Raw genomic sequence first — 60,574 nt, 5'->3', positions numbered from 1 at the left:
TCCGTGACCTCTTGACGTGTTGACGTCGCGCTGGCGTGTCACAGGACCGGAGGAAGACGAGAAGTTGTGGATTAAAAGTGCATATTTTTTATTTTTCTTGCCAAAAATGTCAATCGTTTCGCTAGATAAGACCCTAATGCTGCATTTACACCAGCCGCGGTAGAGACGTGAAGCGCGAGTGATTTCAATGTTAAGTCAATGTGAAGACACGTTGACGCGTGTCTGGAGGTCTCGCGGCGCGGATGACATGTTTGGCGCGGAAGACGCATTTCCGTCTTGTTCGCACGTTTAGTTCGCGCGAATTGACCGCCTGGTGCGGTATGCGCGAATTGTGCTTTATGTGCATTTTGTGTTTGACACGAATTGCCGGCTGACCCCCAAGTTGAAAAATTTGAACTTTGGCGGAATTTTGCACCGTGTTAACCAATCAGGAGCCTGCATGCTGCTGTGGCGGCAGCCCCGCTCGGAGTCACTCATTCAACATGGAGGAACGCTTGATATTGTCCGTAAGCAGTCACCCGGAGATATACGACACAAGTTCTTATTTCTATAGAGACAGGATTAAAAAGGACCTCGCTTGGAAGAGTGTCAGTGAGGACATTGGGCAACCTGGTAAATTGTAAATACACGTTTCACTTTTGAGTCACGTGACGTTTATCGACCCGCGCCGTTTATTTTCCCCCTATAGTAAGGTTACTAAATACAAAGCGGTAACTCTCTCCATAAATGCACAATCAACATCAGTCATCTTGCAAACAGACAACCGCAGAGCACTTGCCCCTCCCACAAGAAGCGGATTTTGCCTCTGATGCGCGTCAAATGCTTACTTTATCTGCGCGTCTACTTTGCTCTTGACGCGCAAATGCATTCAAACTGTTCAAGCGACAAACTAGGCGCGGTAGACGCGATTTTGATGCCTGAAACGCGGTTGGTGTAAACGCAGCATTATGCCTCAATTTGAGATAGTTGAAACTGCAATTTTAAACTGCATTAAAAGTATTGAGGTCCATTAAAGTCCATTAAAATAATAAAAATCCTAGAATGTTTTCCTCAAAAAACATATTTTCTTCTTGACTGAACAAAGAAAGACATGGTCTGCATAGAACAAAGCTGGGCATTTTATAGAGCAAAGGAGGAGCTAAGTTCTTTAGTTCTTAATTTTACATTCATGTAATATCTAGAAACTTTTTTAAACAATATTATGCTCTTGTAGTCTATACCATCTGTGGTTAAATAATCTAATACATAACCTTTATCTGGATTTTTTTTTTAAGAAAATGGACTAAAACTAGAGAAACTGTATCAAATTGTAGTACTAGACAAGAGTATCTTGTTATTAAACATACATTTTGACTCCATATTTCATGTTTATCCAGTGTAATCTACATCCAAAGGTATATGTTCTGTTCTGAAGTATCCCAATTTTGCCAGTCCCCTGCAGTCAGGCTACGGGCGAGGTGGAACTGTGTTATCTGAAAAAAGGTGATATGAGGCAAATGCAATTAAGTGTTCTGTTCTTTCAGGTTTTGTCTTTTTGTCCACTTTCTTTTCATGTCAGAGTGGATTAAGGATCCTCTGGTTCTATGTGTGTGTGGGAACAGGATCTTGGTGGGCTTAAAGCCCAAACTGCCTGACCCTCAGCTGACCACCCAGACAGAAAACAGAGAAAGAGAAGGGTGGGAAGTTGAGGATGTTCATGAGTTTTATTAACTGCAGCAGAGCAAGTATTAACTTGACTGGCAATTTAATTAGTATAAGATATGATGTTTGGTCTAAAGCCAAGTCTGAAGATGCCCTTAAAATCTTCAAATGGGTAAATTATTGGAACTTAAGAGTGGAAGTCTGCTCTGATGCCAAACCCAAACACTTAATTTCCCTTGAAATGAGTGTTGTGTGCGCATAAATGGGCGGAAATGGGTTTTTTGTAAGGGGATTTTTCAGTATTATTTGGCAGAGTATTATAAAACAGTAAGCTTTGGCTCTGTTCCTCGCTTTCTGTGGAACTGCTATAATGAACTATAATAAGATGCTATTCCGTTTAACACTCTCCAAATTCTTGTTTTTTAAAGGGGCACTATGCTATATTAATGTGTTAATTAATTTAATGTGACGGTGGTGGGGATGATGAATATAATTTCTATTATTAATTATGTTTAATATGATTGCTAATTTTTTCCTGGATTCAGTTAGGAAATGAAACTGACAAGATATAAATGTGTATTGCTCTGTATAGGTGAGCAGGAGCCCAATGGATCTTTTTCTGCTGTTTTTCAGATTCAGTAGAAATGGCTCTTTAAATTAGTTATTGTAACTTTTAATTGCTTATCGCCTGCAAACTAATACTCTTAAGGGCTCTTCCACAAATGCATGTGCAGTAATTGTTTATGGTCTATTGAACAAGCTTAAATCTTTATTATCACCTGTACTTGGCACAATACATTTCTTATTTTGTCCATTCATCATGAGAAGGAGTGAATAAAAGGTTATGACAAACAACAATTAATTGCAAAGAAAATTAAATTTAAATGAATACACAATAAAGGTAAAACTATGAGCTCAATAATACACAAAAATCATTATACGGTGTGAATAAGAAAAAAACAAGGCAAATAAAACAATAAGTTTGTTGTTTAAAAAAACAAGATGTTCGGACCTTGTTCAGGCCCTTCTAATAAAGATCTGTAAAGTTGATTTGGATTTTGCAAAACAATTTAAGTTACTTTATATTTCTTTAGCATGCACTTGGCAGACATTTTATCCAAGTGACATAATGATGATTGTAATTTTCGTAAGAAACTGCACTTATTTGCGTTACTGAAGTAATGATATTCCAACTGAAATTTTCCTCGAAACACTTGATGAAAGCAACATGTGACTCCTCTATCAGTTGAGCTGTTCGTTACGCGTAAGTATGACCGGTGTGAACCGGTTCTGTGTTCCATTGGGAAAGAAGGACACGTGCTGAGAAAAGTAGGCTACATATCGTGCTGCGGCCGCAAATATCCAACATAACACATACGCAAACAACTCACAGACATGTCGTTTTAATATTGAACCTTCCTCCAGAAGCATTCAGAGTGTGTGCACCGCGCGCCTCCCACGTCATCACCCCTCTCCGTTACACCGGTGAGTCTCAATTTCCCAACTCTGACATTCTTATAGAAGAAAATGCAAATAAACCTACAGACCACATGAAGTAGAAATGGGCTTTTGACACGAACTGGCTATTCTTTATTCAAAGAGAAGCAGCATTTGAAGAGAAACTTGAGCGCGCACAAGCAGTACCATCATCATAAATATTGATGTAACTTTTCCGGCTTGAGAATCGGTCAAATGTGAAGAGAAAGGGCTGTCCGGTTACCGGACTCCCCTCCTTTGAGGTGTGGTCTATTTCCAGAAGCGCTCAAAACAAGGCGGCGAGCGATGCCGAGCGCGAAGATATTCAGCGGAGCAGCGCGGTGCCTGGTCTGCCGGGCACGAGCAGTTTAGCGGAGCGCGCTCTGCCAGAGATCAACATCCACCTGCAGTGAGTGGGTGAGTTTTGCTTTCCTTAAACAAGTAGACAAATAGCATGGACAAATATTTGATGTAGTCTGTAATACAGTTTGTAATAATACGCCATAATGCAGTTTCAAATAACAGGTGTTTTCAGATAATATCATTTATTAAAATTAAATTAATATTTAATATTTATTTATAATTAAATTAATATTAAACGGGGCTAGTATATACTATTAAATATTATAATGTATATTTATTATTAAAAATAAAATAAAAATGTAACCCGTTATTTTGATGTATTAACCCTATATCCATGGACATGCTATTTGTCAAGTGTGCTGAGGTAAAGAGATTACAAAAATGCTTCAAGTGACACTGCAATGACTGTTTGACAGGTCATGTGAACTTTACATTTATTAGTACCTTTTTTTTGCAGGTCACTGTGTTAAATCACTGCTGACAATGGGTGCTGTGAAAGGTGAGGGTGCTTTAGATGGTGGATGGGGGTGGATGATCGTTTTGGTCTCTTTCATGGCCCAGTTGTTATCGTTTGGATCCCCTCAGTCGGTTGGGGTGCTGTATCCTGAGTGGCTCATTGCCTTTCAGGAAGGGAAAGGCATGACAGCTTGGGTCGGATCCATGGTGTCTGGGGTGGCACTCATCACCAGTGAGTACTAATTATTTATTAGTGTGTGTGTGTGCAAGAGAGAGAGAGAGAGAGAGAGAGAGAGAGAGAGAGAGAGAGAGAGAGAGAGAGAGAGAGAGAGAGCTGAATCAGGTGTCTACTGACTCCTTTTGCAGTTACGTTATGCTTTTTGCAAACATAAAATTTGTACCACAGATGTGTGCTTGAAATTCTGAAATAAATAGGGTAAAGGGGAGACCAGTGCAAAAATAGTTTTCCCAATCATTATGTTTATTAAGTTGTCTAGTTAAATCTTTAAACCTGTACAAAATCTATTTAACACAATTAATTATTATGATTCGTTATTGTTATTTTTTATGGTCAGACCTGTTTATATGTCCAAATAAAAGAATCCAATCCAACCTAAATATCACACAAACTGAAACATAATTGCATAAGATGCTGCTGATTCCATGTTCTAATATCATCCACATACAATACTGAGACCACATACACATACTGCTGAGAGATAGACATGATCTCCTTGTTTACATTAGGTGGACATTACTGTCTGCATTGCAAGGGTTTAGTTACCAAGCGTCCTCTTTGCTTACATGAGAAAAAACATTATGTTCTGGAAACAAGAAAGATAACTCTTTCCCGTCTCACAGGAGTTAAAGGTTCAACCCAGGCTAAGCGTGCGTGTGTATATGCATATGTTTTGGTGGTGTCAAGTTATGTTTACAGACATAGCTGGATTCTGTCCGGTCGATCGTCACGCTAGGGAAAGTCATGACTGGACAGGAATGTCGCTTTGTGTGCCATGTTCACACTGTTGCTGACACAGAGGAAAAGAGATTTACAGAGCTGTTTCTGGCCTATGAAAACACATATCTTATTCAGCACTGTGTCGTAGGAGTCACGCTTTAAGGTTTCTGGTCAGATGGATCCTAAAGACACTGAATATCCATTGAAATTTTTTACATTTTGTTTGCAAAAATATATTTTTTATCTTAGCCTACCAATAAAATATTTGAATGTTCCTCAAACAACACTCACCTAAAGGATTATTAGGAACACCTGTTCAATTTCTCATTAATGCAATTATCTAATCAACCAATCACATTGCATCAATGCATTTAGGGATGTGGTCCTGGTGAAGACAATCTCCTGAACTCCAAACTGAATGTCAGAATGGGAAAGAAAAGTTATTTAAGCAATTTTGAGTGTGGCATGGTTGTTGGTGCAAGACGGGGCGGTCTGAGTATTTCACAATCTGCTCAGTTACTGAGATTTTCACGCACAACCATTAAAAGCGAAAAACATCCAGTATGCAGCAGTTCTGTGGGCGAAAAATGCCTTGTTGATGCTAGAGGTCAGAGGAGAATGGGCCGACTGATTCAAGCTGATAGAAGAGGAACTTTGACTGAAATAACCACTCGTTACAACCGAGGTATGCAGCAAAGCATTGTTGAAGCCACAACACGCACAACCTTGAGGCGGATGGGCTACAACAGCAGAAGACCCCACTGGGTACCACTCATCTCCACTACAAATAGGAAAAAGAGGCTACAATTTGCACGAGCTCACCAAAATTGGACAGTTGAAGACTGGAAAAATTTTGCTTGGTCTGATGATTCTGATTTCCTGTTGAGACATTCAGATGGTAGAGTCAGAATTTGGCGTAAACAGAATGAGAACATGGATCCATCATGCCTTGTTACCACTTTGCAGGCTGGTGGTGTAATGGTGTGGGGGATGTTTTCTTGGCACACTTAGTGCCAATTGGGCATTGTTTAAATGCCACGGTCTACCTGAGCATTGTTTCTGATGGCTACTTCCAGCAGGATAATGCACCATGTCACAAAGCTCGAATCATTTCGAATTGGTTTCATGAACATGACAATAAGTTCACTGTACTAAAACCACTGAACTTTGTGCCCTGGATGTGCATCCCACAAATCTCCATCAACTGCAAGATGCTATCCTATCAATATGGGCCAACATTTCTAAATAATGCTTTCAGAACCTTGTTGAATCTACGCCATGTAGAATTAAGGCAGTTCTGAAGGCCAAACACATTATTAGTATGGTGTTCCTAATAGTCCTTGGGATATACGTTACATTATAATGTAAGGCCTCAGTGTGGTGTGGTTTGATAGAAGCAGTGCTAGATACGGTGCAGATTATTTGGCGTATGACATCAAAGTATCATGTCGGCAGTACTACGTTTGAATCATTCTTGCGATGACTTTAATGTCACACGGTGATCGTTCAAACACATATGGCTTATACAACAGTTATATTCAAAACTGATGTCGTTGGGTGGCATGTTGTAGGTACACATTTACTTTGGAAAAGCCAATATAATTTTAATGTTGGTCATCTTTTTACCGGCTGGTCTTGAGTTACAGTAGTTGTGCTTGCGGGCATTTGGCAGTAAAGTAAAAGTATCCCACGCTGGCCAGTAAGCTTAAAGAGCTGTCATATAAAGACGAAAACTTGGATGGCACAAACACACATCCATCTGGATATCAGTCTGTTAGTTCAGTCAATTCTCAGTAAATGCTCTTCAAACTCTTTGGCCATTTTAGGAGTGACTCAGTGTTGTTCATTAAAAGAGTCATTGGCTATTTTTACAAAAATTTCAATCTGTTGCACATGTACTGTAAAGTAACACTCACAATCTTGAATTGCACAAATGTGTTGTAAATTTGCATTAAGTGTACTATCTATAACGATTTAACCTAAGTGTGTGCTTTATGTTACAAGGCACAAACAAAGTTGACCCTCCTTTAATGTATGACCCACCACAGTACCCCATCAGTCAGTCCAATAATAGCAAATCCATCTTAGTGGTCTTTAAATGTGGTTCCAATTATTTATTATATAATTAATCTTCATTAGATCAAGTTCATCATGCAATAGAAAAATAGTGATCATTTACATTTAAGTTAAAAATGCTCAGAATATACTTATTGTAATATTTTAGACAATAATTCCACATATGTATAGTTCAGTGGTAGAGCATTGCATGGGGTTCCAATCCAAGTAATACACATGCTGAAAAAATGTATACCTTGTAGTTGTAATACACCTTGAATAAAAGTGTGCCAAATGTCTAAATGTAAATGTGAGTCTAAAAGATCACAATGTTTCTGTTGTGTAACTTTAAGTGATATATTGCACAATAAAAACTTGCATTTGTGTTGCTTATGCATGACAGCTTAACTAGGAACACTAGAAGTAGTGTCATAACAGTAAGTAAATCAATAGCCAGACAATAATTCAAATAATAAAGAAGGATCAAACTAAATTGTTCCCCTAGATTCTTTAATGCTTACATTCAGTAAAATGCTATTTTTTCTCTCTCTGTGCAGGTCCGGTGTGCAGTGCCTGTGTGGATAATTTTGGTGCCCGTCCAGTAACAGTCTTCAGTGGTGTAATGGTGGCCGGGGGTCTGATGCTGAGCGCATTTGCTCCAAATGTCTCTTTCCTCATCTTTTCCTACGGCATTGTTGTCGGTATGAAAATAAAAGCATTAGTTTCAATATAGTTCGATCCACTTAGCCATCTGCTGTATGGCTCAGGTTTTAAAACTTTTGTTTGTTGTGAGCTTCAAAGCAGCTCTCATATCATATATATAAATCAGTTTGGGCATGTTTTGTATTTCTGTTCTCGGGTCAAACTATTTGTAGATTGTACATACCTGCTGTGTGTTTGTGTGGTGGGTCTATTTACGGACGTCTGTGAGTTAGTGCCAATTAAGTTATGTAATGCAAGAGTGTTTGTGACTGAGCTGTTATTAATTCTTCCGATTATACAACATTAAGTGACCTTTGAATTTGAGACGGCGACTCCATCACGATTCTAGTATTGGGTATACATGCCGACAAACCTTTACCCACACTTTTATATTAGGGACTTTTCAGTATATAGTACATTTACTTTCACATATTGCCTTTATGGCTTCAGAGACCTGACAAAAATAAAGCACTAAAAGCTCTTAAAATGTGTTAATTTAACTCTTATATCTGTGTTTGTGATTAAGGTATGGGCTGTGGACTGGCCTACGCTGCCACGTTGACCATAACCTGCCAGTATTTTGACAAGAGGCGTGGCCTAGCTTTGGGCATCGTCACCACAGGTGTGGCTTTAAACTTTCTCTTTCCACATAACTTTGTATTATGGGATGGATGGAATGGAATAATATGGCACTATTTGGCATAAAGTATCATAACCATTTTTGACTGTTTAAAATATTCATCAACCTCTTAAAGCAATACTTCATCTGAAAATATCAAAATAACCTAATTATTTTCTCACCCTCAAGCACTACATTTAATTTATTAAATGTATTAAAAATGTCAGTTTTTAGGCAAATGTTAAAGGGATACTCCATCCAAATATCAAAATTCAAGCAATGCGAGATACATATGTCCATCATCTTTTACCCAAGCAAATTTGGATTTATTTGAGTAATGTCCTTGCTCTCCCAACATTTATAACTACTGTATAGAAAACAGGGATCAGGGAACAACTTCTGGGCCCTATCATACACCCGGCGCAATGCGCGACGCAAATGTCTTTTGCTAGGTTCAACTCGGCGCAATTATCATTTTCACGTTTAGCGCCACGTTGTTTAAATAGCAAATGCAAGAGTTAAAGGGGATGGGAGATGAGACTCTCATTGGTTTATTGGACGTTACGCCCAAAACACATCCATTACTCATTACAAGAACAGGAACAACCCCTTTAAACCATGCACTTGGCGCACAAACCATTTTTCCCATCGTTAAATTAGCAAAAGTGGAATCGGACACGCCCATTTAGACTCTGCGCCGTGCGCTTAAGACAATGCGCTTAGATCGTTAAAATAGGGACCAAATACTTTAAAGCTTCAAAAAGTGCATCCATCCTTCAGAGAAGTACTCCACATGGCTCCAATGGGTTAATACAGGGCTTCTGCGGGTATCAATGTGATTTTGTAACCAAAAATCCATATTTCAAACTTTATAAACAGTAATAACTAGCTTAAGGTAACGACATCATCTTGGATTCATGCGATTCACGAGAGAAACTATGCAACGTACCCATGGCAACTAACACTCACTATGCTAAAACTCTCTTTTGAATTAATGAAACCAATGTGGCGTCGGATCGATTACCCACAGAAGACCTTTATTGACCTCTTGGAGCCGTTTGGATTACTTTTGTAAAGCATGAATGCACTTTTTTGGGGTTTAAAATCAGAAGTTGTTCATTATAAAGCTTGGAAGAGCAGGGACATTTGCTAGAATAACTCCAGGTGTGCTCATCTGAGAGATGATGGACTTATGTATCCCGTATTGCTTGAGTTAATTTTGATGTTTGGATGGAGTATCGCTTTGGCATTTGCCTAGAAATAGACATTTTTAATACATAAAAAAAGCTAATAAAAAAACCCCTTTTTCATACATAATTATAACTAGGGCTGTCACAATGATTAAATAATCATCTCATTGTGATTGTTTGACCTCATTGCGATGATTTCAGATCACCGCAATGATTGCACATCTCTCTAAAAAACACAAGGGGGAGCTGCAGCGTTTGTATAAATGTAACCACAACAATGTGTACAATTATTTCATGAACAAAAAATTAAATGTCAAAGCAATAAAACTAAAGCCCTAAAACAGGCAATTAATCATCATAATCGTCACAATTTATTAGACAATTAATCGTCAGGCAAATTTTTGTAAAGCTGCAATAAAGCAATGAAACATTATCAAAAAGTGCCATACAAATAAACGTAACCTGACTTAACTAGAAAGAGATCTAATAAAATTTTATTAGATGTTAAACACAAAAAAAGTACGAGATGACCTAATTTGTTACATTTGGTTTATTTCGATTTTATTTACATAGAAATTCTGTGCATCTGTCTTAGGTACGAGTGTGGGCGGCTTCATTTACGCCACACTCCAGAATGAACTCATCGAGTTGTTTGGATTGGAAGGCTGCCTGCTTATCACTGGAGCGCTGGCACTCAACCTGATGGCATGCGCTGGCCCAATGCGATCTTTGAACTTACCTGGTTATTATCTGAAACAAAGAGCTGCTCTACAGCAAACAGAGGAACCACTCTACACCAAACCTACTGCCGTTATCATTGAGTCAGATGATAATCAGATCAAAAGCGCTCCCGGCTCGGCTGATAACACAACAGCCATAAAACTGTTGATAACCATGGAACCTAAAGAGCTGCAAGCCAGTGAAGAAAAAAGGAGGGGTGAGGTGTTGTCCTGTTCAATAGTTGCACAAGCAATTAAAAAGTGGATGCGGCCTTACGCAGAGTACCTGTGCATGGCCCTAGAGCTCCTACAGGACCGCGTCTTCGTGGCTTTCTGCATCACCTTGTTCCTGTTCAGCTTAGGGGCGTTTCCACCCGTGCTCTTCATGGAAGACGTAGCACAGAGCGAGGGCCTTATTGATGGTATTGCACTTATACCCCTTGTCTCCATTGTTTCCCTAACAACGGGCATCGGTAAGCTGGTACTGGGCATTATGGCAGACATGCCAGGGGTGAACAGTTTGTTCCTGTATACCCTCACGGTGATGGGCTCAGGTGTGACTCTGCTGCTCATCCCACTGACTAAGAGCTACATCGGACTGCAAGTGCTGTCGGCTTTGGTGGGATTTTTCTCAGGGAACTGGTCTCTCACGTCCTACATTACTACTAAAATCGTGGGCATGGAGCGACTTAGTCAGGCTCATGGCATTCTCATGTGTTTTGGAGGGTTTGGAATCATGCTCGGACCACCTGTTGTAGGTAAGAAGACTTTCCCAACATCCACCCATTAATTCTGTCTGTCTGTCTATCTTCTTACTGCTACTTTTTTGTTACAGGTTGGTTCTTTGACCGGACTCAGTCATACGAGCTGGCATTCTACTTCAGCGGGACTTGTGTTGTTGTGTCTAGTTTGTTTTTGTTTTTTGCCACCCTGCCTTGCTGGAACAAGATGAGGGAGGAGAAAAATTCACCTGCTAAGGAGGACATCAACAATTCACAACAACTGCACTCTTCTGAATGTGACAAAGTAGCTTCTGTGGCTTGAACAGCGTTTTATTTTGAGGAACATAGATGCTTCATCTTCTGGCTTCCTCTTCATATATTTCGTGGATTTACAGCTTACCATGGAACTTTTTTTATAGTCCCAAACTTTTTATAAACCACAAACCCTGTCATTTTATTGAGAGGGTACACTATATTAATTTTTGTGTAGGTGCCTATAAAGCCTGCCTTATTTTGAGGCTTATATGCAGTACTTTTTGCAGAAATTGTTTTCTATTAGTATATTTGTAGATTGTTCATGCACTAATTCTGTTTAGGCCTTGTTGACTTACTATATATTAAGTAAGTGTGTTACTTTACTCTCTGAAATCTCTGACGTACATGTACATCGTCAGCTTGTCACAACGCACAATGGCTTCCATTTATGAGAAAAGTGCGGAGAATCCTCTATGCACTTGCCTTGAAAAATCCAGATCCAAAGATTTCTTTTGTTATTTCTGGGAATGGTGAGGACTTAAAGCAAGGATGAAATGCACTTGAATGTTTTATCTGATCAGAGACTACACTTCTCTTATTCCTTGCCACCTTTTTCATGCAATTTTTTGCACTCCCACTTTTTCTCTTTTGTCATGTTAAAATGAATAGAAATCTTTTTTGTATGTTCTTAGCCAACTTTGTTTACTTGTTAAAGGCCTTTGAAACAAACATATTCGTTTTATTGTTATATTTGAGGCAACCCAGTCAGCAGCTTTTCAGTGCGGATCCGGCACGGAGTCGCCTGCTGTATTGGAAAACCTTATCATGTCCTTTATCTCATGTTAGTCATTTAAACACAGTAATTATTTGATGCAAGAATATGATGAAGAGTGCAATTGTGTGTATGTGTGTGTGTGTGTGTGTGCGTGCATTAGATAATCCACAATCCTTTCGTTTTTCAACAGGCAGGTCCCTGACAACACTATATCTTTTGGTACTGTATATTTGAAATGTCAGTGTTATTATTTCATGTTAGTATATATAAAAATTTTCAACAGAATGTTGTTTAAATGCCACTAACGTTTTTTATTGAGTCTTTATGAAGATATGACATGCTGTAACATAACTGTATACAATTGTCTCTCTAGATGACATGCCTATACTTTTTTAATGTCTGTTTTGTAAAGTATTGTTTGTACATTTTTATGTGTTAATATAAAAAAATATCAGATATACCAAGAAATCACTTTTTTTGCTTTAAATGCAGCCAGTCGACCAACATTTAGCAGTTTTACAGTATTTAGTTTTTCATAAATTTCTCAAGTTTTTTTATAGCAACAGTTTGAACAGCTGTAAGTGACATTTGCTAAAACATTATTTCAGTTTTGAGTTTTTCATGTACAGGTATGTCCTAGACTTAACTCAACATTCTATATTTGTTTAGTCAGTAAATTCAGATGACATGGATGTATAATATGCCTTATCATAAGTCACAGACAAAGCAGCCTGCTGTAATGAGTGTGTAGTTTGGTTTATTAAGATAAAGCAAAAGCACATTTTATCAGGGTTATGTAAAAGGTTTGGTACAAAATCCCTGTCCAATGTTCAAAAGCACTACAGCACTTCTGGAATCAAATAGACATTACTTTTTAATGTAATTATATTTTTGTTTATCAAGACTTCTTGTAATAAATCAAAAATACAAAAAATAAACGAAGCAAAAAAAAAAAAAAAAAAAAAAAAAAAAAAATATATATATATATATATATATATATATATATTAAATAATGTTTGTGTTTATTTTAAAATATATTTTTTATCCACAATGGCAATAAAAGACCAATTTTCAGTAGACATTCTGTCTACTAAGGAAACACTGTGTTATATTATAGTTCATGAAAGTTTGAGGTGTTCTGGGAACTGTTCTGTCTAAAGGTCAGTTTAGTGCCCTAAGCCATTCACATGATAAACCAATTTAATGCATTTTGTGACTTTTAGACAAATATTATCCTACTGACTTCAAATAATATCATACAATGGTTACAATGTGAATTTGTACTGAATGTTGTGGCAGATGAGGTAAAAACATTGATTGCTGTTTGACAGGTTGCACTTGAAGCAGTGGTAAAATAACATGAGGAGAGAGAGAAAGAGAGAGACCCTTATGTATTTTTAAAGACCCAACCGACTGTCTGGTCGTTCAGTAAACAAACCTATAAATAGTGTAATGCTATTAATACTTTGGCCTCTGTCTTTTTCCTTTCAAACTCTCTGCCACACCACACAATCAAAAACAATGTCGCTTTCCAATAACATATAAACAATCGCACATAGCCTACAAACAACACTGGTTAAAATAAACTGCTTTTAGGGTGTTGGCAACTGTTTTCACAATTTATTCATAAATGTACAGGTTGAAAGAAGATGCAACAATAAAAAACATGATATTCCTCAGTCACACAAACATATCAAGTTTGTATGCTTTACAAACTGGGCCAAAGTGAACATTTTGAAATATTAAATGTTATTTTTCCTCATGACATCAGTATGACATCAGTATTTTCAATGCTCGTGCCTTGAGGAGAAAGTCTCATTTCCTTCTTAAATTTGCACCTATTCAGACATCAAATCAAAAACATCTGAAAAGCTGCGATAATAATATTAAATATGATTTATGTTTTGCTTGCAAATTAGATTTTTTTTAAAGATTCACGGTTTTAAATATCCTTTGGTTTGTAAGTGTGTATTAGTACATGTTAACGATATGCATAAGGTACAAACCCCAAAGTAAACGATGACACGAGACATCCTCTCCAATGTAAATCTCTTTTCTTGGACTACAACAAACACATGGATTGTAGGCAACAGTTTACTTCCTGGGATTGGTGATGTAGTAAAGACCGACATTATCATAATTCCTCCCGCTTTGACTCACAGCCTGTAAGTTAACTCCTGTTAGCATTGCATTGTGACCGAATCTTTCAAACATAGTAAGGAGCCTCACATTTCCTGCTGACGTCAGAGATATTTAGGCCAATCACAACGGATTAGCTGGCCAATCAGGAACACAGAGGTTTTAAAATCTGTGTGTTTCAGGAAGAGAGTGAAATCTGGAGCGACAAAAATGTACGGTATGTGGAAAATAGTGTGTTTTTTAACCATAAACCACGCAAACATTATACCAAATACACAAAATAACATAATTTTTTTAGCAATGAAATAGCGTCTTTTAAATATGCAAAGGGTTGTTTACGTTATGCACTGGCAAACCCTGATGCAGGTTAGGTCACTTCAGGTCACTTTTAAAGGTTTATGGTTTCATGCATTCAAACATTAGTTTCCGCATAAAGTTTCTGCATTACCGATCTAATACCACACAAATGGAAAGTAATAATCTATATTATGCATAAATATCACACATAGATAACTGTGGTGCATATGTCTGTTGAAGTTGATAATTGAGCAATGGCTCCCTCTTTGGGATTAATGTATTTTCTTTAACAGGGATGTCTGTGAATGGAAATGAAAATATATTTCCACAATTGACCTTGATGTATTGATGTTTACTTTTGAGTTGATGTGTTAACAGTGGCATATGTTTAATGTGTGAAATGAGAGCTAAGTGTTGTGCTGTTCCACTAGTGACCAGTAGGTGGAGGCAAAGCCAAGCCAGACTGAGCAGAAACTTGTAAGGACATGGTTTAGATCTTAATCCTGGTCCTCTAGGAACCCCTCCCAGAAAATTCTAGATGTCTCCTTATTGGAAACACCTGTAACAACTCATCTGCTTAAACAGTCTATAAAAACCGACACTTCATTATATACTTACTCATTGTTTAAAAAACCCACTTAATTCATGGGCATCTATGGCTTTGATTTCTTTGAATGTGTGGATTGCATGTTTACCAACATTTGGCGAAAATTTCAAGTCAGTTGCACCTTAAGAAATATATTAACTCAGAAAAATGGTGACATGTTCCATACTTACACACTGTGTATATCAAAATATACAGGTATATACTTTATATATATAGAAATGCAGTCAGTTACTACAATTTCTGTCGCACCATAACAAATTTGTGATACGAGGACAAGCGGACTCATACTATGTATGTTGAAAGCCCCGTCCCCCTCACTATAAAGATGCCAGCTACTCCCCTTTATAAGACATATCTACAAATTCAGAAAGAAGATTGATATTAAACTCATCTATCTTCTCTTCCTCTTCAACTACCTCTGAAAATTTCTGCATTTCAAGCTTACAGTATTTGTTATATAAATTAGATTTATTGATGTACACGCCATAGATATGACAGCACAGATAATGTAGGCTTTCAGATAATAGTAAATTTTTTTCACAAAACCCATATTTAACACTGATATAAGACGCATAGACACTTTTTTAATTCAGACATTAAATCTATAAAAACATTACAACATTTAATTCACGCATTAAATCCATTAAAAGAGGTTTTAACAATAAAAATCAAAATATTCCACATTCATAGTAGTAAGTGTTTTTTAACGGCATCAAAACAATATAAATCTAAAAAAAAGGGAAAGAAACCATTAATAATTACATTCAAATATAATAACACTGTCCAAAAACGTTGTCTTAAAGAAGTTGTGATCTGTCTTGCAGGGTTGGGTTGTAAGCTCTTGTATTATTTTATTTTGCCGGTCACCACTAAAATTGAATTGAGTGTAATTTCGAAAAGCACTTGGTCCTAACATTGGGATCACATGCCAAAATAAATTGATGCATTGTACCATAACCCATTTTTGTATCATACAACAGTATTACTCTTATCAGTCATGGGCTCTTGGGACAGACGGCTGACTTAAATGGCATGACAACAAATCTGATGAAACAAACACACACACACACAGATCAGTTAAAAATGGGTGGTTGACCAAGATAGCTATCAGGGCATATAATATAATATAATAATGTATTTTACATTGAAAAAAATATAAGATGATGATTTAAGGCAAGTGGTTGCAATCAATGTATTTAAGCTACATTTAAACAAAAATATTTGTTTATTTTATTTTAATTTTTTCAAATGTAGCTTAAATAAATTGATTGCAACCACCTACCCCAAAATACTGAGTAAATTGAATTAATAATTTTTTTCAGTGTATGGCAAATATATATTACATATTATATATGGCACAACAACAATCCAAAAATATGAACAATTTATTAATAGACTCCAACCAGCCACCCTTTAAAAATCACATGACATACCAAAAATAAAAATAAAGCAAAAAGAAATCCAAATCTGAACAACAAATCTGATCAGATATTAGTTTAATATATATATATATATATATATATATATATATATATATATATATATATATATATATATATATATATATATATATATATATATATATATATATATTAAAGGTTATCTATCTTGTTTCAATAACTTGTAATCCTTTTGTGTTTTAATACATCATTTACTGTAATATCACTTAACATTTTTTAAAAAGCTAAATATTTTGAAAATTATTTTCAGCCAGTGTTTGTTTTGTGGTGATTTTTGTGTGAGGTCTGTGAAAGGTGAGCGATTCAAGACTAAATAAGTAGCAGCAGAATAAAAATAAAACTCACAACAGGACAAAATTGTCAGTTTTTCATCTTTAGAATGACGGTATAGGTTGATTCAGATTTATGGAGGGTTTTAGGTTGCATTACGCTAGGCATTATGGTTAACAATAAAACTTGGCTAGCTGTGATTTCCAGGCAGTTGTACACAGTCAGTACCTCCGAACTCAAATTAGCTTTATGCCTCAAGGCAAAAGAGATGATATTTTGAATTCAAGTGTGTATTCTTCCAATAATTCATCTGTTATAGCTCGTCGTACATGACTAAAAAAAGGAAACACAACTAGATCAGAAAGGAAACAGTCAAAGTTATGTTCTGCTATCTTATCCAATATCCATATGGGTGATTCTCACAAAATCCAGTGTCCATTCTCACGAAATCCGTGTCCAGCATCAGAATTTTTAAAAAGCCCTTGAAGCCAATTGTTTTTGCACATATAAGATTAAGGTCTGAACCAACTTACTATACCCATTATTTTTAGAGGATTTAAAACATATTTCCTAAAAAATATTTACATTTTTTAGATTATCATTATAAAAAATTATCATTACCGCAACATCATATTACATTAAATATATGCATTTACAAACTCATGTTTCGGTAATGAGAACTAAAAGTTGTCTAGGTACTATGACAAACAAAAATTTTATTTTTATCTGAAGAGAAAAAATAAGAACTGCTTACCTGGTAGCCATCTTGAGTGTCACAGTCAATTATGTCCCTTCCAACAATTTTTTTTTTGAAAATGTTAGTTCATTGAGGGCTTAAACAATGATTGAAAATTGTTGCGGAGGATGAGAAATTTAAATGACACATTTTAAATCCTTATTATTGTCTCTACATTTACCAATGATCACCAAATGTTTCTTTACTGTAAATGTTTATAGTATAACATGCACTGAAGCTTTTTATTTTTTATATATTTTAATTATAAATATTTCCATATCAAAGAACCCAAATCCAGTCATGGACACGTTGCGGTAATGAAAATTTTCCCCTTAAATGTGGAAAAAACAACAAAATTGGTTTGTATGATGACATTTGAAATCATGTGGAAAATAGTGCATGAAGAGATGTTTGTAACTGTATACTTCTTAGTTTGATACTCTTACTTTGCATTTACTTTTGTGTTTCATGACACCTCATAAGTCTAATTTCGCGAGAATCACCCATATATAGTTTTTTTTTGCAGAATTGGCAGAGTAAAATGTTTTTGTAACCTCTACAATATGCAAAGTTGTTGTGTATTCGCACACTTAACCCGTCAAATGTCTTAAAATAATCACCGGAGCATTGTTTTTGCTTTTGGATCGGGCAGTAGCCAATCTTATTAACCTCAGTTACGCAGAATTGTTTCTATAGCTGCTGAGTCTAATAGATGTCCGTGAGACATCTGTGTTTATTGTTGACATCGGAAAGTGTTCGTAGCTGTCCTCCAGTGGCTGACAGTGGCAGTGCAGCAAAACGGAGGCCACATCCTTTCGGAAGTTGCTGTTGAGAAAGCCATAGATGATGGGGTTGATGCAGGTGGAGCTCATGGCCAGCAGGTGGCAGAATGAAAACAAAAGGTCATAATGGCACACGGGAAGCGCTTCGTGGTGCCAGTCCGCCACTGCGTTGAAGGCGTTTAACGGCAACCAACACACGGCAAACGCTGCCACCAGGGAGACGAGCATGACGTTTATACGTTTGCTGTGCACGATGCGCCTGTGTTCGTCCCCGCGGTTGCGGCTGCACTGGCGCTGCAGCATGCGCTGTCTGCGTCGCAGGCGCAGGAAGACGCGGAGGTAGCAGAGAAGAATGAGAAGCAGTGGGCAACAGTACTGAAATAGTAGCATGCTGGTGGTGTAGAGAAGTTTGTGCTGCTGAGACGGCCAGACTTCCAGGCAGGCCTGTAGGTGGCGGAGCGGCACGGGAAGCAGACTGTACGGCTCGCTGCTAAGCAAGTAGAACGCCACCAAAGGCAACGCCGTCACAAAGGCCAACAGCCACACGGACACAACAGCCATGTACGCCTGCGGAACGCTCGGCTTCCAGCCAGATGGGTGCAGGATGAGTTGGTGCCTTTCGAGCGCGATCAGAACCAGAGACAGAACGGAAACGGTCACCGATACACACTGCACAAACGGCATCAGGCGACATAGCAGCGCACCAAATATCCAATGATCCATTAGCGTGTAAACCACAGTAAACGGAAGGCAGAACACGCACACCAATATGTCAGAAGCAGAGAGGTTGGCAATAAGGATGCTGGTGACATTAGGAGGCTCCCGCTGGTGTGTAATGATACAAATGAGGAGGATGTTACCAAGCAACCCCAAAATCAGCACCAGACAGTAGCACAGCACTATAGTAAGCGTCATGGTTCCCGATTGCCAGCAGGGGGCGTCATACAGGAACAAGCTGCTGTTGCTTTGATTGAGGCTGAGGGTTGAGTTTAAGAGCGCCTGCCACCACGACATGTCAAACAGAGCCGACGGCATCGACCTCCTCAGGGTAGCCACGGACAGCGAAGCATCTTGGGACTGAAAATAACAAGGAGGTAGATTCAAATTAGACAACATTGCACAGCCCTATACACTCAGCATGCATGTCACTAAAGATACTACAGAGACTTTCGGACTTTTAAGCTTATAATAGCAACAAGTAGTCTTGCAGCTGGCAGCATTTGGAGGTAATTTGTTCATTAGGAAAAACAGTGCTTCTAATGGTCTCCTAATAACAGACAGAAAAGTGATGCATTTAAATTCAAGACACAGACTCTACTAACATCTATTTAAAGGAACATAGTGCATTTAAAGGGACACTCCGCTTTTTTTAAAATATACTCATTTTCCAGCTCCCCTAGAGATAAATATTTGATTTTTACCGTTTTGGAATACATTCAGCTGATCTCCGGGTCTGGCGGTACCACCTTTAGCATAGCTTAGCATAATCCATTGAATCTGATTGGACCGTTAGCATCGCACTCAAAAATAATCAAAGAGTTTTGATATTTTTCCCATTTAAAACTTGACTCTTCTGTAGTTGTATTAAGACGTACTAAGATGGAAAATTAAAAGTTGTGATTTTCTAGGCAGATATGGCTAGGAACTATACTCTCATTCTGGCGTAATAATCAGTGACTTTGCTGCCGTAACATGGCTGCAGCAGGCGCAATGATATTACGCAATGCCCGAAAATAGTCCCCTGCTATTAAAAGTTACTATGGGGACTATTTTCGGCTGCTGCGTAATATCATTGCGCCTCCTGCAGCTATGTTATGTCAGCAAAGTCCTTGATTATTACGCCAGAATGAGAGTATAGTTCCTAGCCATATCTGCCTTGAAAATCGTAACTTTTAATTTTCTGTTTACAGAAGAGTTAAGTTTTAAATAGGAAAAATATTGAAACTCTTTGGTCATTTTTTAGCACGATGCTAATGGCCTAATCAGATTAAATGGATAATGCTAAGCTATGCTAAAAGTGGTACCGCCAGACACGGAGATTGGCTGAATGGATTTCAAAACGGTAACATAAAAAAACAAATATTTAACTAAATATGTAAGTTGAATGTCCCTTTAAAGAAGGATGGGCAAAGGTGTTTGAGTCGAGAAATACACAAAAAACTAAAATTTCTTTATTATTTTCAGTAGTTTGGAAAAATGGGAAAAGGATTAAGTAAATATGTAGGAGGAGGAATAATACCTTGGCCCTGTCAAAAAATTTGCAGTGCATCCATTTATAGATTTTCTTATAGGGGAAGACATTGATCAGGGCCTTTAATGGCTCATAACGAAAACACAACCGGTCCGTCTCAACCAGGTATCCATTGTGGAGTATCCTGAAGTGTTTCATGCGTGTCTTTGTGGCAGCCTCGTATTGATCTGAAGCGTTCCTTGTGGATAATCCATGCACACAATTCAGAGGTGTATTTCATTGTCAGTCTCAGCCAATTACTTTGTCATGGTCTATAAAGCTATTCACATTCCAACCATAACCAGTTAATGTCTTGTGGATGCAGTCTTTATGAATGATTTTAATTGGCTTTTAGTGATTGGTCAAAAGCGTAAATGAGAAAATGAGAGCTGTAACAATGGCATTACAGTCTTTTGTCTGCAACACTTTATTTTCATGATTTGCTCTGTATTCTCTCTCTTCTCTCATTATGTACTCATTCATTCAGACAATTACTCAGCATTGTCCGCATCCAAACATGTATAACTTTTTGTCAAGGTCTGTGTGAGAAAGGAGGAAGAGCAATCTCAACCCTGCTATATAACTCACATCTTTAAATACACTATCATCAAATCTCACATTATACTCTAACAGACAGACGGTCATATTATAACCTGCTGTTCTCTCACCTTCTTTCTATCCGTTTTACCCTTTTTGTAAATCTCATATTCTCTTTCTCCCTCTTTTCTTAAAGGTGTGGATGTAACTCAGGGTAGGAGACAAGTCAACCTGACCAAACCAGAAACAAAAAAACACTCGGATAAAATCCAAAACTCCAGGTTTCAGCATCTCACCGCAGTCTGGGATTCTGTGTGGTTATACAATTTGTGACAAGATATATCAGATACAAAACATCCAAAAAGATTTATTTTTTTTGACGACCCTGATCTGATACTTCAAATAAGGCTTCAAGTATCACTAAATCCACCATACTGCTCCCGCCTGCACTTATACCGGTGGTCACAGAAGGTTTGTGTGTATGTGTGCAAGGGAGAAAATTGCCTGTGTGTCTGCACTTCATGGCAACACCAAAGGGCTGCAGTCAATGTCAACAAGTCCAACAAGCTTTTTCAACCTATTTGGAGTTACTCGGTGATGCATATAATGCATAAACATGATCATTTCAAATGTCAAGAAAGAGCATATCATTAATTTATTAAAAAACAAAAAATTAACTAAACATATCTCTCAATGAATCAACATTCACTAGTAGATGGTATAGCTGATACTTCCTAAAGTGAATACAAAGTAAGTCCCTCTCTGCAATTCACAGCATTTACAATAAATTACAGTGTTTGCAAACAATTACACATTCAGTTCAATATTTTAAAAATATCAGATTTTAGCAAACAGATAGGATAAGGTGAGTAAACATGCATATATGTGTGTTTGTACCATTTCAAGAACTCACCTGAGTCTTCTGCAAATTGTTTAGCCACGCAGGGAAAGGTTTAGGTGTTCAGGATCAACATGCATACGTCTATCTGTCTGTTTTCATTTTTTTCTATTTTGTTTTGTTCTACTAAATCCACATCTTTGCAATGTGCTGTCGTTGTAGTAAATGTTCTGCTGGGCTTTAGTCTGCTGTATAACGGTGTTGTGTGTGTGAATCACTGTTTTTACTGCCCATGTGTGGCAGAAAATGTGTATTGCATTGTCCTCTTAAAGGAATAGGTCACCCAAAAATGAAAATTACCCTAAACACCTGCTCCACATCGATGACTAATGATTTCACTGTTTCGCGGGATGGGCTATGACGAAACACAACCATGCTGGGAATAGCCAGGATGGTATTATTTAATATGACTCAGATTGTGTTCGCATAGAGAAATTAAGCCATTTACACTCAGGATGCCAAAAGGGTTGGTAAATTATAATCATTTTAAAATTTAAATCCTTTTTATAGGTACATTGCAACAATATTAGGGTCTAACAGAGTTATTTTTCATAAAGGCACAAACAAACACAAATGTGCATTGCTGATATTTTATTTTCTCTGATTGGTGCAAGAACAGATAATCAATTTAATAATCTGTAATATCAAATTATTTACATTCATGTTTATGTTTAATATATGTATTGTTTGATGTATTATATGGTATTTTCACAAAAACACAATATATGGTCATACATGTATATTATTTTTATTTAAATTGTATTTAATGGGAAACTTATGTAATCAAAAGAAATGAAATCCGTCCTTCCAGAATCATTTTTTCATCCTCAGGATCCCTCATCTGTTCCAACACATAAAATTTAAAATGATATCTTCTTGAAATTATATTGGAAAATATGTATAGGCTGTACTACAGAGTACACAAATCTTTTTTGACATTCAGTTAATCGACTTGTGGTTATAATAACTATAATAAAGGTTTACTTTTTGATCAACCATTTGTGTTATATACTACACATTTTAAAATTTAAACTAGCAAAATACATTAGGGTAATTGCTTTAGAATGGTGAGACCCATCATATTTTAGGAAAACTGAAAACCAACTTACAACTTACAACGGCAGCGGCGGCAGCACCATCATAAAGTGTTTCTGTGAAATCGACAGTTGGAAATGAAAATTGTATTTTCTTGAAATTGTATTATAACAAATTCAGTAAAATTCAGGTGTTCAGCATCAAAGTGCAAATCTATATTTCTAATTTTTTCTGTTCTACTGTTGTGTTAGTCTGAATCCTCATCCATGCCGTGTGTTGTCTTTGTAGTAAATGTTCTGCTGGGCTTTAGTCTGCTGTATCACCTGGGAGCCAGCTGAAGCTCGCATTAAGTTCAAGTCATTGCTACATGCATACAAATCGGCCACTGGCTCGGCCCTGACATTTCTACAAACTTTCTTACAAATCTACACCCACCCAAAACCCTGCGGCCAGCAAATAAGCCATGTGGTACCTTCAAGGGCACAAAGTTACTCCCCCAATATATATTCTCAGGAGTTCTCAGGAGCTCAGTGAATTCAAGCGTGGTGTAGTGATAGGTTGCCATCTGTGCAAAGTCCATTCCTAAAATTTCCTTACTACTGAATATTCCACAGTCAAAATGGAAGCAAATGGGAACAACAGCAACTCAGCCACGAAGTGGTAGGCTGCGTAAAATCACAGAGCGGGGCATGCTAAGGCACACAGTGACAATCAATAATTACAGACCTCCAAACTTTGCGTGACCTTCAGATTAGATCAAGAACAGTGCGTAGACATATTCATGGAATGGGTTTCCATGGCCGAGCAACTTTTTAAAGTTTGGTTTAAAGCACGCCGCCACTGGACTCTAGAGCGGTGGAGACGTTTTATCTGGAGACGAATCACGCTTCTCTATCTGGCAATCTGATGGATGAGTCTGAGTTTGGCGGTTGCCAGGAGAACGGTATACTTGACCGGCTGCATTGTGCCAAGTGTAAAGTTTGGGGGAGGGGGGATTATGGTGTGCAGGTTGTTTTTCAGGGGTTGGGGTTGGCCCCTTAGTTCCGGTGAAAGGAACTATTAATGCTTCATCATACAAGACATTTTGGACAATTTCATGCTCCCAAATTTGGAGGAACAATTTGGTAATGGTCCCTTCCTGTTCCAACATGACTGCGCACCAGTGCACAAAGCAAGGTCCATAAAGACATGGATGAGCAAACTTGACTGGCCTCCCTGCTGAAAAAACAATAAAACCATTACAGAAAATTCTAATGGTTTTATTGTTTTTTTTTTTGGGGAGAATTTTATTGGTTCTAATGGAATATGGCCCAAAACACACTACAGTGTATTGGTTTTTGTTGGTCTCGTATGTATTGGTTCTATTGGTTCGATGTATTGGTTCTAATGGAATATGGCCCAAAACACACTACAGTGTTGTGGTTTTAATGGTAAAAGCTAATGTTTCCTATTGGTATTTTAATGGAAACCATTAGAATTATCTGTAATGGTTTTATTGTTTTTTCAGCATGGCTGCACAGAGTCCTGACCTCCTTTTTTTTTACAAAATGCGATAAATGTCAGTCCTCCTTCTTCATATGCAATAAATCCGCTCAACAAATAACAGCACACCATTCCACGCATTGTAAACAACAATGGCCGCGCATTGAATACACACGAAATTTTCCTCATCTACTTTGTACTTGATCAACAAACAAACAAAAACAACATAGTAATTTGGATGGCATTGATAAACCTGTGGTGGTTTTCTGTGGTAGGGAAAAAACGCAAGCCATCATAATAATGTACGTGAGAGGCACTCGGCCAAAGGAAAAATGCCGGCTGTTTATATAAAAATAAAACATTTTTTTCTCTTGCCTTAAACAGGCACTGTCTTTTAAAGCAACACTATGTAGTTTTTTACCTTTAAATAATGTCTCTAAAATTATTTCAGTGATGGAACAACTTTTAACTGGACAAATTGTACTGTTGCTGCAACCTGAGCAGCCTCCTAGCTGCTACAAGCACACTCTGAAAGTGGCGCTGGAGGGTAGAGCACACAGCCCCGCCCCTCCCCCTGCCTGCAGAAGAGTGTCTGATACCAGGCACTGTTGCGCTTTTCAACCACATGGGGGAGCTGTAAGTCATTTTTACATGGAAACTACATAATGTTGCTTTAAGAAATGTTGAAACTTCTCATATTATTGCTTCTCTAAGACAAATCGCTTTTGTAAGTCGCTTGGAATAAAAGTGTCTGCTAAACATAAATGTAATTCACTATGTGTATCTGAATATTTTTACTGCCCACATGTGTCAGCTAAGATCTAATGCACTGTAATGTCTGTCTAATACTTCTTATGCAGGTTGTATTAAAGGGACTGTAAGTAGGATTTTTAAATGTTTTATTAATCAAAAACAATGTCTTTATTCATAAATATGTCCTTGTTGGTGTCAAATGACCTCTGCCAGTGATCTGACTTTTCTTTGTAAGCTTAGAATTTCTTCTCTTTACTTACATTCAACATGTAAGTCCAATGAGGCTTCCATGTCATTCCGTCGTATTGATAAACTATAATAGCAGAGAGGGACAAAAAGCACTAGCCTAACAACGCGTTTCCACAACGCATTTTCATTCTGAACACGTGAACCAGCTGAAACGGACAAGGAGATCAGTGATTACATAACGGGTACCGTAGTTGCAACACGGATTTGGAAAGGCGAGGCGCTAGAGAGCACTGTTCGTTTGAATGCAAAATACAATTTCACCACTAGATGGGAGTAAATCCTACTTATTGTCCCTTTAATCTGTTACAATACAAAGGCAGATCTAACACACAAATGTGCAAACACAAATGTACATTTCTGAAATTTAATTTTCTCACATGGTGAGATATTGTATAGTGCTATTAAGCATTAATTGCATTAGTAGTGCTATTAAAAAAATATGCAACATAAATGTAAGCTATAATGTACGTGTCAAATTTCGCAATAGCTTCAAAGCTCCTATGAACACAAATGGTTTAGCAGATGTATTGCATTAAAACATTAAAATCCAAGATTCTCCATAGTTACTTTGGGAAAACTGATAATTGAAAACTATAATTCAATATCAACTTACTCCTCACTAAATGCTTCAGAGTCATCAATACTCTTGTCATTCTGCTCAAAGTTCACCATATCTTCAGGAATGCTACAAACAAAAATGTTTTGGCAGATTTATATGATGTTTATGTGTTAATTACATTGTAAAAGAAATGTAGAAATTTTTAAAATAACATTGAAAAAAATATTGTCCAAGCCCTTTAAGTCTTTTTGAGAAGTTTGTTCATGAAACAAAATAATTTTTTTTTACATATTAATAAATAAGGTAAATAAATAAATATATATATACATATCCACTAACCACTAAACCCGCCCCCATGTGAGTGTAAGATGAAAAATAAAAAAGACATTTCTCAGCAAAACGGAAGCTGTAAATACTATACAGGCACTCAGAAGCGGGCCGTGTTTAATAGTGTTTAATAAAAGTGTCAACAGAAAGATGTGCACACTAACGTATGTACCTTTGGCAACAGACGGGCCCTGTGGAGATACATACACAGGTGTCAGTGCCCTCCTCCCAGGCAGAGTCAAACTCGTGGATATTTCCATCCTTATCAGGACATCCTGAAGAATAAATAGGAATGTTTTTAACTTGAATCTCATAAACAATACAGTCCCACTTTATATTAGGTGTCTTTCTATGTACTTGCATAAGACAAATGTATTGTATACTGTTGTATATAGGGTGTCCAACCTTTTTGTTGAGCAAGGGCTAATGGCTTAATGTATGTAATAATACATATTAAAGTGCTAAAAGGCTACTAACTCTTTCCCCGTCAGAGTTTCTTTTTTTTTAAAGTTGCCAGCCAGCGGCAGCATTTTTCATGTTTTTCACAAAAATGTAATGCCTTCCAGAAAATGTTCTTAAATATATAAACATGCAATATTAAATGAAAGAACAGACCGTCTGCTATTTCATCCTAAGTTCTCTTTTTATCACCTCTCAAATATGGGTAGGTGTCTTTAAAAACACACAATTTTGTAGGATAATTCCATTTTTGCGAAGGACTTTTGATAGAGATCAGATGCAGATCGATCTTTAAAACATACCATAGATATGTACACTAGATGTCGCCCTGGGGTTCTAAGCATGCGTCAAAACCGCCGCCATCTTGAAACAAGGGTCTTGTCATAGGACGTAGCTAGGCAATGCTGCTATCTCCGCCTGTACTTCGAATTCATGGACGATGCGGGACTTTTGTGCTGCGTATGGATGTTAGGGCTACTAGCACTATGCATTATAGTTAGAAAAAGTAGATTTTCATAATATCAAAACTTTAATTTTTTTCTGGCCACAATGCTAAATACATGTCTGACTGTTGAAACGAACCAAAACAAGAAAATCGCATTCATGACAATTTATGGTGATTTTATTTCCGTTACACCATTGCCTACAATGATGCTGATGCGGGATTCCCCTGTTTCAAGATGGCGGCTTTGTTTGACGCATTCGGTCCAATGAACTGCCGTAGCCAAGGCGACATCTAGTGTACATATCTATGATTGGCAGGGAAGCGTTTTCTCTTAAAGATGCAATTTGTATTATCTGCGCCGCTAGATGGCGCCAGATCAAATCAATAACAATGACGTAGATTAATGATGCTCTGGACTGATGGGATTTGTTGTCTTTAACTCAAACGCTGATGGCCATCAATCAGACGGTAACGAGAAATCATTTTACACATGAGGTAAAGTAATCAAGTTTTATAAATGTTTGATGACATCGTTTTTTTTCATTATGTAAGGTTTCAGGTAATTTTCAAAACGCAATTGTTAGTCATAGATGTTACAGTATTAGTCCAATACGATGGTTTGTTAACACAGCCCAGAATTAAGTGTTCAGATGAACAAACTTACCATAAAAAAGCGAGTGGCCCGACAGACGCGATTACTTCCTCATTTGTCCACGACACTGTTGCCATGTGGTTTTTACGTCAGTAAAGGCCGTAACAAAGGGTAACGTAGATATTAACGTCATTTACAGGTGACTGCACTGCCCCGTGTCACTGTTTAGGGCAGCAATTTTCTCATAATTTACAAGTAGTTGAAAACATTATAGATATTGTTAGTAATCAGCTGGACAAAATATATAACACCGGACTAGTGTTTTTTGGATATTTTACTGCAAATATCGGTATTGCAATGTACCGCGTAATTAAAACGAATATACAGCGTACCTATTTGTAACAACAGAGTACCTCTACAGTAGTATAAGGAAACAATATTTTCAGTTTGGGGTAATAAGGGGGTAAGAATATATGGAAATAAATGATTTATTCTCTAAGTATTTCATAACTAAAGGGTACCTATTGTAATATTACATGGTATGTATGACTTACGTCTATGGGTAATATGGTCTATTGACTTTTTTGTTATATATTTTTTTCATATTTGCTACTTACCTGATGAAAGTTTTTATTGTATAGCCTACAGTTGATGTCTACAAGCCACGTCGGCAAATAAAATATAACAGCACAATAAAAATAATAGCAACTTGTACCTCTTTGATCTGTATATGTATACAGGAGTAACCAGGTAAATCTTATATTTGCGGGCTGTAAATTAAAGTGGTGCTTATTCCCCGCTTGTTCTGTGTATGTACCAGGTTAACACAGTTAATTTGACGACACTTGACCATTCGTCAATATGTGACGCGGAGGGTATACCTTTCGCGTCATTTTTTGACGAACTGGGGACTTCAATACTATTACGTCAGTTGCATTCTCTTCTCCTATTTTCTTACCATTTTCGCGTCGGTTTAGGGTTAGATTACACAAAATTAAACAGTGTACGCGAAATTAAAAAGTGTACGCGAAATTAAACAGTTGTCACCTGGCGTTGGGGTTAGAAACAGTTGTCACCTGGCGTTGGGGTTAGAGTTAGGTTTGGGTAGGGATGTCATCATGTAAATCTAACCCTAAACCGACGCGAAAATGGTAAGAAAATAGGAGAAGAGAATGCAACGGACGTAATAGTATTGAAGTCCCCAGTTCGTCAAAAAATGACGCGAAAGGTATACCCTCCGCGTCACATATTGACGAATGGTCAAGTGTCGTCAAATATTGACGACATGGGGTGAGACTGGGTTGACCAGGTAACTCTTATACCTTTGCGGGCTGTAAATTAAAGTGCCGCTTGTTACAGCCTTGTTCTGTGTATTTACCAGGTAACTCTCATATTTGCGGGCTGTAAACTAAAGTGGTGCTTTGTTCACCTCTTGTTATAAATGTTATAGGGTAAATACCATAAACATACAGAATATTGTTAGTTTTATTTTAAAACAACTTATTTTAAAACATCTTTAAAACACTATAATTGAGCCAACACTTAATTTTTATTAACACAAAACTTTTATTTCAAATAAAAAGTCATGACCATTTTTCGTTGTTTTTACGGCTTGTCTTCCTCTGTTGGTGTTCTTGTCCACTCGGATGTTGAGTTGATGTCGTCTCACAAATGCTGTTCTGCATTACATATAAAAAACATAAATTAAAGCCTTCAGTAAATGTTTCTTCACTGTGCCTTGACAAAAAACTGAGTTTTCTGAGGCAGTTAATAACTTTAGGCTAACTTATGTGCTAGCTAACCTGCTGCAACAGTTAGATGGAAACTTTCTTGAAAACACATTGTTTGAAATGCGTGAGCCATGTATTAACAAAACCAGTTACATTATTCAGCATGCGGATCCTGCTCACATCACTCACAGCCGTACTCCACAGCAGTGTAGAAAGTTTTTAAAACCTCTTAAAGAAATTTCACCTCAGGATCGCGTTCCAGCAAACCTCCTGCAGACGGCCGCGCGCTCTACACCTGCGCAGTAGCCTACGCATGTACCGTATTTTCCGGACTATAAGTCGCTCCTGAGTATAAGTCGCATCAGTCAAAAAATGCATCATGAAGAGGAAAAAACATATATAAGTCGCACTGGACTATAAGTCGCATTTATTTAGAAAATTATTATTCTTTTGGGGGCATTTTGTTTGTTCAGTCTTTCTCCGTTGTCTTTAATTTAATGTTTCAGTTAACAGTTTTTTTCAGGGTTAGGCTACAGGAGCAATAGCGCCCTCTCATAGCTGTAGACAGTAATGTTTTCCTTTGGTTCATGTTAGTCAGTATGAATTAATTTTGACATAAGTCGCACCTGACTATAAGTCGCAGGACCAACCAAACTATGAAAAAAAGTGCGACTTACAGTCCGGAAAATACGGTAGTCGTCTTTTGCTTTAGTGGGAGCTGATATCTGCTGTTGTTTCATTCTGGTTTGCCATTGCATAAATTATATTTGGCTAAAATACTTGTGTTTACACATGTTGCAAAGTTTTATTCTACCAATGATAACACCTATTAAAAAAAACAAATAGCGTGAGGCTTTGTGGTCATTAGGCTATTGTGTCATTTGAAATAAAAGAGTTTCAGAGTCAAGCATATCCAGGGCCGCCTTAACCTAATGTGAGGCCCCGGGGCTAAGAGGTTTTGTAGGCCCCCCTTCCCCTCGATTTATAGTCTCTTTTTTAAAGTGTAATATCTAGGTAATCTACATCACAAAATGCATTCGTTTCTTTCGAGACATACAACAGTGAGTTTTCCCTCTTCGAGCCAGAAAACACCATAATATTGTTATTAACATATCACTGAGCCCACTTGAGCATAAACACAAGACACTTTATTTAACAACCACACACAGCAACTTGTGGTGATAATAAAACCAAAATGTGTGAAAGTTTATATGTTTATAAGCTTTATGTTTATATAATTTTTGGAATATAATTTGCAGAAAATTGCCACTCACTAACTAAATGCTCACCACAGTTTTAAAAATATAATAAGTTAAAGTTAGTTTTAAAGTGAAAATGCATTAATAATAACAAAAGATAAGTCTTTATAGACAGAATCTTGTTAAATGCATTAATGATAACAAAAGATAAGTCTTTATAGACAGAATCTTGTTTTTTTATCAGTTATTTATTTTGTAGGCTACTGAAGATATAGTGCATTGTATAGTATTTATGCATACATAAGCATGTAAAACGACCAAGTATGAATATGCACAAGACAGACAGGGAACATACCTGTATATAAGATCTTTAGATAATGAGATTATAATGGTGCTATCAGGGGATGATCATTTGAGATGGTTTTGTCGCTCTTTACTTTCTAAGACTTGCACCTTTACCGTTGCGTCTCTTTCTCGTCTTTCTACCAACAGATGTGTGTACTGTGAGCTGACGTCGCGTCAAACTACATCGCTCCAGCTGCGCACGCGTCACTGATATAAACGCGAGTAAACTTAAACTTTATAACAACTAACAGCATTATGTGCGGGAACTCCATTCTTAATTTAGCGGCACAGTTTCTGATGCACGGGTCAGAGACTTCTGCATGCCAGAGACTCAGCTGAACCAGCACAGAACGAACGAGCGAGCGCGCGCACGAAAGAGAGAGAGAGAGACCTGCACCTCACTAGTGCTTATTATGAAATTTCAGAAATTACTCTTTCATTTGTTGGTGGATTATTTCCCGTTTCTCTGTCACACTCAGTCTAACGTGCAGGAATGTCAAGTTAACAACGCGCACTTAATTACATTACGCAGAATAAAAAATATGTTACGTCTGACATTTTATTTCACGTTAAGTTACAACGGACCAATCAGCAGCCATGTAACGTGCAATTAGAGGGATTGACAGAAAACCCGACAAGTTACAAAACAATATGACATTTTCAGCTCGTCATGAACGCAAACTTGGGAGGCCCTTGAACTTGGGAGGCCCCTGCATGGGCTTCAGCCCAGGTAAGCCCGTGCATTAAGGCGGCCTTGAGCATATCCGATTGCAAAGCACCATTTCAAATATGTCCGCAAATGAGTTACCTGGTAAATAGGGAATAAGTTGCTATTTTTATTGTACTTGCCTTAAAAAAAAGATAACCACCTTGGACTTTTGTTATTAAAAGCAAGTAATATAGGCTACTAAAATAAAAGTGATGTGCTGTTATATTTATTTGCCAATGTGGCTTGTAGACATCGACTGTAAACAACATTCAGTAGTCAATCTGAAAAATTCACAATAAAATCATAAAAAAAAAACAATTTCACCATAGACTTGACTAAGTCATACATACTACGTAATATTACAATAGGTACCCTGTAGTTATAAAATACTTAGAGTATAAATAATTTATAATTCTTCATATTCTTAACCCCTTATTACCCCAAACGTAACATATTGTTCCCTTATACCTACAAGTACGTACTGTAAAGGTACCCTGTTGTTACAAATAGGTAAATTTGGTTTAATTACGCGGTACTTTGCGGGTCGTAAAATAAAGTGTTACCCAAATATCTTACAAATTGTACCTTTCATTGACAAGATAACTCATCAATGGCAGGGAAAGAGTTGTGCTTTTGGTGGGCATCTCACAGACTTCCTGTGGCCAACCTGGTTCCCGTGGGCACCACGTTGGAGACCACTGTTATAGAGTATCTGCACTTATCCCACCCCTAAAACGTACTCAGTACAATGTATTAAATGTCTTTTCTTATGTTAGTACTACATGCATTTAAAGACATAAAGTGGGACCCAAAATATAAATATTATTAGCACACATTAAACACAAACTTTTTGTTACCTTCATCCGTAGGTTCTATATCGGGAGAGAAGCAGCCGTTACAGTAGAGCACTACTGTGGCCAACACAAACAGTTTGAGCTAAAAGTGAGAACAGACAGAATCAGATATTAACAAAGAGATTGTTGTTACAAACAAATATAAAATAGCATGCAAATAATTAATGCATAATGCATACACAGAACCATTCCTAACTGTATCTATGCATACAGTTTTCTTTAACCTTTAATATGTTATCCTTAAGAAATCCTTTTAAAACTCCAATATGAACGATAAAATGCAGTTACCATGTTGTGCTGAGATGTACCGAGCAATGTGATATGCAAGACAAGATAAAGTTCGATTAAACACTGTAATAATATATTTTATGTGTGTGTGTGTGTGTGTTTTTATGTCAATAACCACCACCACCCCTTAAGTTGTCTAAAGAGATGTATTTGTGCACTCATGTGATGTTTGTTAGTAGAAGTTAATGATGATTGATTGTGACAGATATTTAATTAAGCCTATGTAAATATACTGTAATGAAGAACATCTTAAAGGTCACGTTCTTCCTGATACCATTTTTTAAACCGTAGTTAGTGTGTAATGTTGCTATAATAGCAGCATGAATAATACCTGTAAAATGATAAAGCTCAAAGTTCACTGCCAGGCGAAATATTTTCTTCAATAGAATTCCTCTTTAAAAGCCTACAACGAACGGTCGGTTTGGACTACAGCTCTCTATTTCCTGCTTTAATGACGTCAGTAAAACAGTTCGTTGACTAAACTCCGCCCACAGGAATACATCAGTCACCAGCTTTGGCTCAAACGGCTCTGCTAAGCTAAGCTGCTATCGAATCACAACACACTAAACAAACTACACAATCAGAACTCGATAGTATTTCTGAGGGAGGGACTTCACATAACAAGGAAGACATCAGCCTGTTTTGAGGACAGTGAAAACAGCGCTATACAGATAAGTCAATTGTGTGAAAAATACCGCGTTTTTTTTACACGTGAAACATGAACACATGTTATATTGCGCACTGTAAACACAATCAAAGCTTCAAAATCACAGACAGGACGGGAGCTTTAATGTTTCTCTTAGGTTAAGAGATGTTGAGTGCCTAGTTTTTAAGTTTTGCTTAATTAGTAACTTGTGAGTTAAACATATTAAAGGTCCTGTTCTTTCTGTGTTTTTAAAGCTTTTAAAGTGCACAATATAACATGTTCATGTTTCACGTGTAAAAAACGCAGTATTTTTCACACAGTTTATCTGTATAGCGTTGTTTTCACTGTCCTAAAAACGGGCTGATGTCTTCCTTGTTCTACGAAGTCCCTCGGAAATACGTAATGAGATCTGTTTGTGTAGTTTGTTTAGTGTGTTGTGATTCGACAGCAGCTTAGCTTAGCAGCCGTTTAAGCCAAAGCTGGTGACTGATGTATTTCTGTGGGCGGAGTTTAGTCAAAAATGTGCCATTTTTGGGTGTGTCATTTAACAGGCAAATGAGCTGATCTCAGCACTAAATGGCAGTGCCGTGGTTCTATAGTACATATTAAAGGGGCAGTATTATCCTCTGTGACATCACAAGGGGAGTCAAATTTCAATTATCTATTTTTTCAAATGCTGGCAGAGAATGGTTTACCAAAACTAAGTTACTGGGTTGATCTTTTTCACATTTTCTAGGTTGATAGAAACATTGGGGATGCAATTATAGCACTTAAACATGAAAAAAGTCTCATGTTTTCATGATATGTCATCTTTAAGTACTGTTGGGATTACAGAATGGACACATTTTTATGCTATAATTTTTTATGGAAGCCTAATGGAAATCCAGCAATTTAAATAAAACAAAAATGTTACATTTGTTTTAAACATGCAGTAGATGTTAAATACACTTGCTACATCAGCTAATGCCAGAACGTAAACACTCACACAGAGTGAAAGTCATTCAGAATTAACACACCCTGAATTACAAACATTAAAGTCTAGATTAAATATACAAAATTCTGTCATTTATAATAACTCTCATAAGTCAAATTTACAGTGCATACAATAAAGTCATCAGTGGGAATGTATTTGGATGTTTAAATATTAAAATAATGTTTGCTTTTTATATTACATGTTTTATTCATGTTATCTTATGTTAATCAAAATTGAGCTAATAGTTTAATCTGGATTAAACAAGTCAAGCACACTGTCAAATACTCATGAAATGTATTAAGTATACTTATACAGTACATCACGCACATACAAAAAACTTTTATTATTCTAGTCAAATAATCTTGATTATTATAATAATAATTTAAAACTTAAATTACATTTCATACACATACAGTACAGTAGTGTTTTGAAAAACATTCATCTTAATGGTAAAAGAATGCTGCAACTCCCTTTTAATAAAGGCATTAAATATTGGGAATTAACAGTAATACTAATGGAAATTTTGGCAAAACATTAACAAATTTAAATTTCTTCCTGGAATCACATGAAAAAAAAGATTTACAGCATATAAAATGCAAACTGTTAGTAGCAACATGTCAAAATTAGTAAAACAAATATTATATCAAAAACTGTCTTATAATAAGACATTTAGTTTAAACCATTAAACAAAACATATTAAATTACACAGTATAGTGCAGTATAGTATATTATAGTATACAGTATTATTTTTCTGAGTTTTAATTACAAAGAATTTATTATAAAATAATGCATTTTATAAAATGTCATTAAAGGATTATTCCATTTTCTTAAAATAAAATCCAAATAATTTACTCACCACATAATTTACTTTTTCTTTGTTCAGTTGAGAAGAAATTATGTTTTTTTTAAGAAAACATTCCAGGATTTTTCTCACAGGACCAGAGGTAGACCAGAAGTTGTGATTTAAAAGTGCATATTTTTTATTTTTCTTGACAAAAATGACAATCGTTTTGCTAGATAAGACCCTTATGCCTCCTTTTGAAATCGTTTAGAGTCCTTTGAAACTGCAATTTTAAACTGCATCAAATCTGTTGAGTGTTGGGGTCCATTAAAGTCCATTAAAGAGCACCTATTATGAGATACACGTTTTTAAACATCCTTTTGTGTGTATGTGTGTATTAGTACATGCTAATGATATTCAAAAAGTACATACCTCAAAGAAAACAATGATGTGAGTTGTCGTCTCTAACGTTCTAGGACTACAAAAAACAGTTGGATTGTAGGCAACAGTTTACTTCCTGGGATTGGTGACGTAGACTATTATAGTTCAGCCCTCTTTGCTTGGGTACGCCCTCGAAAACGGGGGTGAAGAGCGCTGAAGTGATTGGAAATGGTGGAGGTTGGGAGTCCCTGTTTTGAGTGTGCTTGTAAACTCTTGTTTGATCGTTTAAGCGATTAAATATGTCTTTAGATGCGAGGGCAAAATAGCACTTTATTGCCTTCCACAGAGAACATCAGGAAACAGTGGTTAGAATTTATGTTTAATACGGTTCTGGCACAATCTAGTCAGAAGTTGTTTATATGTTCACGGCATTTTCACAATGACTGCTTCATGAACTGTAACAAATTTGAAGCTGAATTTGCACGACGTCTCCTACTGAAAGTTGGATAACCGTGCACTTCTGGATCACAGGCTGTAAGTACCAATGTTTATTATTTAGCTTTTACGTTACCAGAGCTTAACGTTATGTGCGTGTAGAATGAGCTTGCAAGCTAATTTTTTTGTGTTGTAATTACATAAACAACGTACCATATTTACCCACGTGTATGTTGAAATATGCAGACTATCAGTTGTTTTTATGGTTTTAACATTTTAGATGTTGATTTAGACGTGTTTACAAACTTGCTAAGTTACCAGCTAAACTGTTACCAGTAAACTTTGTTCTCATGATCAAACTCAAGAAACTCTCAATACAGATGATTTGTTTATATGTATTTTACTGTTGTATTTATTTAAAGCTTTCTTAGATTTTGAAACGAAGTAAACACATCATGTGTGTTGCTAATGTTGGGGGCATGTACTAATGCAAACGTACGTACTGTCTTGGCGCTCGTTAAGTAAGTAGGTACTCATTGAAATTCAGTACCTACTCAGTAAGTATGCGATTTCAGATTCAGCCTTTCGTGGGACTAGTCATATGCGCTGTGACGAAACACTATCGAGCTGAAAATAGCCAGGATGGTATGGTATTTAATATGACGCGGATTGTGTTCGCAAGGAGAAAGGAAGTCATTTACACCCAGGATGCTAAGAGAGTTGGTAAATTATGATCATTTTAATTTTTAAATGCTTTTTCATACTGTAGGTACATTGCAACAATTAGGTTTAACAGAATCTTTTTTCATAAAGGCACAAACAAACACAAATGTGCATTGCTGACATTTTATTTTCTCTGATTGTGGCAAGAACAAATAATCAATCTAATAATCTGTAATATCAGAGCAAAATATTTACCTTTATGTTTAATATGTATTATGTTTGATATATTACACTGTATTTTCACAAAAACACAATGTATGGTCAAACATGTATATTACTTTTATTTCAAAACTTATGTAATCATGTAAAAGAAATTAAATCAATCCCTCCAGAATCGTTTTTCATCCTCAGGATCCCTCCTCTTATCTGTTCCAACACATAAAATAAAAATTAAAATGATATCTTGAAATTATATTGGGAAAAAATATGTATATGCTGTATAACAATATTTTATGACATACAGTTAATCGATGGTTATAAAAACTATAATAAAGGTTCACTCTTTGATCAACCATTTGTGTTACTGTATATATCAGCTCATCAGGAGTGCTACAAACAATATGTTTTGGCAGGTTTATATGATGTTTCTGTGTTAATAACATTGTAAAAGAAATGTAATTTAAAAACAAAATCTATTGAAATTATGTAATGTAAAAACTGAACCAAAGGGATTGAATACGTCACACTGTAAAACTCAAACTACAGTTCACTTTAGTAAAATTACATATAATCCATAAACACTCACAAACCACTAAACCCGCCCCATTTCAATTTAAGATAAAAAATAAAAAAATACATTTCCCAGCAAATTCTCAGCAAAACAGAAGCTTTAAATACTATACTGCACTCAGAAGTGGGTAGGGTGACCACCTGCTAATAAGCCCAAGGGGGGACAAGGGGTATGTTTCAATGTGGGACAATGTGGGACACTCCCCGGCGCAGTGGTGCACCCAACCCACGGGCAGACTTATTTATAGTGGTTTACCCATTTCTTGCACATACCACCCATAGATGTGTACATATCTATCGTACCAGCTTACACTGCAAAAATTCTTTTCAAGAAAAAAAATTCTTAGTGTTTTTGTCTTGATTTCAGTAAAAATATTTAAAACTTCTTAAATTAATATGCTTTTTCTTGATGAGCAAAACGACCCAAGAATATAAGTCTAGTTTTTCGACCAAAAATATCAAATTTAAGTGATTTTGTGCATAAAACAAGCAAAAAAAATCTGCCAATGGGGTAAGGAAAAACTCTTGAACATTTTCTCTTAAACACTAAATTCAAGAAAAAGTAATTGGCAGATTTTTTTTGCTTGATTTATGCACAAAATCACCTAATTTTTATATTTTTAATCTAAAGACTAGACTTATTTTCTTGGGTCGTTTTGCTCATCAAGAAAAAGCATCCCAATTTAAGAATTTCTAGACACTTTTACTAAAAACAAGACAAAAATAGCCTACTAAGAATTTTTTTTCTTGAAAATAATTTTTTGCAGTGTACATGGCATATTAATAATGCCCTATTCCCCTAAACATGATGTATGCTCATGAATAGACCAACTAATGTGTATATTTTTCTAAATAAAGATTAATAATATTTTGAACATTCAATGAATTGACAGATGCACTTTCACTTACGATGTACTTATTATTATTTTATTTATTTTTCATTACAATTTATTCACTTTAAATAAATTAATATAAAATTATAGGATTAACACGAATTGTAGTTGCTCAACAACACTGGAACAGTTAAAAGAACCTCTTAACTCACAACTCCAGAGGTTCACGGAACGAGAAGGGGGAGGAAGGATGATGAACTTGCATGTTAGTAAAGGCAGGCGCAGGGAAAAAACTGTTCAGGGTTCTGGGGACATATTATGGACTTCCAGCCACAAATATTTATTTTCCCAGTCTTTCTAGTACCCACACCTTCTCTTTATAAGTGATGATGGCGGTGCAGAGTCAGACTTTTTCAAATTGGGAAGCGCGCATCTAAAAGGAATTCACGTGTTACTGGGGTAACAGTAACGTGCGAGTAGCGAGTGGCGAGCGAGCCGGAACTGTCAAGTAATGTTTGTTTGGCTGCCTGGGGCTCGAGGATTTTTTTTTGAGCAAGCATTGATTATGCGTGACACGGTCTCAATTTGCGGAACGCATGAATTGTGCTTCAAACGCTGTGCGCGCACGCGCTACGCGGGACGGGTGGTCACCCTAGAAGTGGGCCATATTTAATAGTCATAATTTAAAAGTGTCAACAATAACGATGTGCACACAAGTATATGACGCTAATGTACCTTGGGCAACAGATGGGCCCTGTGGTCCCACATACACAGATGTCAGTTCCATCCACCCAGGAAGAGTCAAACACGTGGACAGTTCCATCCACGTCAATACATCCTGAAGAATCAATAGGAATGTTTTTAACTTAAATCTCATAAACAATACTGTCCCACTTTTTTATTAGGTGTCTTTAACTACTATGTACTTGCATAAGACTGTAAGCAAGGGCTACCACATTGGATAAAACGATCTGGAGGGCTACTTTTTTATATAGTCTACTTAAAACCTTTTTGTTTTACTTGTTGATTTTATTTTATTGTGCTTGTTGAAATGTTTTATCATTGTTTAAAATGTTAACATACATAAAAGAAGCCAAGCTAATATAAAAAAATATGTAATAAATAAATATTACAATTAAGGCTATTAATAGAATGTGCTTTGGCGGGCAACTCACAGACTCCGTGCGGGCAACCTGGGCACCATATTGGATAACACTTATAGAGTGTCTGCATTTTTTATATTTTGACCCTTATCGCACCCCTAAAATGTACTCACATTTATAATGTATTAAATGTCTTTTCTTATATACAGTAAGTAACATGTATCGAAAGACATAAAGTGGGACACAAAATATAAACATTATTAACACACATTAAACACAATCTTTTTGTTACCTTGATCCGTGACATCTAGACGGGGAGAGTAGCAGCCATTACAGTAGAGCACTACTGTGGCCAACAAAAGCAGTTTGAGCTAAAAGTGAGAACAAACAGAATCAGATATTAACAAAGAGATTGTTGTTACAAATATAAATAATTATTGAATAATGCATACACAGAACTATTCCTAAGTATATCTATGCATACAGTTTTCTTTATACTTTAATATTTTATCCTTAAGAAATCCAATATGAACCATAAAATGCAGTTACCATGTTGTGCTGAGATGTACCGAGCAATATGATATGCAAGATGAAGTTCGATTAAACACAGTGATTTAAGAACTATTCACATAACCCTTTTCTCACTCTCTCTCTCTCTATATATATATATATTTTGTGTGGGCGTGTGTGTGTTTATGTATATAACCACCACCACCCCTTTAACTGTCTTAAGTTGTCTAATGAGATGTAATGTTCTTCTTGTGTTTGTGCACTCATGTGATGTTTGTTAGTAGAAGTGAATAATTATTGATTGTGAAAGATCTTAAATTATGTAAATATACTGTTATGAACAACATCTTAATGTTTCTTTTAGGTTTAGAGATGTTGAGTGACTAGATTTTAAGAAACCAGATACGCAAAAGTTTTGCTTAATTAGTAACTTGTGAGTTAAACATATTAAGGGGGCATTCTGAAGAAAGTACAAAATGTATCTCGACTTAAACTTGGTCCAAACATGGTAAGCATGGTTTAATGGAGTCTGAAAAGAGCACAATGATATAACGTCACTACGACGTCACGTCGTGACCGACGAATTGGGAATCCCTACCAAAGCGCCACTGAAGCTGAACCCTCCGACTCTCCTCTTTAAGGGAACGGAAATGGGGTTGAAGCAGAGGCCGGTCACTACTTGTTCCTTAACCCACGATAGTGACTAGGCGAACTGGGAAGCGAACTCGTCAGGCAGGACTAAGATCGCTGCGGAAGAAAAACCCTCTAGGGGTCTACCACTAAGGTGGTGGATAAAAAGACACGAGGTCTATAAAAAATACACTCTCTTAGCAACACTAGAGAGGCGCGGAACGAACTCCGCTAAGGGAAACATGGTAAATCAGAAACTTTCCATGGAAATACTCACAAAGAAACCACTAGGGGGCGCAATGTGGGCGCTAGCCTCACCCAGATAGTCAAGGATACGTCTAGTGAGAGGCTGGCAGCCGATGCTCCGCAACATCGGCCACCAAGCGGTGGAGAAGACAAAAAACTGTTTTTTGTAACGCTTTTGCCCCGATGGCCTTCCATAATGGTGCGGTTTTTGCGCAGCCAAAAAGAAAGGCTCCAAGCCGACACAGGAGCCGTTCCTCGATGTTCTCACTGATCTGACGAGAGAACTCGAGAGGATACCGGTTCAACACGAACACTGTAGAATCTAGTGAACGTATGTCGCCCAGCCAGCAGCTCTACAAATATCTGAAAGCGAGGAACCACGAGCCAAAGCCCAAGATGAAGCCACGCTTCTGGTTAAATGGGCTCTCAAACCAAAAGGGCAAGGAATGCCCTGTTTCTCATAAGCCAAGGCGATTGTGTCTACAATCCAATGAGACATCCTCTGTTTAGTGACAGCTTTCCCTTTCTGCTGACCACCGTAACAGACAAAGAGCTGTTCTGAGGTCCGAAAGCTTTGAGTGCGATCCACATACACACGTAGTGCACGTACAGGACATAGCAAAGCCATAGCTGGGTCTGCCTCCGAAGGCAGCGCTTGTAAGTTCACCACCTGATCTCTAAAGGGAGTGGTGGGAACTTTAGGCACGTAGCCCGGCCGGGGTCTACTATTTCATAGTGAGAAACTTGACGCTCACCGTCAGCAGAGGCTCGAAAGGGCAGTGCTGAAGGGCTTTCAGCACTATGGACAAGTCCCAAGGAGGAATAGAGGGAGGCGCGAAGGATTCAGCCTCCGTGCCCCTCTTAAAAACCTAATGACCAGATCGTGCTGACCCACAGATCTACCGTCTATGGGTGCGTGATGCGCGGATATTGCCGCGATATTTACTTTAATAGTAGATGGTGACAGCCTCTTCTCCAAGCAGTGCTGGAGATATGAAAGCACAATACTGATCGAGCATTCTCGGGGGTCCTCTCGTTGAGAGGTACACCAAACAACAAACAGGTTCCATTTCAGCGTATACGCCTGTCTCATAGACGGCACTCGCGCTGCAGCGATGGTGTTAGATACCACCTGGGGTAAACCACCTAAAACCTCCGCGCCCCGTCCAAAGACCACACATGGGGGTTCCACAGATCGGGGCGAGGGTGCCATAATGTGCCAGGGAGGGACTGTCGCGAGGAGAGTGAACTCTGTAAAACCAATTCCTAGTTGTCCGGAACGGCGCAACTAATAGAATGCGCTCCTCGTCCTCCCTGACTTTGCACAGTGTCTGCGCAATAAAGCTTACTGGGGGAAACCCCGCGGCCAGCTGTGTGCCAGTGCATCCACGCCGAGTGTTCCTTCGGATAATGAATAAAACAGGCGACAATGGGTTGTCTCTGAAGAAGCAAACAGATCTAACTGCGCTCTGCCGAAACATTTCCAAATCAGCTGAACCGACCGGGGGTGGAGTCGCCACTCGCCGGAGCGCGCTGCTCGTGAGAGCGCGACTGCCGCTGTGTTCAACGACCCCGACATTGTGAATGGCACGAAGAGACCTCAGATACTTCTGACTCCAGAGGAGGAGATGACGGGCTAGATGTGACAGGTGACGAGAGCGCAGACCGCCTTGGCGATAGATATACGCTACAGCCGCAGTGTTGTCGGTGCACACTACATCTTAAGCATCAAATCACGTTGATGAAACGGACGAGCGCAAGATATACAGTGCACAGCTCGAGGCAATTTATGCCAATGTTGCTGGAATGTCGACCAGACCCCCGAAGCGACGAGCCCACCCTACGTGGCTCCCCACCCCGTTGTAGAGGCATCTTTGCCAACAATAGCATGCCTGGAGACCTATCTCAGTGGCATCCGCACCCTGAGAAACGCTGGGTCTCACCACGGGGTGAAAGTGTGATGGCATCTCGATGTAATTATAATACTGTGAAAGCCGGTGAGCCACGCTCTCCTCGGGACTCGGTCATAAAGCCAACACTGAAGCGGTCTCATATGGAGCAGCCCGAGCGGTGTCACAGCCGCAGCTACTGCCATATGCCCCAGAAGTTTCTAAAATTATTTCAGTGGAACCACAACCGTGCCTTTAAATGTTTAGGCAAGTCAGAATTGACTGAACACGCGCTTCTATGAGACGTGTTGTTAAATAGACCAAATCCCGTTACATTCCGAGAAAAGAGATTCTCTGCACGGGGCAAAGTTTACTCTTTCCCCAGTAGACCTGAAGACCGAGACGAGCGGGGTGTTTAAGTACACAATCTATGTGTGTGCACAGCATCTGACGAAACTGAGCTATTATGAGCCAATACGCCAAAACGCAAACACCGCTCTCTCTCTCAGGGGCTGCAGTGCGCCCTCCGCAACTTTCGTGAAGACACAGGGAGAGAGAGAGAAAGCCCGAACGGTGAGACTTTGTACTGATATGCCCACCCCTCGAACACAAAGCGGAGAAACGGCCTGTGTCGGGGAAGTATGGAGACATGAAAGTACACGTCCTTCAGGTCGGTGGCTGCAAACCAATCTTGTGGGCGGATGAATTGAAATATGCTCCTCTGCGTCAACATTTTGAACAGCATTCTGTGAATGTGAATTCTCGATACAGTACGCAGATCTAGGATCGGACGCAACCCGCCACTCTTCTTGGGTACAATGAAGTAAGGGCTGTAAAGCCTCGACTTTATCTCGGCTGGAGGGACCGGCTCGATCGCGTCCTTCGCCAATAGGACAGCAATCTTCCGCACGCAGTACGTGCGCATCGGCAGGCTTCACCGTGGTGAAGCCTGAATATTTGGGAGGTAGCCGGGCAAATTGAATGCATAACCGAGACGGATCGTGCGTAAAAGCCAACGCGACGGGCTGGGAAGCTCTTCCCAGGCCCCCAGATACCGAGCGAGAGGAAATTAACGGCACGATATGTGTACCCGTGACGAGCGGAGACGGGGAACTCAACGACGCGTGCTCTTTGGCCGCATTGTGAGATGTTGTGTGTAATGAAACACTCACCCGAAACCGCTGATGGATGCTGAGCAATCCGAAACTCCTATATGCCTCCGGTGATCTGGAGAAAGAAGAGGAATTCGCTCTTTGAGGTTAGTGGGTGCCGATTGAAGTCGGCGGAACACAAAACGAAACCAAGGATTCCCCACCCGGCCCTCCTCCGGGGTGGGGGGGGGGAATGATGCTTTCACCATCTCCTGAAGAGCGATCCTCTCCATCTTCAGATCGCCCGACTCAGAGCCGCTAAGTTTCATTTTCCACCTCTGTAGCGGGTTGAGTGGGCGGGTGTACTGCTTACGACAGGTTCCTCAGAGCTGCCGGGATGAAGGAACAAAAAAAGCCGTAGCAGGACGCCCTCGGCGAAAAGCAGACCAATATACTGACGTAACGGAGGGGGCAGCTAAGCTCCTACGTGGCATGATGCCTCAATCTGCTCTAAAGCGGCCGATCATTGTTGGACACTCTCAGCCGCGTCGCCGAAATGGCTGGTCTAAAATGGAACATTAGGACGATTATTAACGACCTACTTAATGCCCGCAAGACACAACCAGAGATGGCGTTCCTGGACCACCGGGGGTGGGCATAGCACGTCCGGCGGCCTGTGGGGTGAACCCAGTCGCTCGTAGCGCCAGGTCAGAGCCACACAGGATTCTTTAGTTGCCGGACCGTGACCTCACCTGTGCAGATCCTTCAGTGCCTTAGCCTGGCGGACCTGCATCACGCCATGGCGCGCACGGCAGAGGCCGCCTCTCACAAGCCCGTGGGTCTGTGAGGGGAGGGAGGCTGGTCTCTTGGAGCAGCATAACCCTAAGCGGCCCCGCCGTCAGGAGAGGTGAGAGGTGATGGCTGAACGATCGGTTCCGGGAGGAAAACGAGTTTTCCACGACCGTGTCAACCAACATGCACCCCGGGAAGAAAGGCACAGAAGGTTGGGGCTGTTCTTGCAGTCCTGAAGTGCCAATCATCTAGGCGGGACGGAGCGGTGGGGGAGGAGCTCTCCGCTCCACACAGACCGTCTCCGCGCTCCCGAGCGTACATGGCCGCCACTCGGGGTCAAGCACGGGAGGCCCCTACCCAACCCGAAGGCGGGAGTGGGTCCGAGTCGGCGACCGAAAAGACGACCCCCTCTCCGATGCTGTGACAGACATAGAACCAGCTAACCGATTCAGCACCGTTTATACGGAGATAAGATTTCCGGAGTTTTGCCACCGCACCTTTAACGGGGCTCCGCAACGGAAAAACGGGGGTGACGTTCCCGGAGGTACGAAACCCATCTCCGCCATCATTGTCATTAAATACCTGTGCGGCGCCGGCAGATCCAATTATCTGCATGCCAAGTTCATTGGCGTTTTAAAGGTTTCTCGAAGCAGATAGGTCACCCGCGAAGCGGTTCCCAATTCGTCGGTCACGACATGACGTCGTAGTGACCGTCTGAAAGGGAACAGGTAGTTTAAGTTACTGTTGGGATCACAGAATGGACACTTAAAACATTTTCATGCGTTAATTTTTTATAGAAGCCTAATTGATGTTTAGCAATAATTTTAATAAAATATTACATTTGTTTTGAACATGCATCTGAGGTTAAATACACTTCAGCAGCTAATGCCAGACCGTAAACACTCACGCGGAGCGAAAGTCATTCAGAATCAACACAACCTGAATTACAAACATTAAAGTCTAGATTAAATAGACAAAATTATGTCATTTATAATAACTCTCATAAGTCAAAGTCATCAGTGGGAATTTATTGGGATGTTTAAATATTAAAATAATGTTTGCTTTTTATATTTCATGTTTTATTCATGTTATCTTATGTTAATCAAAATTGAGCTAATAGTTTAATTATGATTAAACAAGTCAAGGACACAATGAAATACTCATGAAATGTATTAAGTATACTTATAAAGTACATCACGCACATACAAAAGTGCTTGCTTATAAACCTTTATCATTCCAGAATAATCTTATGATTTTATAAACAATTTAAAACTTAAATTACATTCCATGTACACATACAGTAGTGTTTTGAAAAACATTCATCTTAATGGTAAAAAAATGCTGCAACTCCCTTTTAATAAAGGCATTAAATATTGGCAATTAACAGTAATACTAATGCAATTTTTGGCAAAACATTAACAAATTTAAATCTCTTTCTGGAATCACACGAAAAAAGACTTACAGCATATAAAATGCAAACTGTTAGTAGCAACATGTCAAAATTAGTAAAACAAATATTATATCAAATACTATTTAATAAGACATTTAGTTTGAACCATTAAGTATCCAGATCTAATAAATGGCATCAGAGCAATTAATACTGAGGTATTAGTATAAAATAACTAAACAATCATTAGACCAACATTTGTATCTTTTCCTCACCCCATTATCTTATACTGCAAGGGTTTACATATGAGATACTGTGCTTAACCGTTTGACATCATTCTGATGCTGTGCATTTTAATTGATGACTTCTGAAATCTGCTTTAAAGAAAGTCAAAGAAAACTTCAATATTGCTAAATTAAGTAGTCCGAATGCTTTATAGACTAGTAAACAGGCAGACATGGTCAACAACAAGTTAAAGCCACCAAAAAACCCAAACTTCAGATATAAAGTGTAATCGCCGACAGGGGTTTCAAACAAGTGAACAGGTGCAAATAAATAAATAAATGTAACGTGGGTGCTTTAAACAAAGCAAAAGAGAGTTGAATCCATAAGCAAAAAGAGGTTTATTAAAGTAATTCCCAAAAGGGCAAGCAAACACATCCAAAAGGGGCAATCCAAAACGTAATCCAATAACAGGCAATAGGTCAGAAATGTAGGACACCAGCTTTGACCCCAAAAGACATTTACATTTAGTCATTTAGTAGACGCTTTTATCCAAAGCGACTTACAAATGAAACAATGGAAGCAATCAAATCAAGAAAAGAGCAGCCGTGCATAAGCGCTCTCGGTTAACCTAACGTAGAACATGAAGTCAATTTTTTTTTTATAAAATACGTATATGGATAGAGTAAAGTGAAAAATAAGAAAAGCAATAAGTTCTTGTATTAGAGGATCAGGTGTTGACATAAGAGATGTGTCTTTTTAGTCGATTCTTGGTGCGATGGGGTGCAGAGCTAGTGATCATCATAAAAGTACTATGAAATATAAAAGTACTATACAAGTAAATTAAAATGTCGTTGAAAAGGAAACACTGATACTGAAACAGAACAATATGAAACATTATTTACCAGAAAACACTGAAGAATAAAATTACAATTAGGTTATTTGTTGTACAGAAGTGTTTTTGTGTTGTATAGTTTAGTTTAGTTTAGTTTAGTTTAGTTTAGTTTAGTTTAGTTTAGTTTAGTTTAGTTTAGTTTAGTTTAGTTTAGTTTAGTTACAGTGTTTGGCTTCTGTCTTTTGAATTTTGTTGTATGCTCAAGGCACAAAATATACAGTGATCAGCACAAACAGTGTATTTCTATGTTGCAAGTCAACCAATATTTAATATCCAGCAATACGGGCTGCTGGGATATTTTAACTTCACAAACAAAGCGATTGCATGAGAAAAAAAGCAAACTATAAATCCAGCAACCCTAGTTGATGAGAAACATTTTCTCATACACGTTTCAGCCCCTAGGGTAAAAGGCCTATAATAAAACGGGCAATTCTGGTTCTTCATTCTGATAAATGTTGTTGAGTCATCTCATCAATAAAGATAAAATTCTCCCTGAGGAGTTTCTAACTCAAATTCATATTTCCGCTATCCACTGGGTGGTGATCTTACCCAACTTAAACACTGACACATTCACTCAACACTAAAAACAGCGTGTTTTGATCAGGCTCTGAATCTGATCTCTTACAAAAGTTATTCACAAAAATGGAATTATCTCCATTGAAGGTCTCCTGCCCTTTTGAATAAAGGAGGTTTGTAAAGAACATTCCACACTGGTTTTGTTGAATCAATGATCTCTAATATGTCTCTCCATACATTGTCACTTCTGTTTTTTAGCTCATCACATTCCTTCTTCAATAAGGGGTTGGTAAAGTTTGATATGATAAAATCAGGTGTAATACTTATATCTGAAAAAAAATCTTCACAATCCGGAGTTATACATTTCTTGTTGTATTCCTCGAGTAAAGTTCTTTCTTGTGAACTCAAGGCCCAATACAGTTTGTCCAGAAACCGTTTAGTGAATTGTACAGACCTTACCTTTAAAAGTTCTGAAACCATTTCTACATCTTTAAAATCAGGTCCTGCAAGTACAACAAATCCTTAAGGCCTGGTATTTCTTCACCAGAAACATCAAGACACGACCCACACACAATGGGCTCTTCAAGAAGCCAGTACAGGGACATTGATGGTTCCATCCATTGATGTTCAAACAGGCTCCATATTTTAAAGAGGCTTCGGTTGAAAACAGGAACTTTTTTAAGATCAAGCTTTTTAAAGACATTAAAAACAAAACAGAGTCCAGGCCAAGTCCACTTACTCTGCGTAGAATGCACTGGGCCTGTGGTCTCCATACCAGTCTTTAAGATCCCAGCAGAAATTTCTGCAAAAACTGAAGGTGATAAGCAGCACATCTACTTGCCAAATGCACTAGGCCTTGGCCTCCATCTTCTTTGGCTAAAAACAGGACACTTTGGGGGATTCAATTTCTGCTTGAATTTTAGATAAAAAACCAACAGGAGGGTCAACACATGCAAGTCTATGCCACAGGGAGGAAGCCGCTAGGTAATTGATAATAAGTGTGCGTCTTCTGAAAGACAGCTGGGGAGGCCTATCACTTTACCTTGCCTAAAAAACACCAAGGTATTTTAAACCAACTCTTTGCCATAAAAGGCCTCCTGGTAGATCGGGATTTCCTCCCTCCCAGTTTCCAGTCAATAGGGCATCACTTTTATTCCAATTTAAAGTCATTGACAATTTGTTGTAGCTTTCAAACATCATTGCTATCATTTATAAAGATAATAACATCATCACCGTAAGCGGATAAATAAAAAGTGGTGTTACACTGTGGCAATGTCAATGCCCTTTAACTTATTTTGTAGCATAAAAAGCAGGGGTTCTATAGCCAGGGCATATAAAATTCCAGACATGGCACAACCTTGTCTGACCCCTCTCTGTGCTTTAAAGGGGGTACACAAGCCACCATTTATTTTGATCACACTCTCAATTTCACAGTACATCATTCTGATCAAATCTATAAAACTGTGATTGATCCCAAAAGCTTGTAATGTATACCACAAATAAAGGTGTTCAACCCGATCAAAGGCCTTCTCTTGATTGAGGGAGATTATACCAATGTTAACACTGAATAGTTTCGAGACTTCCAACACATCTCTGAGTAGAGTAATGTTATCAAAAATGTATCTGTTTGGTATACAATAAGTCTGACTGTGGTGTATTACCTCTCCTACTACTTTACTCAATCTTGTTGCCAAGGCTTTGGACAGTATTTTGTAATCTGTACTCAACAGAGAGACAGGCCTCCAGTTTTTAATGTTTTGTAGATCACCTTTTTTGGGCAATAGAGTGATAACTGCCCTTCTGCAACTAAGTGGAAGAAACCTTTTGATCAGGCTTTCATTAAACACTGCTGAAAGATCATCTCCTAGAATAGGCTAGAACGTTTTGTAAAATTTCAAAGGGTAGCTTGTCAATTCCAGGCCATTTTCCATTCTCCATACTCATCAAAGCTACGTCGAGTTCGTCTACTGTTAAGGGTAATTTTAAAAATCCATTACTTTCTTCACCAAGCTTTGGCAGGCCTTCAAAAAAACTGCTAGCAGCCAATATCTTTTCTTCAATCAATTCAGCCGTATATAGTTCTTTATAAAAATGTACAGCAACTTCTCTTATCTCGGTGGTCTTAGTTAATTCCTGCCCTGTATCAGAAACCAAGAAATGAATTATTCTGTTTTGAATGTTTTTCTTCTCCAGGTCAAAGAAAAATTTAGAGGGTGCGTCCATTTGTGAAACATTCTTAAAGCAAGTGCGAACTAGCGCCCCCTGTGCTTTAATGCCAAATAAGTTTTCTTTGATGTAAGGGCTTCAATGTGTTCCCTTTCCCTTAGATGCAGGCAAACTGAGCAAATCATCTTAGTCTCTAAGGTGTGCAGTGATTGAGTTATTTCTCTTGTGAAATTACTGGCAAAATTTCTATTTAATTTTTATTTTTCCACAGTCCCACCACTGTTGTAGAAAGCTATATAGATACTTTTGTTGTTTGAGGACATCCCTCAAAAAAGTTAAAGAGTCTTTAATGTTTTTTTTATCATTTAGAGTTAAAAAAAGTTTGTGGCACTCAGCTAAATATTTCTACCTGTCATCCTGGCAAAGATCTTCTACATACACAAGCTGACCTTTAAATACAGACACTACAAGAGATGGATGACCCAAGACGTGGATGAACAAATCAACATGACAACTAATTTGACTTCTGATTTTCCAAGAAATAGAATCTATCTTTATTTATTATTCACACCATTCCAGCATTCAGGGCTCGACATGAAGGCTTGTCCGGGAATAGTATGTCCAAAACCTCAGTATAAGTAAAAGGGTAGGTGAGAATTACCGGGATTTTGGACAATTTTTTCGCGAGATTCAGAGGCACGTGTACTTAAGTATCGTCCGAAACTGCCTACACTGTAAAAAAATTCCGTAGAAATTGCAGCTGAGTTGCCGGTAATTTACCGTAGATTTAAATTTATGTTATTTACCGGCAACATTTTGTTCAAAGTTAAATGAACATTTAACATTTACAAGTCTTTGTCTTTACAGAGTAAAACTAAAAAACAGCATCAAGCAAAACATTCTGGGAAACAAAATCTGAAGCAAAAAACAGAAAAAGGTTGATGATGATTTCTGGTTCCCAGAATGCTTTGCATGAGGCTGTTATTGTATAGTTTTATTCTGTAAAGATAAAGACTTGTTAATATTTAAAATTTATTTAACTTTGAACAAACTCTTGCCAGTAAATAACATAAATGTAAATCTACGGTAAATTACCGGCAACCCAGCTGCAATAACATTGAAATTTTTACGGACTTTTTTTACAGTGTACTCACTGAAAATTTAGTAGGGTAAACAGTACGTGAACAGAGTAGTATGTCCAAATCCTCAGTATTCATAAAATTAGTAGGCGAGAAATCCCAGAATGCCCTACTGAGTTCGCCCAGATTTGGAAGCAAGCATCGCTTTGACACTTCTATCCCAGCTTTCCCAGCTGATTCATGAAAATAAAGCTGTAGAATTGTCACAGCTGTGTTGAGATGGCAGTAAATATGTGATAGTTTGTTAGAAAAATAAATTTGAATAAAGTTTTGTTTCATATGGTATTCAATTACGTTTTCTTTTATTGTGATGTTTTTTTTATTCCTTTTTTATTCATGTTTCCTGTTGTTTTAAATAAATAAAAGAGCATCAATGATTCACTAAAGTGTAATCACTTGTCATCTGACAATACATGTTAAATTACAGTCTGCTTGTTTTACTTATTTTTGTACACTGAAAAATGATGTGTAATATAATATCTGTAACACTGACAGAGACCGTAGTAGAGTTGTCAAGTTACTGATGCAATCAGGTGTTAGTGCACCTGTCCCTCATACACACGCATATGTTTTCATGCCTGTTATTAGGTGTGTTCCAGTTCATGCACCGCTGCAAAAACCAACAAGTGGATGACATCAAAGTACCGTGAGAGCGATTTCTAAGAGAGTTGGTAAATTATGATCATTTTAATTTTTAGATGCTTTTTCAAATGTACTGTAGGTATACATTGCATCAATAAGGTCTAACAGAATTATTTTTCATAAAGGCACAAACAAACACAAATGTGCATTGCTGACATTTTATTTTCTCTGATTGTGGCAAGAACAAATAATCAATCTAATAATCTGTAATATCAGAGCAAAATATTTACCTTTATGTTTAATATGTATTATGTTTGATATATCATATCACATTTTTTCACAAAAACACAATGTATGGTCAAACATATTACTTTTATTTCACTTGTATTTATTTTGAAACTTATGTGATCATGTAAAAGAAATGAAATCAATCCCTCCAGAATCGTTTTTCATCCTCAGGATCCCTCCTCTTTTCTGTTCCAACACATAAAATTAAATTAAAATATCATCTTATATATCTTCTTGAAATTATATTGGGAAAAACTATGTATACGCTGTATAACAATCTTTTATGACATACAGTTAATCGACTTATGGTTATAATAACTATAATAAAGGTTCACTCTTTGATCAACCATTTGTGTTACTGTATATACTTCACATTTAAAAATTTAAACTAGCAAAATACAGTAGGGTTATTGCTTTAGAATGGTGAGACCCATAATATTTTAGAAAAACTGAAAACCAACTTACCACCTACTTATCTTCAGTGCCACCACCAAGGGCAGCAGCAACGGCAGCGGCGGCGGCAATATCATACTCGTTGGAGTTTTCCCCATCTTCATTACTGTTACTAAAACATAAATGTTTTGTGAGATTTATAAAGTGTTTCTGTGCTATCGACAGTTGGAAATTGTATTTTCTAGAAATTGTATTATAACAAATTCAGCATCAAAGTGCAAATCTATATTTCTAATTTTTTCTGTTCTACTGTTGTGTTAGTCTGAATCCTCAACCCATGCCATGTGTTATCTTTGTAGTAAATATTCTGCTGGGCTTTAGCCTGTATCACCTGGGAGCCAGCTGAAGCCCGCATTAAGTTCAAGTCATCGCTGCGTGCATACAAATCGGCCACTGGCTCTGCGCCGGCATTCCTACAATCTCTCTTACAAATCTACACCCACCCAAAACCCTGCGGCCAGCAAATAAGCCATGTTGTACATTCAAGGGCACAAAGTTACTCCCCAGTATATATTCTAATTTCTAATCAGGCAATCACATGGCAGCAACTCAAAATGTCAGAGTGTCAGAATGGGGAAGAAAGGTGATTTAAGTGACTTTGAACGTGGCATGGTTGTTGGTGCCAGACGGGCTGGTCTGAGTCTTTCAGAAACTGGTGATCTACTGGGATTTTCACGCACAACCATAGGGTTTACAGAGAATGGTCCGAAAAAGAAAATATCCAGTGAGCGGCAGTTCTGTGGGTGCAAATGCCTTGTTGATGCCAGAGGTCAGAGGAGAATGGCCAGATTGGTTCGAGCTGATAGAAAGGCAACAGTAACCACTTGTCACAACCGAGGTATGCAGAAGAGCATCTCTGGTCGCACAACACATCGAACATTGAGGCGGATGGGCTACAGCAGCAGAAGACCACACCGGGTGCCACTCCTGACAGCTAAGAACAGGAAACTGAGGCTACAATTCGCACAGGCTCACCAAAATTAAACAATAAAAGATTGGAAAAATGTTGCCTGGTCTGATGAGTCTCGATTGTCTGGGGGATCTTTTCTTGGCACACTTTGGTCCCATTAGTACCAATTGAGCATCGTGTCAATGCCACAGCCTACCTGAGCATTGTTTCTGACCATGTCCATCCCTTTATGACTGCAGTGTACCCATCTTCTGATGGCTACTTCCAGCAAGATAACGTGTCATGTCATAAAGTGCGAATCATCTCAGACTGGTTTCTTGAACATGAAAATGAGTTCACTGTACTAAAATGGCCTCCACAGTCACCAGATCTCAACCCAATAGAGCACCTTTGGAATGTGGTGGAACATGAGATTTGCATCATGAATGTTCAGCAACAAATCTGCAGCAACTGCGTGATGTTATCATGTCAATATGGACCAAAATGTCTGAGGAATAGTACCTTGTTCCTTGTTGAATCTATGCCACGAAGGATTAAGGCAGTTCTGAAGGCAAAGGGGGTCAAACCCGGTACTAGTAAGGTGTACATAATAAAGTGACCGGTAAGTGTGTGTGTGTGTGTGTGTGTGTGTGTGTGTGTGTGTATATATGTATATATATAGTTTTTTCATCGTTAATGTTAATCTGCATGTAAACCCCTCGTTTAAAGAGCTGAACCATAACTTCATGTTGCCATGACATGCGTGTCCTCACTGTGACATGCCCCTTACGGCATTGGTTCTGCATCTTTGCGTTCACACTGAAGCCTGTCTATCAATTTTACGGGTATTTCCTGGGACTAAAGTGCTGTGTGAATGAGGTTACAGACTCCTGACCTCAACCCAATAGAACATCTTTGGGATGAATTAGCGCAGAGGCTACGAGCGAGGCCTTCTTGTCCAACAACAGTGTCTGACCTAACAAATGTGGTTTTGTCAACCAAAATGGTCAAAAATTCCCATAAATTCACACATTCCTAAACCTTGTAGAAAGTCTTCCAAGAAGAGTTGAAGCTGTTATAGTTGAAAAGGGTGGGTTAACTGCACATTAGTGTCCCTAAGAAATTATTGCTTCTCTAAGATAAATTGCTTTGTAAGTAAATTGGAATAAAAGTCTCTGCTAAACGTTAATGTAATTCACTTTGTGTATATTACTATTTTTACTTCCCACATGTGGCAGGTAAGATGTAATGCACTGTCTGTCTAATGCTTCTTATGTGGGTTGTATTAATCCAGCTGTTACAATACAAAAGTCAGGTCTAACACATAAACATGCAAACACAAATGACATTTCTGACATTTAATTTTCTCTCAGGGTGAGAGATTATATAGTGCTATTAAGCAAATATACATTTCAAATTTTCATCAGGTGTATATTAGTGAGGCTTACTGTAAAAAAATGTCTGTAGGGCAATAATTGGGATATTGCATTAGTAGTGCTATTAAGAAAATGTGCATTTATAATATATAATAATATAATATATATTTATGGTATACAACATAAATGTAAGCTATAATGTACGTGTCAAATTTTGCAATAGCTTCAGAACTGCTCCTGTAAACACAAATGTTTTAGCAGATTTATATGCACTAAAACATTCAAAACTAAGATTACAAGATGCAATAATTCATAATCAACTTACTCGTCACTGTCTTCCTCGAATAGTTCTGAGTCATCAAAACTCTCGTCATCCTGCTCAAAGTTAATCTTATCTTCAGGAGTGCTACAAACAATATGGTTTGGCAAATTTATATGATGTTTCTGTGTTAATATACATTGTAAAAGAAATGTAGATTTTTTTAAATAATATAAAAAGATGTTGAGAAGTTTGTTAATGAGAACTTAAAATGTTTTTTTTACATATAAATAAATAAGATAAATAAATAGGCTTTTTTTAAAGTTGGCTATAATTTAAAAACAAAATCAATCGAAATTATGTATTGTAGAGACTCAACCAAAGGGATTGAATACGTCACACTGTAAAATTAAAACTACAGTTTACTATAGTAAAATTACATATGATCCATAAACACTCACAAACCACTAAACCCGCCCCATTTCAATATAAGATAAAAAAATTCTCAGCAAAACAGAAGCTGTAAATACTATACAGGCACTCAGAAGTGGGCCATATTTAATAGTCCTAAAAGTGTCAACAAAACGTTGTGCACACATATGATCCTAATGTACCTTTCGCAACAGAAGGACCCTGTGGTCATACATACACAGGTGAAAGTTCCATCCTCCCAGTAAGAGTCAAACTCATGGATATTTCCATCCTCGTCAGGACATCCTGAAGAATCAATAGGAATGTTTTTAACTTAAATCTCATAAACAATACTATCCCACTTTTTTATTTGGTGTCTTTAATGTACTTGCATAAGACAAATGTATACAGTATAGCTATTTTGTATAGGGTCTCCAACCCACTAGCGTAGCCAGGACTCACAATGTGGGTGGGCCCAGAGAAAATCAGGTGGGCCTTAACCCAAAATGCATCCAACCTTTTGTGAGCAAGTGCTACCACAATGAATAAAACAATCTGGAGGGCTACTTTTTGATATTTATCTACTCAAAACGTTTTTGTTTTACTTGTTGATTTTATTTTATTTTACTTGTTGATATGTTTTATCATTGTTTAAAATTTTAGCATACATAAAAGAAGCCAAGCTAATATAAAAAAATATAATAAATAAATCTTACAATTAAGGCTATTAACCAACCCTTTCTCACTCCCCAAGGCGTCAAAATCTGATGCATGTCGAAACGCCTTCAGGGTCAGTATGAAGACGCGAAGGGTGCCCCTATGCGTCACTATATTGACGAAATGGGAACTCCGTTGCTTTCATGCTAATCCCTCAGCGTCGGATATATACGAAAGGGAATCCTGGAAGGTGATGCCGTCACGTTATGCGACGATCGGCAGGATCATTTTATTATATTTTGACCCTTATCCCACCCCTAAAATGTACTCACATTCACAATGTATTAAATGTCTTTTCTTATATACAGTAAGTACTACATGTATTGAAAGACATAAAGTGGGACCCAAAATATAAACATTATTAACACACATTCAACACAAACTTTTTATTACCTTCATCCGTGACTTCTATATCAGGAGAGAAGCAGCCGTTACAGTAGAGCACTACTGTGGCCAACATAAAGAGTTTGAGCTAAAAGTGAGAACAGACAGAATCAGATATTAACAAAGAGATTGTTGTTACAAATAATTATTGAATAATGCATACACAGAACCGTTCCTTAGTGTATCTATGCATACAGTTTTCTTTATCCTTTAATATTTTATCCTTAAGAAATCCAATATGAACCATAAAATGCAGTTACCATGTTGTGCTGAGATGTACCGAGCAATATGATATGCAAGACAAGATGAAGTTCGATTGAACACAGTAATTTAAGAACTATTCACATAACCCTTTTCTCTCTCTCTCTCTCTATATATATATATTTTGTGTGGGCGTGTGTGTGTGTGTGTGTGTTTATGTGTATAACCATCACCACCCCTTTAATTGTCCAAGTTGTCTAATGAGATGCAATGTTCTTCTTGTGTTTGTGCACTCATGTGATGTTTGTTAGTAGAAGTGAATGATGATTGATTGATTGTGACAGACCTTTAATAATGTAAATATACTGTAATGAACAACATCTTAATGTTTCTCTATAGTTTAGAGATGTTGAGTGACTAGATTTTAGGAAACCAGAGACACAAAAGTTTTGCTTAATTAGTAACTTGTGAGTTAAACATATTAAGGGGTCATTCTGCAGAAAGTACAAAAAAAGCTAAATGTATCTCAACTTAAACTTGGTCCAAACATGGTAAGCATGGTTTAATGGAGCCTGAAAAGAGCACAACAATATAAGCAGGTAGTTTAAGTTACTGTTGGGAACTCAGAATGGACACTTACATTTTCATGCTATCATTTTTTTCATAGAAGCCTAATTGATGTTCAGCAATTTTTTTTATAAAATATAAATGTTACATTTGTTTTAAACATGCATTTGATGTTAAATACACTTGCTAAAGCAGCTAATGCCAGACTGTAAACACTCACACGGAGCGAAAGTCATTCAGAATCAACACAACCTGAATTACAAACATTAAAGTCTAGATTAAATATACAAAATTTTGTCATTTATAATAACTCTCACAAGTCAAATCTATAGTGCATACAATAAAGTCATCAGTGGGAATGTATTGGGATGTTTAAATATTAAAATAATGTTTGCTTTTTATATTACATGTTTTATTCGTGTTATCTTATGTTAATCAAAATTGAGCTAATAGTTTAATTATGATTAAACAAGTCAAGGACACTATGAAATACTCATGAAATGTATTAAGTATACTTATACAGTACATCACGCACATACAAAAGTGCTTGCTTATAAACTTTTATCATTCCAGAATAATCTTATGATTTTATAAACAATTTAAAACTTAAATTACATTTCATGTACACATACAGTAGTGTTTTGAAAAACATTCATCTTAATGGTAAAAAAATGCTGCAACTCCCTTTTAATAAAGGTATTAAATATTGGCTATTAACAGTAATACTAATGCAGATTTTGGCAAAACATTAACAAATTTAAATCTCTTTCTGGAATCACACGAAAAAAAGATTTACAGCATATAAAAATGCAAACTGTTAGTAGCAAAATGTCAAAATTAGTAAAACAAATATTTTATCAAATACTATCTTATAATAAGACATTTAGTTTGAACCATTAAGTATCCAGCAGTGATACCACAGTTACTTTGAAAAAGTAATATATATATATATATGAGTCTTTCTTGACTTAACATAAATAGGGAAGAGCAGGGCCATTTTCAGAAAAACTTAATTTTAAAAGCTAATGTTTTAGACAGAGATATATTTTTGCTGTGGTCAATAACTCACAAGTGTGGTCTATCAAAACCAGCTGGAATTTTGAACAATTGTAAAACGACTTCTGTATAATTTCACTTTAAACAAGAGTAGTGAATTGTTACACAATAGATTTTTGTGTTACACTTGTTTTTATTAAATATATATGATTATGACCTCTTTAATATGTAACTGCAAACTTATTTTGTCATTTATCTTTGTAAAAAATAATTAAATTACATTTTTATTTTAAATTTCAGTTTTATCAAAAGTAACCAACAGTACAAACTTAAATTGCTGAGACAAAATAATTCAATAGTTTGAACACTATGAAAATAAAATTAAATCAAATTAGAATAATATCAATTTTTTAACATATTATACACAGTATTAGCAGCGGGACAAAACTAACAAGTGTTCCTTTTGACCCGACAGGATCTACTCACAAAATAAAAGTAAGTCGAGTTTAAACTCGACTTACTTTTATTTTGAAAAACTGAGAAGTCTTCAGGATGTTATATAGTAAATACTTTGTAGATTTATCAGTATTGTAACACATGAAACGAGAAACACAACGCGTTGTAAGAAAAAAAGACCGCTTTTGGAATTTACTTATGATGGTTGAAAACACAGTTCTGGATCTACACGTGGAAATCGGTGAGTAAATAACGCGATATATTTGTCAACTCTTTCAGAGGTTATGTTCTAATATGCTGTCATAGTGAGATGCAGATGTTATTATCAGGGCTCGGAGAAAATCGCTTTGTTACTTTCGTTCTTCAACTCTACCACACTTACTGGTTTTGCACTGAAGTCCAGCTTTTGTTGTTTGGGTAGTGGATGACCTCCTGCTCACTGCTTCACACCACCGGGTGGAACTTGCTCTTAGTTTGACTGTCTGTGCCGTGCCGCGACTCCAAATGTTTTTTTTTTTAATTTGACGTAGTGTTTTTGTAGCAGCATCTCTCTTCTCTCTCTATTGTACGTTGTTTACGTTTGTGTCGCTTACACGTGACCTGAATTGTCCTCGTGCTGAAAACGTGACTTGTCGCACACCTGACTTCACTTCCCGAGACGCAAGAAGAAATATACAAGAAAATATATATTAAACTAAGGAAAATTTCAAAAATAGTAACGCACAGTGACTTGGATAAGTAACTTTAATCTGATTACTGGTTTGGAAATATTAACGCGTTAGATTACTCGTTACTAAAAAAAGTGGTCAAATTAGAGTAACGCGTTACTAAGTACCGCGTTACCGGCATCACTGGTATCCAGATCTAATAAATGGCACCATAAGGCAATTAATACTGTATTAGTGTAACAGGCCGGAGCGGACCACAGACTTTGTGCGTCATGCTCCTCCCTAAGTTCCACCTCGAGGAGGTCCCAAGAACACCCCAATGACCAAACAACGAGAGATACGTATAATAAAAACAGTAAACTTTATTTAAATTAATTAAAACATAAGGGGGAGCGGGAAATCTAAAATCGGACTTCTCTCCCTCAGGGGGAGCTAAGGGGCAGAGGACGTTGGACAGGAGAAGTCCAGCCAACAGTGACAGGGGACGACAGGGCAAGGGCCGGGCGGAGCTCCTTCGTCCACGGCCCACTTCCTGCGTTGTAGAACTCCTCGTGGCGCTCCTCTTTTCCTCCTGAGGGCAGAATAAACACAAGGTAAGTATCCGGGACGTCAACCCCAACCACCTGACTCACTTCTGCTGTGTTCGCTCTCAGAGGCAATGTGACTGTGGCTTGCCGCAAGGTAGTGTCACGGTAGGAAATCCATTGTTTCCTCCGTGTCATGTTTTGTGTTTGTACTCACGTAGTCTCCATGTGCTCGTTTGGTTGATTGTTGTCACCTGTGTGTTGATTGTCTCGCTCCAGCTGATCCTCATCTCCACTCAGCTACAAATACTCACTCATCTCTCTGTCTGTTGTCAGATCCTCATTCATGTTTGCAGCTCCACAAGTTGGATTACCGTCTCCCGTGTTCTGGATTAGTGTTTCGCGTTGTCGTCTTCGTGTGAGTGTTCCGGTCTGTTCCTGGTTTCATCCATTGACCGTCATCACATTCACCACCGACTTCACCATCCAGCACTTCTCACGCCACCGTAGACCTTCGATCACCATGGCCAACATTCTGGACGCAGTTATTATTTCAGTCATTTCTGTGTTTACCATCATCTTCAATAAAACATTTCTGATTGCCTGCACTTGCTTTCTCCTCTCTTTTGAGTCGTTACAGGTAGGGGTTTCTTTCTTCCCAGCCTCTTCTAGGCCTGCAAGTTGATGAAAAATACAGTTAGTTCCAACGTGGCTGGAGGTGGGTATTTTTCTCCACCTACAGGGTTCCTCAGAACGACGCGGGTTGCAGCAAGGTAAGTTTAGCTTTCGCCTGGTACAGGGTG

The 60,574-nt window shown here is 37.7% G+C and overlaps 3 protein-coding genes and 1 long non-coding RNA gene across 8 annotated transcripts; 1 reads left to right on the top strand and 3 right to left on the bottom strand.

The window, feature by feature from the left end:
* Positions 1-3,004: 3,004 nt before the first annotated feature.
* Positions 3,005-12,437, top strand: slc16a9a (solute carrier family 16 member 9a). Of its 2 annotated transcripts, none has more exons than XM_055172520.2 (6): positions 3,005-3,526; positions 3,938-4,168; positions 7,507-7,650; positions 8,178-8,273; positions 10,056-10,937; positions 11,015-12,437. In XM_055172520.2, exons 2-6 carry the CDS (start codon positions 3,964-3,966, stop codon positions 11,221-11,223), a joined length of 1,536 nt encoding a protein of 511 aa, XP_055028495.2. In that variant the 5' UTR covers positions 3,005-3,526; positions 3,938-3,963; the 3' UTR covers positions 11,224-12,437. The 2 variants fall into 2 exon arrangements, with proteins under 2 accessions (XP_055028495.2, XP_055028494.2); XM_055172519.2 differs by having other exon boundaries at positions 3,008-3,534.
* A 5,409-nt stretch (positions 12,438-17,846) lies between these two features.
* On the bottom strand, positions 17,847-22,158 carry npy4r (neuropeptide Y receptor Y4). Its single transcript, XM_073869311.1, has 2 exons — positions 21,903-22,158; positions 17,847-19,299 (listed from the first exon to the last, which is right to left on the bottom strand). Exon 2 carries the CDS (start codon positions 19,255-19,257, stop codon positions 18,115-18,117), a length of 1,143 nt encoding a protein of 380 aa, XP_073725412.1. The 5' UTR covers positions 19,258-19,299; positions 21,903-22,158; the 3' UTR covers positions 17,847-18,114.
* Positions 22,159-22,463: 305 nt separating this feature from the next.
* LOC129418107 (uncharacterized) lies at positions 22,464-56,759 on the bottom strand. Of its 4 annotated transcripts, none has more exons than XM_073869313.1 (6): positions 56,620-56,752; positions 32,629-32,707; positions 26,465-26,567; positions 26,020-26,091; positions 22,997-23,038; positions 22,464-22,728 (listed from the first exon to the last, which is right to left on the bottom strand). In XM_073869313.1, the coding sequence occupies exons 1-5, from the start codon at positions 56,620-56,622 to the stop codon at positions 23,026-23,028; spliced, it is 270 nt and encodes an 89-aa protein (XP_073725414.1). In that variant the 5' UTR covers positions 56,623-56,752; the 3' UTR covers positions 22,464-22,728; positions 22,997-23,025. The 4 variants fall into 4 exon arrangements, with proteins under 4 accessions (XP_073725414.1, XP_055029002.2, XP_055029001.2 ...); XM_055173027.2 differs by lacking the exon at positions 56,620-56,752 and adding an exon at positions 32,914-33,041 and having other exon boundaries at positions 23,004-23,038; XM_055173026.2 differs by lacking the exon at positions 56,620-56,752 and adding an exon at positions 32,914-33,038.
* LOC129417457 (uncharacterized) lies at positions 36,962-40,191 on the bottom strand. The gene is made up of 4 exons (XR_008635772.2): positions 40,067-40,191; positions 39,810-39,888; positions 39,150-39,252; positions 36,962-37,218 (listed from the first exon to the last, which is right to left on the bottom strand). It is a non-coding gene; the product is annotated as an uncharacterized lncRNA (long non-coding RNA).
* Positions 56,760-60,574: the final 3,815 nt, after the last annotated feature.

This window comes from Misgurnus anguillicaudatus, chromosome 7 (assembly GCF_027580225.2).
Source record: "Misgurnus anguillicaudatus chromosome 7, ASM2758022v2, whole genome shotgun sequence".
Classification (NCBI taxonomy): Eukaryota; Metazoa; Chordata; class Actinopteri; order Cypriniformes; family Cobitidae; genus Misgurnus; species Misgurnus anguillicaudatus.
This window is presented reverse-complemented; position numbering and strand designations above follow the sequence as displayed.

Excerpts from the sequence above, each read along its gene's own strand:
- slc16a9a (XM_055172520.2), top strand. The coding sequence starts at position 3,964 with ATGGGTGCTGTGAAAGGTGAGGGTGCTTTAGATGGTGGATGGGGGTGG. Across the intron at positions 4,169-7,506 it reads TGGGGTGGCACTCATCACCA|GTCCGGTGTGCAGTGCCTGT; the intron begins GTGAGTACTAAT and ends CTCTCTGTGCAG. Across the intron at positions 8,274-10,055 it reads TTTGGGCATCGTCACCACAG|GTACGAGTGTGGGCGGCTTC; the intron begins GTGTGGCTTTAA and ends CATCTGTCTTAG.
- npy4r (XM_073869311.1), bottom strand. The coding sequence starts at position 19,257 with ATGCCGTCGGCTCTGTTTGACATGTCGTGGTGGCAGGCGCTCTTAAAC.
- LOC129418107 (XM_073869312.1), bottom strand. Across the intron at positions 55,565-56,368 it reads TATAGAAGTCACGGATGAAG|GATGTCCTGACGAGGATGGA; the intron begins GTAATAAAAAGT and ends TTGATTCTTCAG. Across the intron at positions 52,436-54,913 it reads TTCGAGGAAGACAGTGACGA|TAACAGTAATGAAGATGGGG; the intron begins GTAAGTTGATTA and ends TTTATGTTTTAG.